The following is a 72089-nucleotide window of genomic DNA, read 5'->3' as shown; positions in this document are numbered from 1 at the left end:
TATTTAATTAATATTGGTCAAGGATTAATTTGGAATTAATTTAGTGATCAAAAGATTTATTAATTAAATTAAGGGGACTGATTAAGTAAATCAGTAATACATATAGTTTAGGCCAATGATCCATGATTGATTAGTGATGGACTAAGTTTATGTGAGTGTCCGTGAAGTGTTAGTCCATCAGGCTTATTATATGGATTATTGGATTAAAGGCCCAAGGAATGAATTAGGGTTTACAAGTTGAAACCCTAGGAATTCCACACTATAAAAGTAACCCCTTAGCTCCAAATTCACCCACCCAAGGGTTTTAAGAGAACCCTAGCCGATTTTGGTGGTTCTAGCCTCTCTCTCAAAGTCCTCCACTTGTTTATGGTGTTTGTGACTTGTTTGAGGCATCACACTTGAGGTGCTAAGCTCTTGAAAGGCCAACAACTACAAGCTACAAATAAGAGGTATTCTTCTAACCAATTTTTTATGGTTCATGTACCAAATTTGTATGTTAGATAGGCTTCATGCTTTGGATAATATGAATTTGCATGCATAATTAGATAAAACTTAGATCCAAGGCATTAGGGTTGTATGTGCACCATAGGAGTGTTATAGTACATAAAACCCAACAGTGGTATCGGAGTCATGGGTGTTTTCTGTTATATTGATGCATTGGTTAGTTGTCCAAAGCAAGAAATATCGTTTTTTGGAATCTGCATGATCACCACGACGTGGTCAAAGTTACCACGACGTGGTGACTGTTCAGTGGACGATTTTTTCAGTTTTTTTTTTTTGCCATGTTTGGTGTCACACCCCCAGCCGACGGCGGAATCGCCGGGCGAGTGACGAAAATCGAATATCACAAACATAGCATATATTAAACATTAAACAACCACTTAAAGTTTTACATCACATACGACATGATTATATCTTACTTTGTTACATGTTTCATGACAAATCTTCAATGATTCAAAAAGAGGACATAAAACGTAATTTAGAACATAAACATAAGACGATGATTCCATACTCCTCGCGTGTATTTCTTGCCTTAATTTCCTGAGAATACATGTTAAAATACGTCAACAATGATGTTGGGGAGTCCTACAGGTTTTGACTCCATATATTCTTAAGATAACATAAGAGTTTTATAAAAGAATTTACTATAGAGAAATCAAACCTTTATTCTTTTCAAACCACAATTTGACAATTTTTCAACACGAAAGGATTATTTTACTATTGCATAGGTAATGTCAACTTTATTAGTAAATGAGTCTCTATTTGTCAATTTACTATATGATAGTCATATTATCGGTTGTCGTTTTTATTAATTTAAAAACGAAAGGAATATTAGATAATGTCATAACCGAACTCTTGACACTGAACTTTATTATTGCACCGACACCATAATAGGGCGTGCGTGCTAAAGTCATTCACCCCGTTGTAACAGGGGGTAATGTTCGATAATGCTAACGACAGCGCCAAAATTCATCTCGTTAGACGTAGTTGTAGCTAGCAACTCCAGGCAGGCGATCGTACCGTATAAGATCAATATTTTGACACTTATACCTAGCGTTAGTCGTTCCCTCGAGGATTAACGGTTATGTAACGGAAGGTTTCTACTAAATATTATGAATTTAGCCTTTGCGAAACCGGATTAAATTTATAATGAATACTCAAACGGATTAGGTTTGGTAATTAGAATAGGTATAATGAACCCATTTAGAATGGGTATGATGAACCCATGAAGAATAGGTATAATGAACCTATGAAGAATAGGTATGATGAACCTATGATTTTCACCCTAGATTCGCTAGAAGCGTGAAGTTATTTGCCAATTAAGAACATGATACTCAAAATTATAAAACTTCAATATTTATTGTTCTTGATTCGACATTGATATTATGATGACAGAGTAGTTATTTTATACTATGATGTTTAATGTGCAAGGAAACCATAATAACAATTTATATGGAAATTCCATCTGTTACCCTTTTAGTGTATGTAAATGTATATTTGTATTAGGTTTTACGGCCTTAGCAGGACTTAAGTAGATTAATAACTTTCACTCTGTTTCTTTAATATCCGATATATACATGCACAAATTTGGTATCTTGATTTAAGTATAAACACATGGTTATTGAATCTTGTATGACTATATAGTAACAATTCATTACTATTTATGTTATATCCCATAAGTAACTAGTTCTGTTTTCATTTATTGTTCTTATTCAGCATTTTAGAGTGTGTGCATACTACACACTGGTACCTTGAACTTACAATTTCACAGCTTTTATATATCTCTTTTTAACAGTTTACTTCATACCCTTATATAAAATATCAATACTTTAATAATCTTTAATTGTTATGAACATTTAAGTTATAACTACAAGAAAATTTCGATTTAGCTACGAAAAAATTCCGTAACTAAAAGCTAAAATTTCGTAGCTAAACCTGAATAACTACAGAAGTTGCTACGGAATTTGTCAATGAGATTCCGTAGGTATATTTCTTGTAGCAAACTGTTTAGCTACTGAAATATAGTTCCGTAGCAGTTTTGCTACGACATTTACTCCGTAGCCATTTAACTACAACACACTTCCATAACAATTCTGTAACAATGGGGTGCGTAGCAAATTCCGTAGCCATTTATTTTGTAACAAATTCCGTAGCCATTTGTTTTGTAGCAAATTCTGTAACCATTTGTTTTGTAGCAAATTCCATAGCCATTTGTTCCGTAACAAATTCCGTAGGCATATATTTCGTAGCAAATTCCGTAACCATTTGTTCCATAGCAAATTTTGTACCCATTTGTTCCGTAATAAATTTTGTAGCCATTTTGTACCGTAACAAATTATGTAGCCATTTGATCCATAGCAAAAATAGGTTCCAAAACAAATTCATAACAATAAAAATATTCAACAAAATCCAATTTCCATTTATAATATTCGTTGAAATATATAAAATGCAATCAATTTAATTTTAAGAGTTACATAAATTTTTATAGATATATTACATAATTGAAAATCCTTTTACATGGTTCCCTAATCATCAAAACAGAATATTCATTACAAATACACAAACAACCATAGATGCTCAACAAAAATGGCACAACCTGCAAAATCAAATTTATAAACAACTTGATTAACATTCAAATATCTTGTATGAAATCTCACTATATCTCTAGTTTTTGACCAACTAGAGATTTAAAATCTAAAAATAAACAAAATATAGAAAAAAAAACAATCCAACTCTTCTATTTGATACACTATAACCATATACACACGAAACAAAATGAATCACCTTTTGAGCACCACAGAAAAAAATAACCTCCTAAACAAAATGAATCACCTTTTGAGCACCACAGAAAAAAGTAACCTCCTAAACACCTGCACATATTTGTTGATTTTTTTGTTACTTTTGGAACAAAAAGAAAAGTCTGTAGCTGTTTCTTCTTTCCCCCTTAAACCGACTGCTCTATTAAAAACAAGCAAAATAGTGAACCGCTTTAATTTATAAAAAATAGTTCAAAGTTTAAGAACTCATTTAAATCCTATGTATACGCTAATTCTTCCCATCTATTTCTATATGCAAATGAATTCAGAAAAATTAAAAGTTTGATTTGGACTCATTTAAATCCTCTATATACTCTTTCCCACCATACATCTCTAATAATTATGGCTGTCACAAGAAATGGTTGTAATGTATGGTCTCAATAGATGCATTGCAACCAACAATTTGGAATCAGTTTATACATAAATAGAACATTAATCCTCATGGTAATTGGATTAGAGGTGTTTACCACTGAAGAAGATGCCCAGGTCCCCTCCTCTGGCCCGTTATCATAACAGTCCTCACTGGTATGTAGGTGAAAAAATTGAAGATTTTCTGCACGAAACATGACATTTTGTTGTTAGATTCATGCCAAACGAGTAAATAATTCATAACCTTGAAACAATTTAAAATTTTTATAGACTCCCAGTAGAACAAATATCCTGCTTCTTTTACTGTATGGGCACAACTGGAGCAGCTCCAAATTCTGTCCCACCTCACATTCTTGTTGCATATTTTAAAGGCAACATCACATATACAAACATATGGTTCAGGGATACAATCAAATAATATAAAACCATATAAATGTATATTTGCATACTCAAAATGAAAATGTGGAAGTAAATTAGAACAGAAAGTGAAGCAACTAAAAGTACTTTGATATCGACATTGAGAGGTTATCCAAGAGCGAAAAACAAATACCAACCAATTGTACTTGATTCTAGATTTTGAATGAACTGCTCAAAGAAGAACTTACTCTCAGTTAGTGTTTTTCCCTGCTTATAAGACCATACATTAATTGTGGTATTTTCTTGAGTTCTTTAGACAAAAAAAAAAAAAAAAAACAAAAAAACAAAAAGAACCAATGATCGAACTACCACAGGCATGCATATGGGTTGAAACATATTGAATTTGTCAACTTCCTGCCAGATGTCTGAAACCTTTTCATATGATGGAAAATTAAAATAAAAGTCACAAAAAAACCTGATTTAAAGCATATAATAGAATAAAAGAAGTATGAAGCTCATAACTATGAAAAAAAATTGAATTCCTAAACCAGATTGGTAAAGAAAAAAAAATATATCAACGCTCACCTTTTCAACAATGTGGATGACTTCTTTAAGGTTTAAAGACTGTTGCTTGCTATAAAAAGAGGAGAACTTTGCTTGAGAATAAGGGCAATTACGGAAATCATTTTCCCCAACCCCTGTAAGATGGTAACCATAATAAGTTAGCAACGATATCAATAGTAAATAAACTACCCATATAGATTATCAAATTTTATGACACTGGAAAAAACAAAAAGAAATACGAACATAAGGTTGTAATATTTGCTGTTAAACTCCTGAAAGAAAAATAAACTATTGATTTAGGGTTAAATGCTACAATTAGAAAGATTGCAACTTTTTGTAACTTGTAAACCAACCTCAGCTTTTGAAATATATAATCAAGGTCCAATTTCATGGACTTTAAGAGACGTGTATTTGTATAAAGATCAATTGACACCTCTGCATAACAATGCTCTGTAATAAAATGAGAAAGCACTGCATTATTATCTTGCAAACGCTCCAACCTGCAATTATTTAAAAAAAAGATATAAATTTTGACAAACGCATTAGCAACTTAAGAAAATGTGAATTAAGGATATAAATTTTGACAATCTGTAATGATGTTTTTTCTGAATCATTTACATGTAACTTGTCAACATTTTCCCTCTTATTAACCAAGAGACTGATGACCACAAGAGTAATAAAAGTAATGCTATATCGATACTTTCTGACACAGCATGGCAATATTGTTAATTTCATTAATCTTATGTCAGTCGAACAAACAATCAAACCAATACTTTTATTTTCGAACAAAGAACATCATATTTACAATATTGTTAATTTCATCAATTAAGGTAAAACTTTAACTTCGAATTACCTCTATTCTTCTCATGATCTCATTAATCTTATGTCAGTCGAATGTAAGTGTGGTTGGAATTTATTTAGGGCTCAGATGAAGAAGTTCATCAAGGTAGAGACGGAGTCGGTGTTTTCTACTTCCCCTTTGTTCCTGCGGCAAGTCAAGTCATTGATTTGATTTCATGGAGATAAGAGAGAGAAGATGGATTTAGGGCTTCGAAGCACCAACCACATAATATAGAAAGAATGAAAGAGGATAAACAAATTACCTGAAATTGTGATTCTTACCACAAAATTCATGAGATACGTCAGAAGATCGAAGTAGTAGGCACATGGAGGTGATAGAAGGAGAGATAATCAACACCGATGAACACAACTGCGACGATTTGTTTTCACTCGATAGTCGGCGATTCCAACAGCAGTATCAATGGTGTTGTGCGTGGGTTTGTTGTGAAGCCCTCCATATCCTAATGGAAGCACAGATGAGAGTTGTCTGTTGGAAACGCGATCAACAGATTGAGATTCGAGGTTGGAGGTGGGAGACGGAGAAGTTTCTCGAAGAATGAATGAAGCGGCCACTTATGTGGGGCAGCGAAAGGGAGTAAAAGAAAGCACAACGGTTACAGGTAAAAAAAGTCATTTTTTTTACTAATGACACTGTTCAAAAGGACAGTGTGCTTTAATTGTATGTTTAATAAGAAAAAATAAAAAAAAACTTATAATAATATGTAAAGAATTTTATTAATCATAATTAAATTATAATTAAAAATCATAACACAATCAAAAACAGTAATTTATTTTTTTTGGTAAAATATTTTTTTGTATTTTACTACGGAAGTATATTCCGTAACTAATTGACTACGAAATATTCCGTAGCCACATAGCTACGGATTTAGATTACGTAACTATTTTGCATATTCAAAAACAACTTAGATATACAAATAACAACGGTTAACATTTCCGTTACAAGTTCCGTTGTAGATTAGGTATAACTTTTTATTGTGTAGCAAATTTTTGTCACAAAGTAGCTACGAATTTCTATTGTGTAGCAAACTAGCTACGTATTTTTATTCCGTAACCAATTTTGTAGCCAACTAACTACAAAAATGGATTACGTAACAAGTTCCGTAGCAAACTAGCTACAACCAACAATCATGTAGTATATTTCATAGTAAAATAGCTACAAATTTTGATTTTGTAGCAACAATTCAAGATTTAGCTACGGAAATGCAACTCCGTAGCTATTTCCGTAGAAAAATAGTTACGGCCAACTATTTTGTAGCATATTCCGTAGTATAAAATCTACAAATTTTGATTATGTAGTAACTTTTTGTAGTTATTCCTAGTTTAGCTACGGAATGTAACTTCGTAGCCATTTCCGTAGCAAAATAGCTACGAAAAGCCATTTTGTAGCATATTCCATAATAGAATAGCTACGGATTTCAATTCCGTAGCAAGTTTTTGTAGCTATTTTGGATTTTTCTTGTAGTGTTATATGAACTTAATACTCAGTAACATTTCACAGCTTATATTTATAGTGACCTTTATGAAGGAAGTTGTTATAATCATGCTTACGTGACATATAATGAAATCTTAGTTCATCAACATTCTTCTTGTATATGATTACATATATACTTAGTGATAGTTGTTTTACTTTAATTCACTTGTTTTGAACCATTTTTATCATGATAATAAGACTGAACTACATGTATTCTCCCCCAAACATTGATAATAAGAAATAGGGGTCATAGAACTCACGTTAGTTGCCAGAGTCGGAAGTGTCGGGAAGCTCCTGTTCTAAGCGGGATCTGGACAGGAATCTTGGAGTCGACCTAAGCATCACATGGCAGAAAAATAATGGAATCAGGAACTATACACACCTGACTAGAACCAACCCCGCCACCGGGATCGTCCTGTCGAAAACGGTTCAGACCATCGACCACCATGGCAGGTGCCGACTGTTCATGGTGGTTGTTGAACGTGTTTTGATCAGAGAAGAAAGGAAGTTACCTGAGATCGATGGAGGAGCAAGGAAAATATGAGTGGAAGTTGTTTGAGAGTCGAACAAATGAAGGCAGGAGGGAAAATGGAGGTGATCGTTGCTCCTTCTTCTCTGGCGAACTGTGCCTACAGGGCCTGTTTATGATCGGGGAGGTTGTTTTAACTGGAAATGGTGGTGATCAGGAGGTATCTGGGTTAGTTTGCCATCGAAGATAGAAGGAAGAAAAGAGACTGGGTTGGATATGGCAACAACTTCGGTGGTTGCTGGGCTCTTTCTCTGGTGATCAGAGAGAACACGAGAGTGAGGGAGTTTGGGAAGATGAAGGGAGGAGTGAGTGAAAAGCTTGAATGAGTTCAGTGATAAGTTAAATAACTGGTGAAGCTTCTCTAAATCTCATTTTACAGCTGTGAATCATGCAAGATATCTGATTGTACAATGAGATATATGCAAGATATGCACATGTGGAGAATTTGTGTGTGTGTATATCTTTAAGGAAGATTGCGAGAGGAGGGATGACAGATGAGGTGGAGTTTTGAATGGTTGGATGCAGCTTTAGTGGTTATCACTCTTCCGATCTTTACATGATATAGTTGTACTAAAGTGATCAAGTGATCAATTTGAGAGGTTTGGTGGGACCACTTTAATAGTTCTCTAACTCTCAAGTTCCTGGATGTGAACTAAGTGTATATTTGGATGAGAGATAGGGTACGTATGAATGGGGGTGGGACATAGTTGATGTCATTATGTACAAATCGAATTTGCTTGTGGATTCAGGTGGTACTATGGCTCCTCACACATGCACAAGTTGGTGGGACATATTGTAAGTGTGAGTTAAATGATGTAGGAGTAAAGAAATTTAGAAACGGAAGGAAGTAGGCACTGTAAATTCTTGTACTTTGATAGATTCATATAAATTTCAGCATGTGGTTAGTACGAAGGCTCCTAGATGTCATAATACATACACATAATTCTTACATGTATAATTGTTTTGAAGGATCATACCTATGTATCTATTGATATTCTTATAAGTATAATACTTTGGTGTAGAAAGGAACGTTCCTACATTACACTTATATGTGACCCAAATTTATTATATATATTTAATATCATTACTTGAAATCCATATATGGCCTTTTCATAAAATCGTTTGTATAGGTTTATGCCCCTTTTAAGATCGATTCTATTTCACCATACGTATTTGTATACATTCGTCCGTTAATTGTTGATATATAATTAGTCCTTAGAATTTCCACCTAGTCGATATATAAAACTATTGCGTATTTATGGAGTTAATGTAACGAATTTTATCATATATATATATATATATATATATATATATATATATATATATATATATATATATATACCATGTTCCTATTACGTTGATTTCACGCATACATTGCTACATTTCACATAATTTATTATTAACATGCTTATAATCGATTAATTGTTATAATATATTTTAAACACGTTAAATACACCATGACGAGACATAAATTCGGTTTGGTTCTAGTAGCGTCACACGAATTGACCGACCACCTTTGATCTAAATTTGATGGCTGTTACATTCTACCCCCGTTAACGGAATTTTGTCCTGAAATTTGATTTGTAGGTCGTGATGTCACTCAAACAATTGGGGGTATTTCTGTCTCATTTGGTCTTCGCGCTCCCAGGTAAACTCTGATCCCCTTTTCGAGTTCCAACGAACTTTAATGATCGGGATGCGACTTTGCTTTAACCGTTTCACTTCCAGGTCCATAATTTCAACGGGTTCTTCGACGAAGTGAAGTTTGGTGTTTAGTTGGATTTCGTCTAATGGTACTGTACGGTTGTCTTCGGACATACACTTTTTCAGGTTCGAAACATGAAACACATTATGCACGTTACTCGGCTCTTGAGGTAGTTTGAGTCGATATGTTACCGGACCGACCCTATCGAGAATTTCAAATGGCCCTATATACCGTGGGTTTAGTTTTCCCCTCTTCCCAAAACGTATCATGCCCTTCCATGGTGAGATTTGATGATGCCTCTATCTCCCACTTGAAATTCTAGTGGCTTTCTTCTTACATCTGCATAACTCTTCTGACGGTCACGGGCAGCTTTAAGTATTTCTTTAATTTGGACTATCTTTTCAGTGGTTTCGTGAATTATTTCCGACCTGTGCAAAGCGTGTTGCTCGCGCGTTCCCTGGCTAACTGAGTATCTCCTACTTCTGCCCAACACAACGGTGATCTGCACTTTCGCCCATACAGAGCCTCGACTGGTGCAACCTTTATGCTGGTATGATAATTGTTATTGTAGGAGAATTCAATGAGTGGTAAGTGAGTATCCCAAGCATTTCCGAAATCAATCACGCAAGACCGCAACATATCCTCCATGGTTTGGATTGTTCTCTCACTTCGACCGTCGGTTTGTGGATGGTAAGCGGTGCTGATATCTAGACGAGTCCCCAAGGATTTTTGCAATGATTGCCAAAATCTCGAAGTGAACCTACTATCCCTGTCAGAGATGATAGAGACGGGTATCCCGTGAAGTCTAACAATCTCCTTGAGATAAGTTCTTGTCAGTTTCTCCATTTTATCAGTCTCCTTAATTGGTAGAAAGTGAGCGGACTTCGTCAATCTGTCGACCACTACCCAGATGGTTTCGTACCCACTAGGTGTCTTTGGAAGTTTCGTAATGAAATCCATTGCAATCTGCTCCCACTTCCACTCAGGAATTTCTGGTTGTTGGAGCAATCCTGATGGCTTCTGGTGTTCCGCTTTCACTTTAGCACATGTTAAGCACTTGTTCACATACGTGGCGATCTCGGCTTTCATGTTTGTCCACCAATACAACTTCTTCAAATATAAGTACATCGTGTATGTTCCCGGATGAACAGAGTACCTTGTTTTATGAGCTTCGTCCATGACCAGGCTTCAGATATCACCAAACTTCGGTATCCAAATTATGTTCATAAAATGTCGGGTTCCGTCGTTTCTTAGTTAAATTTGTTTTTCCATTACTCTTAATGATTCTTCTGCAAGATTTTCTTCCTTCAGGGCTTCAAGTTGAGCTAACTAAACCTGGTTGACAAGGCTTGAATGGATCGTCGTGGTCAGAGCTCGCACTCGACGAGGTTTGATATTTTCCTTACGGCTTAATGCATCCGCGACTACATTGGCCTTTCTTGGATGATACCGAATTTCACATTCATAATCATTTAACAACTCAATCCACCTCCGTTGTCTCATGTTTAATTCTTTCTGATTAAAAATATGCTGAAGACTCTTACGATCCGTGTATATAATACACTTTGTTCCGTATAGATAATGTCTCCATATCTTTAATGCAAAAACTACTGCACACAACTCCAAGTCGTGGGTTGTGTAGTTATTTTCATGAGTCTTGAGTTGTCTGGAGGCGTATGCAATAACCTTGTCACGCTGCATTTATACACACCCTAATCCTTGGATCGACGCATCACAATAGACTACGAAATTCTTTGTACCTTCAGGAAGGGATAGGATCGGGGCGCTACACAACATTTGTTTCAGTCTTTGAAATGCAGCTTCTTGTTTAACTCCCCAATCAAACTTTCGATCTTCTTGTGTTAGAGTGGTCAGTGGCTTTGCAATTTTTAAGAAGTTCTCAATAAATCTTCGATAGTAGCCGGCAAGGCCAAAAAATTGGCGCACCTCCGTTGGCGTCTTTGGTGCCTCCCAATTCTTTACTGCCTCAATTTTTGCTGTGTCTACATGAATTCTTTCTTTGCTCACCACATGTCCTAGAAAGTGTACTTGTCTGATCCAAAATTCGCATTTAGAGAATTTGGCGTACAATTTCTCTTTCCTCAACAGCTCCAAAATTAATTGTAGATGTTGACTATGCTCCTCCTTAGTTCGAGAATAGATCAAGATATCATCTATAAACACTATGACAAACTTGTCCAAATAAGGCTTGCATACTCGATTCATGAGATCCATGAATACTGTTGGAGCGTTAGTCAACCCAAAAGGCATGACTAGAAACTCATAATGACCGTAACGGTACCTGAATGCAGTCTTCGGTACGTCTTCGTCTAATATCTTGAGCTGATGATATCCCGACCTCAGATCAATTTTTGTATAATAGTTGGACCCTTGGAGTTGATCAAACAAATCATCGATTATAGGGAGAGGATATCTACTCTTGATGGTCAATTTGTTTAGCTCTCTATAGTCAATGCACATTCGAAATGATCCATCTTTCTTCTTGACAAATAATACTAGCGCTCCCCAAGGAGAAAAACTTGGTCTGTTGAAGCCCTTGTCAAGAAGTTCTTGTAGTTGGCTCGAGAGTTCCTGCATTTCAGACGGGGCCAGCCTATAGGGTGCTCTAGCTACTGGAGCTGCTCTGGGGATTAAGTCAATTCTTAACTCGACATGTCTGACTGGTGGTAATCCTGGTAGTTCTTCTGGGAAAACGTCAGGATAATCGCATACCTGTGGTATATCCTTAATTTCTTTCACTTTACACTTCTTATCTACTACATGAGCTAGGAAGGTGTAATACTTCTTGTGCAGATATTTCCGCGCTTTTATGCAAGACACGAGCTTGAGGTTCTGACCCGACTTGTCACCGTAGATGGTCAGAGTCTCTCCATCTGGTAAGGTTAACCTTACTGATTTTTCGTAACACATGATTTCCGCATGGTGGTGAGACAGCCAATCCATGCCAATAATAATGTCGAAGCTTCCGATTGACATTGGCATGAGGTCGACTTGAAATGTATGATCGTTAAGCGTTAGAGTACAGTTTCTTAAGATTTCAGTTGTTCGTTCTATTTGACCATTTGCTACTTCTACTTCGTAAGCTACATCTAATTTTCTGGTTTCATGGTTTAACAATTCTTTAAATGGCGTCATTATAAAACTCTTATCGGCCCCGGAGTCAAACAAAACTATAGCGTAAAGGTGGTTGATAAGGAACGTACTGTGCTATATGAAGATTTTTAATATTACTTTTTCACTTTTCGATAAACCTTATTGCATTATTCGTGGAATTCACTAATTACAAAATTTACACATTAAATTGACACCAAAGAAAGTATGCGTAATATGCATCAATATATCATACATAGTGGTATTACACATATCATTACAATAACTTTCGTAAGGTTTTCGGGAAACAAAAGTTCTACTAGCTATTACATCAATAGTCAGAACACCCAAAATTCGCAAGGAGTTTCGTACCCTGTTATACCATACTTTCCCAACACCACGATAATACCAAACATTACATACTTAATATATAATCCAAAATGTTCTTCTACTACTACATATGCCCCATCCTCGTCACTTTCTGACTCCTCCTACTCATCCACGTTGCAAGAAAGTGCCCAATGCCCTTGTGATTTCCCCAAGTTGCAATCCGATCGCATCCAGCCTCCCATTAATGGCCATTATTTCATCCTCATTGACTCCTGCCCTAATAAGAGTCGCTTGAGCTTGAAGATCGGCCTAAAGCATGTGGGTATCCTGCTGTATCCTAGCAGCAATCTCCGTGTCGAGCAACCCACGCATCTCTGTCAGTGTATTATGATGTTGGGTCAGCTGGGTCTCTAGTCTTCCAGCTCTCCAGGGTACGTGAGTTGTGTTGTTCTCTCCTTCCTTTATTTCCCTTGCCGATACCCTAGCTTTCTTCTCCAGTTTCAAGGTTCGATCAAACAATACGCTCAAAGATCCAACATAATCATCGGGCGCAGGACGCACTCCTGAGCTCTACCCGTCTTCGTATCGGGTGGTGATTCTCCCACCCGAAATTCTATCTTCAGCAAACGCATTCAACCAAGATGGACTTCTTAAGTTCTTCCTCATACTCTCAGATAGCGCATAACCGTGCTTCTGAATTCCCTTGTGGTTAAGAGTGGTTTTTCTAGCGGTCTGACAGGTTTTCCCGACCCTCTTTAGAATACCCCTGTAAGGACTTGGAGGTGAAGGCCTGGAGGTAGGGGCTGCTTCGGCTTCCATGGGTTCACTTTCTTTTTTGGTTTCATTATCTTCTTCTGCGTCAGATTTCTCTTCTTCCATTTACTCTTCTTCTAACGAGTCTTCCATTGGTTCATCATCCTCTGTAGAGTTTCCTAACGCAATGAGTTGATATCTTGTTTCTTACTCGGGGTAGTAGGGATCCCCGACCAGATGGGGGGGGGGGGGGGGGTGAGCATGGGATTCCTTTCTTGTTTCTCCAGGTATTCATCTATACAATTAAAATAGGGTTGTTAATATTTATTTATTTATTCATGTAATTTGTTGCCGACACCCATATTTTTTCTTATGTTACGTAAATCTCTAAAATTTTAAGTTATCAACCACTATGCTTAAGTTAAATGGTGTATTTGACAGGTCCATAATAAAACCTAGGTGCGTAAGCTAGGTTTAGTTATGGCATGACATATATACCATAAAACTTAAGCTAAGTTTTTGATATAAAATTTTAGATTTTTAAGTTCCTTTTATTGGTTGTTTTAGATAATTATTCTCATTTTAATTATTATAATACTCGTGTATCTACAGGTTTAGTGAATTAACTCCTTATCAGAGAAGTCTTGCCCTAGGATATAGTTGTAAATCTTAAGTGAAATACTAGTTCGCTATAGCTAATGCTCTGATACCAATCTGTGACACCCCCAGCCGACGGCGGAATCGCCGGGCGAGTGACGAAAATCGAATATCAGAAACATAGCATATATTAAACATTAAACAACCACTTAAAGTTTTACATCACATACGACAAGATTATATCTTACTTTGTTACATGTTTCATGACAAATCTTCAATGATTCAAAAGGAGGACATAAAACGTAATTTAGAACATAAACATAAGACGATGATTCCACACTCCTCGCGTGTATTTCTTGTCTTAATTTCCTGAGAATACATGTTAAAATACGTCAACAATGATGTTGGTGAGTCCTACAGGTTTTGACTCCATATATTCTTAAGATAACATAAGAGTTTTATAAAAGACTTTATTATAGAGAAATCAAACCTTTATTCTTTTCAAACCAGAATTTGACAACTTGGTGTATGTAAATGTATATTTGTATTAGGTTTTACGACCTTAGCAGGACTTAAGTAGATTAATAACTTTCACTCTGTTTCTTTAATATCCGATATATACATGCACAAGTTTGGTATCTTGATTTAAGTATAAACACATGGTTATTCAATCTTGTATGACTATATAGTAACGATTCATTACTATTTCTGTTATATCCCATAAGTAATTGGTTCCATTTTCATTTATTGTTCTTATTCAGCATTTTAGAGTGTGTGCATACTACACACTATTCTAAGCGGGATCTGGAACGGGAATCTTGGAGTCGACCTAAACATCACATGGAAGAAAAATAATGGAATCAGGAACTATACACACTTGACTAGAACCAAACCCGCCACCGGGATCGTCCTGTCGGAAACGGTTCAGACCATCGACCACCATGGCAGGTGCCGACTGTTCATGGTGGTTGTTGAACTTGTTTTGATCAGAGAAGAAAGGAAGTTACCTGAGATCGATGTAGGAGCAAGGAAAAGATGTGGGGAATTTGTTTGAGAGTCGAACAAATGAAGGCAGGAGGGAAAATGGAGGTGAGCGCTGCTCCTTCTTCTCTGGCGAACTGTGCCTACAGGGCCTATTTATGATCAGAGAGAACATGAGAGTGGGGGAGTTTGGGAAGATGAAGGGAGGAGTGAGTGAAAAACTTGAATGAGTTCAGTGATAAGTTAAATAACTGGTGAAGCTTCTCTAAATCTCATTGTATAGCTGTGAATCATGCAAGATATCAGATTTTACAATGAGATATATGGAAGATATGCACATGTGCATAATTTGTGTGTGTATATCTTTAAGGAAGATTGCGAGAGGAGGGATGACAGGTGAGGTGGAGTTTTGAATGGTTGGATGCAACTTTAGTGGTTATCACTCTTCCGATGTTTACATGATATAGTTGTACTAAAGTGATCAATTTGAGAGGTTTGGTGGGACCACTTTAATAGTTCTATAACTCTCACAATTGAAGTTCCTGGATGTGAACTAAGTGTATACTTGGATGAGAGATAGGGTACGTGTGAATGGGGGGTGGGACATAGCTGATGTCATTATGTACAAATCGAATTTGCTTGTGGATTCAGGTGGTACTATGGCTCCTCACACATGCACAAGTTGGTGGGACATATTATAAGTGTAAGTTAAATGATGTAGGAGTAAAGAAATTTAGAAATGGAAGGAAGTAGGCATTGCACATTCTTGTACTTTGATAGATTCATATAAATTTCAGCATGTGGTTAGTACGAAGGCTCCTAGATGTCATAATACATACACAAAATTTTTACATGTATAATTGTTTTGAAGGATCATACCTATGTATCTGTTGATATTCTTATAAGTATAATACTTTGGTGTAGAAAAGAACGTTCCTATGTTACACTTATATGTGACCCAAATTTATTATATATATTTAATATCATTACTTGAATTCCATATATGGCCTTTTCATAAAATCGTTTGTATAGGTTTATGCCCCTTTTAAGATCGATTCTATTTCGCCATACGTATTTGTATACATTCGTCCGTTAATTGTTGATATATAATTAGTCCTTAGAATTTCCACCTAGTCAATATATAAAACCATTGCGTATTTATGGAGTTAATGTAACGAATTTTATCATATATATATATATATATATATATATATATATATATATATATATATATATATATATATATATATACACACACACACGATGTTCCTATTACGTTGATTTCACGCACACATTGCTACATTTCACATAATTTATTATTAACATGCTTATAATCGATTAATCGTTATAATATCTTTTAAACACGTTAAATACACCATGACGAGACATTCGGTTTGGTTCTAGTAGCGTCACACGAATTGACCGACCACCTTTGATCTAAATTTGATGACTGTTACATTTCAGATTAGAATCATTACCACAAACTGTTTTGACTATTAAAAAAAATTGTTTTTGTGATAAGGTAATGATTTCCATTATCCAAAATTAAAAAAGACAATTATCAAATTTTAAGATAATGTTTTGATTATATGATAATTTGATTATTTGTATTGTTTAATTAGAATTGTCTTGCAATAAGAGTTAAATTAGGTCAAATTGGTAAATGATAAGTTATATGATAATTGTATTAGTTTATATTTTGATCTAAGTGTTTCATGAAGAGATTGATAACTTATACTCAAGTTATGAAATATGAAAAGTCTCATTCATAAAACTTTAAACTCTTTTAAGTTATGGAATTGCAAATGTCTTGAAGAGTTTCATAACTTGTCCTCAAGTTATGGAACTTGGAAAGTCTCATTCACTAAACATTAACTCTATAAGTTATGGAATCCAAAAGTTTTGAAAAGTGCCAAAACCTGCCCTCAAGTTTTGGAATTTGAAAAGTTTAATTAAAAAGTTTTAATTTGAAATATTGAATTCTAAAACATCTAGTAATTGAAAGGTTTCAAAAGGTGCAACTCTTGGGTTCATAATTTAAAAATTAATTAAATAGTTTTTAATTTTGAATTTTTATATTTAGAACCTTGATGTTTTTTGAATAGTTCAATTACACCTTATGGACTTTATTAAATTGATTAAAGTGTTTACGTAAAAGAGAATTAATAATTCCATAATGATATGGTTTAAGTTTAATTAAATTAAAATTTTAATTTATTAATAGAATAAATCACCAAGTATTTTAAATGTGTAAAATACACCCTTATACTATATACAATTAAAAATTTAATATATTATATATGTATAAGTTAAAAGTCAGTCTTACCGTTAGTAGGCCTCATTCACGAAGCTGGTCTATAAGGGGTGTTTAAGGAAATTGCCTATAAAATGGCGATTGAATGGGTACCCACTCTTACCTACCGCACTCTTGACTAGTGGAGGGTCGTTAGCCGAACGGGTTTGATAGGACATTTAAATTCTAATTAAAAGTATAATGAAATATAAAGTAACTAAACGTCTTATAAATCGCCAATCTTAGTTACTTAGGAAAAATGTGAATTTGATGCTAACCCATGAAATTGCACATTGCACCTTATTAGTCGTTAGTGGAGCGTATGCGGTTAACCGGCACACTAATATGGGACTAATGAAGGATGGCAATAGGTAGCTCGTAGTTTGTCATAGATCAATGGAGCGTGTGTGGTTAACCGGCACATTGATTAGGTGATAAATGACTTCGAGAGTACCAAACTAATTTGCATGGTTATTCACACCTTATTTGTGATCCTCGGCATCCCAGTCACAAACTTGAAGGGCATAATCGAGATTAAAAATGCCATTGAAAAGTTCAATGAATCTCAAAGAATCTAGGAATTTCAATTCATTTAAAACCTAATGCTCTTTTTCGTTTTTCATGGTGGAAATTGGTAAATCGTCATTTACCTACCTTCAAATATTTTACAATTAGATTACGACACCCCTCTTCCGAATTGTAGAATATTGTGTTGGGTCCTAGCCTTAATACTTCATTTTGGGTGTTATATTAAGGACTAAAATCAACTAACTTGAATTTCTCACCTTATAGATGTCTAGGTCAGACAACTATGGTATGCCTTGTCCTGTTGGAAAAAGCTTTCCACATGAAGATGATATTCCACAATATCATACTTCACTTCCTCCACCTCCTCCAATAATTCTCCCTGACCCACATGTTCGTTGACTTGAAAAGTTCAAGGTCACTCAAGCTCTATTGGCAAGCAAACATGTAGATGGAAGGTCTGTGTGTGCACATGTCTTGGAGATGAAGTCACACATTGACAGGCTGGGAAGTTAGGAGTCGTTGTGTCAAGGAAGTTGGCTGTTGAATTGGTTCTTCAATCACTTCCTAAGTCATATAGTTAGTTCATTAAAGATTACTATATGACAGACCGCGACGTGATCCTTATTGATCTTACGTATTTGCTAATTGTTATTGAATCAGCAATGATTTGACGCACTGGTAAAGCAAATTTGATTGGAAGATATGTTTCCCAAACTTCCATGGACATTGACAATGGAAACATTGGAAGTCCAGAAAAGTCTTCCCAATTGAAAGGGAAAGACTAAGTCCGAGATTGTCCCATGTGCCATTCCAAAAGAATCTGTTTGCTTCTATTGCCAAGAGAAGGGGCATTGGATGCGAAACTGTCGTATTTACCTGAAAGACCACAAGGATGGTAAAGTCAAAGTGTTTGACTCTGCTTTAGGTAAGTCCACTGTCTAACTCTATTAAGTTCCTATTTCTAGATTCTTAATACATGATGTGATAAGATTACATTTTGATGTTTTGTAGGATCGAAGAAGAGAAAGGAAGCTTAAAGAAAGAGTAGGTTGAGTCTGATCGCGAATAGATGGATTTCGATCGCGTGATTCGATGATCAGAATTGTGAGTTGCCGCTTAAGAGTTACGATAGATTGGTTAGAAATATATAGCAACATAGTTTTCATATGTATTTGCATTGTAAGGACAAGTTTTCCGCATTTTGTAAATAAATAAAAATTTTGATTTTATCTTATTTTATATTTCCTTGCAATGGCATTTGTGAAAATTGATGTTTGTATGTTTTCTATTTTAGCAATATGGATTTGATTCTTTCGTTTGTGGTAGTGTCTAAATTTACCAAATAAGGAAAGATTCTCATCACCAAAGTTTCAATTAGACAGAAACTTAGAGTCATACTCCAAGATTGTGTCTTGAGTGACATGTCCTAAGAAGGTTTGTAACACATCATGAAATGTGGAGTAGAAAAGTTTTCTTGCTCTTCCACATTTGATATTGGTAGTTGTGATGTTTAGATAAGACAAAGACCAACTAAGACCAATTGAGTGAAGTGTTAATCTTGATAAGAAACCGTACTAATTCTTGAATATTTGTTTGTCAATGAATGTTTTCTTGACAGAGAATCTTATATGTCAAGAGGTCAGTGGGAGTCTTAAAGATCTTGAAAAGTTTCGGGAACTAATCAAGAATAAACCTGTTGTTAATCACTAGCACACGACTTGAGGTTTGTAACTTATCGTGTTGACATATTCTTGTTTTTGATCAGTGAAAGTTCATTAATCAGTAAGGGTGGGCTGCTTAACAACTTGGAAAACATGGTAGGCCCTTGTGCTGCCAAGTAGCAAGAAGTTAAGTTTGAAAAAGTTCAGTCCATATGAGTTTGAATTTGTTATAGACCTTGTCTTATGATAATGGTTGGAAATGGCATTTTCACATGGATAGGAACACATACACCATAAAATCTAAATGACAAAGGTTTCTCTCCAATTCATGAAAATGATTGTGAGGAAACGCTTTCACTAAGTATATTTTGAGGAGATAGCAGTTGTGTTAATTGCGTTCTCAAATTCAATTATGATTACGACATCCCTCTTCATAGATCGAATGGAAAATAGTTTGAACATTCGGAACTTATTGCTGTAAGTTCTGAATAGTTTAGACACACATATGAGCTTTCTCATAAAAGGTGTATGAGCTTAGATAAAGGCTTATCGAAGCATATCGTATCAGAAATCTGAACTTTGGTAAGAAAGTCAATAAGTATTGATTTCTAGAAGTCCAGCTGATTTCAGGATACATGTCAAAGCTAGTGGGAGCATAAATGTTATGCTAGTAACAAAATAATTGTTATGCTAGTGGGAGCATAGTTTTTATGGTAAGTGTTGAGAGTTAGCAATATTATTTAGGGATGAGCATGGTGCGGTTTGGTGCGATTTTAGCGCCAAACCGAACCAAAAACCGCATGGTGCGGTTTTTTGTAATTTAAAAACCGTTGGGTGCGGTTTTTTAATAGTTCGGTTTTGCGGTTTTTAAATGCGGTTTCGGTTTGTATCGGTTCGGTGTCGGTTTTAAACCGAGTAAAGCATATGGTGCGATTTTTTATATTCACTGATATGGTTTTATTTTGAACCGTTAAAAGTTTTGACGTTCAATTAATTTTGTGTTGTTTTGTTGAATATTTTGTCGCTTGTTTGATTTTGAGTTTTTGAAGTTGAACAATTTGTGCCCCAAACTTATTTTTTTCTATTCCACTTTTACTTACTGCCCACATGTGGTTACAGAAACACAAATGTTAAATAATGTTATGACTTATGAGAAATTAAATATATTAAAGTTTAATCGCTAAATCTAAGTACCATCATATTCAACATATAGTATATATTAGTCTTTTAAGTAATATGTATTCAACATATAGTATATATTAGTCTTTTAAATAATATGTATATGATATAAATTAGTGATTTAATGTTTATACGCCTTCGGTGCGGTTCGGTTTTCATGGACCGGTTTCTAGATAAAAACCGCACCGCACCAATAACTTTGGTTTTTTTGAAAATAAAATCCGCATTCTCGGTTTTTTGCATCGGTTTCGGTTTTTCGGTTTCGGTTTGTTGCCGTTTCGTCGGTTTTTTTTTGTTATCGGTTCATTTTTGCTCACCCTTAATATTATTTATAGGAAAAAAAGTTCTAATTTGCAAAGTTGCAAAGGTTGAAAAGTTGATTCGCTATAGTAAGGGAGAGGATACTTATACTTTATTTCGAATCTAAAAGTTTAGATTGAAGTATTAATCAAACTTAGTCATGGATATAGGAATACCATGTTGAAATATTTCAACATTGGAAATTCTATATATAGAAATATTATAGCAAAAGACTGGTCAGGTATCATGTCTTTATGTAAGACATTATGAACCGTGTTCCATAGGCTTCGGGTATAGGATCGATTTCATACGCTATAATATTCACATGTTCTAATTTTCCAAATGCCTAGGGCATTGAGAAGGAAAAGGGACCAGAACTGGTTATGACTGAAAGTTATTAAACAATTGTTAAGGACAATCGAAGGTTCGCTAAGGATTGGTCACTTGTGGGCAGTTGGAAGTATAGTAATGGATGAACCATGTTGACATTATTCTATTCATCATGAATTTTCATATGGGATATATGGAAATGTTACCATAATGGGAGTTGGATATCAAGAATCTATGAGTAAGTTAGAAACTTTTATGCAAGAAGGATGTTCAAAGGAATATGCTTTGAATATGAGACTTCGTATCTATGGAATTGTCTTGTAACAATCTCCAATGGAAAGTTTTGTAATTGGCAAAATCTCTGTAACTTGTGTACATAGTCGTTACAAAAGGATCACTGCATATAAGCTTAGAATCTAACATATTACAGTAAGTGGCAAGGACTTGGTATTCTTACACTTGCGATAACGATTTGGATTTGTGAAATGAGTGTCATTGGAAATGTTTACAATTGATCTATTTCACAAAGTGATGACCATAGGTAAACATAGTGTGCATGCTTGGAGCATGGGATGACTATTGTTTTAATTCAAGTATTAAGTTGAACAGTCGAAACATATACAATGAATAATGTGTAATCGATATGGTGATTAAATAAAAGGTATTTTATTTATATTCGAAAGTTTTGAGACCATATTGGATTCGATTATTCTTGTGTTTCACTTCGCATGTTTTACTTCCCGAATAACTAGGTTATTCAAACATCCACAGTTAATCATACTTTGGAAGTAGGTATTGAGGTAAGACTGTCGTGAATCCGTCTGTAGATTTTCTAAAGTGTTAGACATAGCACAAGTTTGCTGCAGTATTCATGAGTACTCCTGTAATAAGATTTGAGTATTGGATTAAACCCATGCTCATCTGAATCACTTCATGGATTCTATCACAAGTGATTGTCAGACTATAATATCTTATATTCTTGAAACGGAGAGATATGAGTTGCAGTTTACAAGTCGGTTGCACATTTATGATATGAAACGCACCAGTAACTTGGTGTTATAAAACGTATTGTTGTGTGTGATTTGATGAGTAAATAGAGCAAGCATATGAGTCGAAGTTTATCTGTTCCTTTTACCCTAAGAGGGATAAAAGCGATATCTATGGGCCCCTTGATGATTTAGTGATGACAACCCTATGCGCTTGGCCAAGCCTGGACTGATTTGATTTGTTCAATTAGTCGTTCGTCATAAATCGGAAATCGGGAAACAACACATGAACAGAGAGAATTATTATAATCCATGTCTCAGTTCATACGATATCTTGTAGAATGGAGGAATATATGATCCCGTATCTAATGGACGCGTCATTCACTAGGTCAGGGTTCGACAGCGGCTTTTGAGAGCTACGATTGCTAGTCGGGTTTTGAAGTCGCACTTGTATTCATAGTTATTAGACTTATCCAAGTGGGAGACTGTTGGATTAGGTGTCTAAGCCATAACTATAATTGGTATGTACTTGACCCGAGAGTAGCATGGTCCATTTCGGGTTGCCTTCACCAGAACAATCTGATAGGATGGATATTTGAGAAAGAGGTTATTTGTGATTTATTAATATATTCCCGTGGGGTCACTGATTCTCGACCTTGACTATCCAGAAAATCAGGCACCGCTCCACAAACCATGCTATCTCCCTTTTCATACAAGGCCACTAATAACTCAACCACAAATCCCTATACATCTTCATGGACCTTGTATGGATCAAACACATCAACTTATGAGCCTCCTCTAGTATTGTATGCCTCACCCCACTAGTAGTCGGAACCCTAACTCTACCACACTGAGTTAACAAACCCCGGGCATCTCTGACAAAAATGGAAACTGCCCCTGATCCTCTCTGCCTTCCAATTTTCCTTTTTCAATCCCTCCATCTGAGCCTTCTTGATCATATCCAACATAGGCAAAATAATAACCATCCTCAGAAATATATCCCCGATAGGAGCACTCACTGCCTTACGACTCAAGGCATTGGCCACAACATTGGCCACAACATTGGCCATACCAGGGTGATACTGTTGGATTAGGTGTCTAAGACCGTAACTATAATTGGTATGTACTTGACCCGATAGTAGCATGGTTCATTTCGGGTTGCCTTCACCAGAACAATTTGATAGATGGATATTTGAGTAAGAGGTTATTTATGATTTATTAATATATTATAAGTATAATATATTAATTGAGGAATCATATTATTTAATTAGTATTGATCAAGAATTAATTAAGAATTAATTTAGTGATCAAAAGAGACTAATTAAATTGATACATATGAGTTGGGCTAATGATCGATGGTTTGATTTGTGATGGGCTTATGGGTTAGTCCATGAAGTATTTATCCAAATCAAATGGATGGATCATGGGCTAATATGTATGGATTAGGGTTACACATGACCCTTGATATTCTACATATATATATATATATATATATATATATATATATATATATATATATATATATATGTTGTGCTAAGCCCTAAAATCGACTACTACTTGTATACCAAGAAGTAAAATCAGTTTTTAGTCTCCTTAGCCTCTCTCATATCCATCTAGTTGTTTATTGGTGTTTGTGACTTGTTTGAGGCACAACACTTGGGGTGCTAAGTTCTCTCAAGGCCAAAGTCTTACTAGCTACATCAAGAGGTAACTTTCTAACTAGTTTTATTATATTGTTTATGTCAATTTGTATGCTAGTTTAGGCTTCATGCTTTGGAAATCAATATTGTATGTATAATTAGAGAAAACTTAGATCCACAACATTAGGGTTGTATGTGCACCATAGGAATGTTAAAGTACATAAAACCCAACAGTGGTAACAGAGCCATGGGTAGTTTTCTATTATATTGATGCAATTGTGTTATTTTCAAAGTTGAAAAAATAAGAAAAATGTTGTCTGACTGCTGGACTCGACGAGTCCATGAATGAACTCATGAAGTTGGCTCATAAGTTCATGAACTCGACGAGTCCATAATCAGACTCGACGAGTTGGGCAGCTTGTTGGCAGATTTTTCGAGTTTTTGGCTCGTTTTGGATTAGGATCATTACCACAAAATGTTTTGGTTCATTAAATTTGATTTTGTTGATATGGTAATGATTATCCCCATCCAATAACATGATGATTGTCAAATTTTAAGATACTTACTTGATTTTGTGAAAAACTAATTATTTGTAAAATTTGGATCATTTTGATATATGAGTTGAATTAGGTCAAATTAGTTAAAGATAAAATTACTTGATTATTTTATTATTTTAAAAGTTTGATCTAAAGAGCTTATGAAACCTCCATAAGTTATGGATATGAAAAGTCTCACTCATAAAACAAATTAACTTCTTTAATTTATGGAATTCAATAGTCTTGATGGTTACAAGTCTTGCCATCAAGTTTTGGAGTCCAAAGGTCTTGAAGAGTTTCATAACTTGTCCTCAAGTTATGGAACTTGGAAAGTCTCTTTTATATAGCATAAAGTATAAGTTATAAAGCTCAAAGGTTTTTTGAAGAGTTTCAAAACTTTCCCTCAAGTTTTGGAATGTAAAATTTGATTAAAAAAGGTCTTAATTGTCAAATATTAAATACTAAACCTTTTGACTTCACAAATTAAGTTTAGAATTAAAAGTTTTAATTATGGCTTTGTTAATAACTAATTAAAAGATTAATTAAAAGATTATTAATAAATCCACAATTATATGGTTTGAGTTTCATTAAATTAAAAGTCTAGTTTAATTAATAGATTAAACCACCTAGTATTTTAAAAGTTTAAATATACACCCTTATACTATATAAAATTAAAAGTTTGATATATTATATATGTATAAGTAAAAGGTCAGTCTTACCGTTAGTAGGCCTCATTCACGAAGTCGGTCTATAAGGGGGGTATAAGGTTATTGTCTATAAAATGGTGGTTCAGTGGGTGTCCACTCTCACCCACCGCTTCCTTGACTAGTGGAGGGTCGTTAGCCGAACGGGTTTGACAGGACGTTTAAATCCTCATTAAAAGTATAATGAAAAACTAAGTAACTAAATACTTATAAATTCCCAATCTTAGTTATCTAGGAAAAATGTGAATTTGATGCTAACCCATGAAATTTCACTTTGCACCTTGTTAAGTCGTTAGTGGAGCATGTGTGGTTAACCGGCATACTAATTTGGAACTGGCAATGTGTGGTAAAGGGTAGCTTGATGTTAATCATGGATCAATGGAACGTGTGTGGTTAACCGACACATTGATTGGATGATTTGTAACATTAAGTGTACCAAGCTAATTTGCATGGTTATTCACACCTAGTTTGTGATCCTCGGTATCCCAGTCACAAACTTGAGAGGGAATAATCGAGATTAAACATTTCATTGAAAAGTTCAATGAATCTCGATCTAGGAATTTCGATTCATTTAAAACCTAATGTTCATATTTGTTTTTCGTGATGGAAATTGGTAAATCGTCATTTACCTACCTTCAAATAATTTGCAATTGGATTACTTCATCCCTCTTCCGAATTGTAAATTATTGTGTTGGATCCTAGCCTTAATATGTCATTTGGGTGTTATATTAAGGACTTAAATCAACTAAACTTGAATTTCTCCCTTGTAGATGTCTAGTTCAGACAACTATGGTCTTCCCGAATCTTTTGGAAAAAAACCTTTCTCATGAAGATGATGTTCACAGAAATCATACTTCACTTCCTCCACCTCCTCCAATAATTCTCCCTAACCCACAAGTTCAAAGACATGAAAAGTTCAAGGTCACTCAAGCCCTATTGGCTAGCAAACATGAAGATGGAAAGTTTATATGTGCTCACGTCTTGGACATGAAGCTGTATATTGACAGGCTGGGAATGTTCGGTGTCGTGTTCCCAAGGAAGTTGGCTGTTGACTTGGTTCTTCAATCCCTTCCTAAGTCATATAGTGAGTTCATTAAGGACTGCTATATGGTAGACCACAACATGACCCTTATCGGTCTTACCTATTTGCTTATTGCTGCTGAATCAGCAATGATTTGGCGCACCAGTAAAGCAAACCTGATTGGAAGATCTACTTCCCAAACTTCCATGGACACTGAAAATGGGAACATTGGAAGTCCAGAAAAGATTTCTCTTTCCAAGGGAAAGGGAAATACTAAGTCTGAGATTGTCCCATGTACCATTCCGAAAGAGTCTGTTTGCTTCTATTGCCAAGAAAAGGGACATTGGAAGCGAAGCTGCCCTGACTACCTGAGAGATGGTAGAATCAAATTGTATGGTTCCACTTCAGGTAAGTTCATTATCTAACTCTATTAAGTTCCCATTTATTGATTCTTATTACATGATGTAAAGTTACATTTTGATGTTTTGCAGAATCAAAGAGAAACAAGGAAGCTTAAAGGAAGAGTAAGTTGAGTCTGGTCACGAAGAGATGGATTTCGATCGCATGGTTCGATGATCAGATTTGTGAGCTGCTATTAGGAGTTATGATAGATTTCTTAGATAATTTTAGAAACAGAGTTTTCATTTGTAATTGCATTGTAAGGAAAAGTTTTTCCGCATTTTAATAAATAAATAAAATTTTGATGTGTCTTATTTTCTATTTCCTTGCAATGGCGTTTGTGAAAATTGATGTTTATGTATATTTTAGCAATGTTGAGAATGAATTTGGTTCTTTCGTTTGTGGTAGTGTCAAAATTTACCAAATAAGGAAAGATTCTCATCACCCAAGTTTCAATTGGATAGAAACTTGGAATCATGCAACTTGTATTGTATGATGAATGAGAACCTTCATCTTTGGGAAATTAGGACTAATTCCTTGTTCACATGTATATGTGAGTCAAGTGAAGATCTAGGGGATCTAGTACAAATTGTTGTGCACTGGTCAAGTCCACCACAAAGAACGATAAGACTATTCGTAATGATTTACTAAAAGTTTAGCAAATATGGTTATACTTACAAGATTAAGCATAACTCTGAATCGTAGAAAAAATTTCAATGTATAGTAGAACGAATAAGAAGTCTCAAATTAGGCAGAAAGATGTCACACCCCCGAACCGGGACGACGGAAACATCCGGGGGCGGGTGACTTCATGTACAGTATCATAAAAATTGAATATGAATGAAACATAGCAACCAAACATCAAACATTGGAAATACACACTTACATAGTATACATATTGAACTTGTTCATCAGTTACACAAAAGTAATAAAAGTAAAATTTCTTGAAGTCGCACCACCTGATCTCCTATTCGAGCTTATTACCTACTACTGGACCCCTGAGAATACAAGTTAATTTAAAAAGGTCAACATAAAAATGTTGGTGAGTTCATAAGTATATTTGAGAAAATGATTTGTATAACTTTGTAATCACAAGAAAATCCTGTATTTTCTTAAAATAGTTTGGTATGTTTGTGTCCGATCTTGTATTAATGCATGTGTGTTATCGTTTAATAGAATGCCAAAAGTGATTGAAGAGAATGTATATAGAATGCCCCCAGACAACCCTATGTTGCCTGTAAAAGAAGAAAAGAGAATGCTGTCGTACCAACCCCGAGGTTGAGTACCAGTGTGAGTATGTTTCCGAGTAATCCAAGAGAAAAGAGAATGGTCTTCCGCAAACTTCATAACGTTAATTCCTCTAAGTGAGACGTCATAACCATACTAAATAATGATAATTTCGCCTATCTTGGCGTTTGTGAACGCCGACGGAAAATAGAATAAGGTTATCGTCACCCTAGACTGATGTAGTCTAACTGTAGCGAACAACTCAGGTGTGGGGTGTCATCCCCGTATAGATTTATACACAAAACCCCGCTCTCCCTCCTAGAGACTCTGATTATAACTACATGCTACGATCGTACACTCAATAGGTGTCAATCGACACGTCTCACTAGATCCTTAATCGAATTTACGCGAAGAAAAAACATATAAAACTCATTCCAGGCCCAATGAACCATGTAAGTGAGCAACTAAGTCCCACTAAGCATGTAAGTCATTTTTAGGCCCGAAAGGAATGAGGTTATATAACATGGGCCCAAAATATATGTAAAAGGACAACTAAGGTCCATTTCACATGTAAGGTATTTACAGGCCCAAATAGCACGAAATTAGTATCCAAGGTCCGTCGTGCATGTTAATGGGTCAATGAGGCCCAATAAACATATAAATAGTATTCATGACCTATCAAGCATATTAATGGGCCACTAAGGCCCAATATTATACGATTGGCAAAATTAGTCCGTTTGTTATTTTATTGCTACTATTAGTTCAATTATTTGTCGAATTGACTTAAAAATACCACTTTTGTAATCATATATATATATATATATATATATATATATGTATATATATTAAATGCACATAAGTTAACTTTTCTAAATGATTTAACATAATGTATAAGTCATATAAGCTTGCATCTACGTCTCTATTTTAGTAAGTTAAAACAATTTTCTGATTTTTGACATTTACGACTCTATTTTTAGAAAAATTATAGAAAAATCATTGTAAGTCAAAATTTGGATCCGTCAACTCTGAGAGTTTATAAAATGAGTCTACTTTCTTCATAATTTTTATTATAGTTTTTAGTGATCTCAAACCAGTGTGAAAATGTTCATCTTCACAGACTGGTCCGAAATCATTCCTGAAATGATAGGCAGTTTTGTAAAAATCGCCAAAAATTGTAGAAAAATTGTATGAATGCGTGAGAGTAGTCATTTTAAAGGTATAAACTTGAACTTTTTGCATGTAAAACAGTTTTGAAAATATTACCATCAAGTTGGTCAAAATAGTCCGTAACTAGACCAAAAAGTTTCTGTTAAAAGCTGATTTTTGAGTTTAGGTTATAGATTTTTGAACACAACACTTGTTTTTGCTATTTTGAGTGTATAAATCTCAGATCTGCAAGTTTACATGACAACATATACTTTTCTCATAGTTTTTATGAAGATCTAAGTGATAAACTTCATATTTTTAACATATTTTTAGATTTATGAAGTAAACAACACATAATCACCAAATAAATCATGAAAAACACACATAATCATGCATATACACATAGATCTACACAAAACAACTTGTATTCTCCCCCAAAACTTAGTAAAAACTGAAAATAGGGGGTATGAACTCACATTGGGGTTGATGATTCGGTTTTGATGAAGAGATATGAGGAGATGATGTTGTTTTCGGCCTAGCTTACTCCCTTGATGACTTCTTCGAAAATGATATGATTCAAGTTATGAAGGCTTGAAGAGAACTTCTTGAAACCACACACACAATCACGAAATTTGAAGGAAAGAATGAGGGAGTTTCTTTGAGTTTGAGAGAGAAATGAGGTAATTGTGTGAGTATGAAATGAAAAGTGGAGAAGGGATAAGGGGGTAGTAGAGGTTGACTTTAGGTAGGGTTGATGTTAAGTTCCTAGTTGTTTGTTGGACAATATGCATGGATGCATGGAGTATAATATTGAGGTGGCACTTGTATGATCCTCATATTATCTTTTCGTTTTTTTCTTTTTTTTTCTTTTTTTGATTATGGGCTAACCGAGTTTTGGAGAGGTATTCGGCCCAAGGTTGGCCCAAGAGATAAATTCCGATTTTTGGTTGGCCCAAAAAGGATTTCCAGCCCATCAAAGTTTAACAAATGGGTTTTGGTTTCAAAGGGACCAACAATATTAATTCTCAGCCCAACTAAGGTCCTAGTATATGTTTTCGGCCCAAAAGGCCCAATAAGAATGTCTTGGTCCAATAAGGGTTTTAGGTTGAGAATTTATGGGTTAAGGCCCAAAAATGATTGAGCGTGGCTTATTGGATCGAGTTTTGGGCTTATACAAGGAGATTATATTGTTTAGGAATTCACATCTTGACCTAATTTTGCCAGTTGTGACAAAAGACAAAAGTTTCTCCAATCTGAAAGGAAGGGAGAGTACTTGAGTATCGTGTTTTTATGATTATCTTAGTGATTATGAAACCATATCACAATTGATCCTCTAAGGACATGTTAGTGCACTTATATGGCTAAGAAGAGGAATCGTGATTTGATGAAATGGTTAAATCAAAAGGTGAATCACACTTCGTTCCAAAATCGAGTCTTAGAGTAACACTCCAAGATCGAGCCTTGAGTGACATAATCTTAAGAAAGGTTTATAACACTTGTCAAATGTAGAGTAAAATGTTTACTACTCTTGTACATTTTAAATTAGTAAGTTGTGATGTTTTGGATAAGACAAAGACCAACTAAGACCAATTGTGTGAAGTGTTTGTCTTGATAAGTAACCGCACTAGCTCTTGAATATTTGTTTGTCAAGGAATGTTTCTTGACAAAGAGAATCTTATATGTCAAGAGGACAGTGAGAGTCTTAAAGATCTTGAATGGTTTCAAGAAATAATCAAGAATGAAACCTATTGTTAATCACTAGCCCACGACTTGAGGTTTTTAACCTATCGGGTTGACACATTTTTGTTTCTGTGCCCACTCTAGTTAAGTTGACTATGCATGTGAGTTCTATTAGTTATCAGTTGTTTGCATAAGGCAAAGCACCTTGATCAGTGAAAGTTCATAGATCAGTAAGGGTGAGCTGCTTAACAACTTGGAAGCAATGATAGGCCCTTGTGCTGCCGGGTGGCAAGAAATTAAGATTGAACAAGTTCAGTCCATATGAGTTTGGATTTGTCACTAACCTTGTCTTGTGATTATGGTTATGATAAATTCACATGGATAGGAACACATACACCATAAAATCTTAAGTGTCATAAGGCTTCTCTCCAATTCATGAAAATGATTGTGAGGAAACGCTTTCACTAAGTAGATTTTAAGGAGATAGCAATTGTGATATTTTCATTCTCAAATTCGATTATGATTACGACATCCCTTTTTATAGTTCGAATTGTGAGAAATGGCAAAAGTTCTAAACATTTGAGACTTATTGCTGCAAGTTCTAAAATTGTTTAGACACATATGTGAGCTATCTAAGGAAATGTGTATGAGTTTGAGAAGCCTAGATAAAGTCTTATCGAAGCATCTCGTATCAGAAATCTGAACTTTGGTAAGAAAGTCAATAAGTATTGATTTCTAGAAGTCCAGCTGATTTCTGAGTACATGTCAAAACTAGTGGGAGCATAAGTGTTATACTAGTAAGATAATAATTATCATGCTCGTGGGAGCATAATTATTATGGTAAGTGTTGCGAGTTAGTAATGTTAGTTATAGAAAACAAAGGTTTTAATTCGCAAAGTTGCAGGGTTTGAAAAAGTTGTTTTGCTATAATTACGGGAGAGGAACTTATACTTACTTCATTTCAATTCTAAAAGTTTAGATTGAGAGTTTAATCAAATTTATTCAAAGATATATATGAATACTCTATATATGAAATTATTATAGCAAGAGACTAGTCAAGCATCATGTATTTATGTAAGACATTATGAATCATATCCCATATGCTTCGAGTATATGGTCGATTGCATATGCTATAATATTCGGTTATTCTAGTTTTCCAAATGCCTAGGGCATTAAGAGGAAAAAAGGACTAGAACAGGGTATGACTAAAGTAGTTAAACAACTGTAAAGGATGATCTAAAAGTTCGCTGAGGATTGTTTGCTTAAGAACAGTTGGAAGTATAGTAATGAGTGGACCATATCGACATTATTAAGAACAGTTGGAAGTATAGTATAATAATGAGTTGTCATATGGCAAATATGGAAATGTTTCCATATTGGGAGTTGGATATTAGGAATCTGTGTGGAAGTTAGAAACTTTTATGCAAGAAGGATGTTCAAAGGAATGTAGTTTGAAATTGAGACTTCGCTTCCATGGAATTGTTTTGTAACAATCTCCAAAGGAATACTTTGTAATTTCATTGTCCAAGTCGTTGTGACTTTGGTGCATTGACATTACAAAAGGATCATTGCATAAAGGTTAGAACCTAACACATTCTAATAGTGGCAAGAGTTTGGTATTCTTACACTTGTGATAAGGATTTGGAATTCTGAAATGAGCATCATTGGAAATGTCTATAATTGATCTATTTCACAAAGTTAGGACCATAGGAAAACATAGTGTGCATGCTTGGAGCATGGGATAACTATTGTTTTAATTCCAGTATTAAGTTGATAAATCGAAACATTATACAATGAATAATGTGTAATTAATATGGTGATTAAATAAAAGGTGTTTTATTTATATTCAAAAGTTTTGAGACCATATCAGATTCGATTATTCTTGTGTTTCACTTTGCATGTTTTGACTTCCCGAATAACTAGGTTATTTAAACCATCCACAGTCGATCATACTTTGGAAGTAGGTATTGAAGCTAGAGTGTCATGAATGGGTCTGTAGATTGTCTAAATGTGTTGAGACATAGCACAAGTTTGTTGCAGTATTCATGAGTACTCCTATAATAAGATTTGAGTATTGGATTCAACCCACGTTCATTTGAATCACTTCATGGATTTTATCACGAGTGATAATGAGACGATAATATATTATATTCTTGAAACCTAGACATTTGAGTTGTAGTTTACAAGTCGGTTGCACATTGACATATGTAAAAACACCAGTAACTTGGTGTTATAAAACATATTGTTGTGTGTGATTTGATGAGTAAGTACAACAAGCATATGGGTCGAAGTTTATCTGTTCCTTTTATCCAATGTGGGATAAAAGCGATATATGTGGGCCCCTCGATGATTTAGTGATGACAACACTAAGCGCTTGGCCAAGCCTAGACTGATTTGATTTTTTCAATTAGTTAGTCGTCATAAATCAGAAATCGGGAAACAACACATGAACAGAGAGAATGATTATAATCCATGTCTCAGTTCATACGATATCTTGTAGAATGGAGGAATATATGATCTCTTATCTAATGGACGCGTAGTTTGATTTGTTTAGAGTTCGACAACGGCTTTTTGAGAGCTACGATTGCTAATTGGATTTTAAGTTCCATTGACAATTATAGTTATTAGACTTATCCAAGTGGGAGACTGTTGGATTAGGTGTCTAAGCTCATAACTATAATTGGTTAGTACTTGACCCGATAGTAGCATGATCCATTTCGGGTTGCCTTCACCAGAACAATTTGATAGATGGATATTTGAGTAAGATGTTATTTATGATTTATTAATATATTATATGTATAATATATTAATTGAGGAATCATATTATTTAATTAGTATTGATCAAGAGTTAATTAAGAATTAATTTAGTGATCAAAAGAGACTAATTAAATTGATACATATGAGTTGGGCTAATGATCCATGGTTTGATTTGTGATGGGCTTATGGGTTAATCTATGAAGTATTTATCCAAATAAAATGGATGGATCATGGGCTAATGTGTATGGATTAGGGTTACACATGACCCTTGATATTCTACACACACACACACACACACACATATATATATATATATATATATATATATATATATATATATATATATATATATATATATATATATATATATATATATATATATATATATGTTGTGCTAAGCCCTAAAATCGACTACTACTTGTATTCCAAGAAGTGAAATCGGTTTTTAGTCTCCTTAGCCTCTCTCATATCCATCTAGTTGTTTATTGGTGTTTGTGACTTGTTTAAGGCACAACACTTGGGGTGCTAAGTTCTCTCAAGGCCAAAGTCTTACTAGCTACATCAAGAGGTAACTTTCTAACTTGTTTTATGATTCATATGATAAATTTTGTATGCTAGTTTAGGCTTCATGCTTTGGAAACCAATATTATATGTATAATTAGAGAAAACTTAGATCCAAAGCATTATGGTTGTATGTGCACCATAGGAATGTTAAAGTACATAAAACCCAACAGATACATGATCTCATAATTATAATCTTTTACCACATCCAACCATCTCCGATGCCTCATATTTAAATTTGGCTGATCCATCAGATACCTCAAGCTCTTATGCTCAGTGTAAATAGTACACTTGACCCCATACAGATAGTGCCTCCAAATCTTGAGGGCAAAAGCCATAGTCGCCACCTCCAAGTCAAGCATAGGGTAATTCGCGTCATGATGCTTCAGTTGTCTCGAAGCGTAAGCAAGCACATGGCCCTTTTACATGAGGACAACTCCCAAACCCAAGATGGACGCATCACATTAGACTACAAAATCATCCATGCCCCCCGGAAGCATGAGAATTGGGGCCTCACATAATCTGTTACTCAGCGTCTCAAAAGCCAACTGTTGATCAGGCCCCCACTGAAAATTAACATTCTTCTTCGTCAAGCGGATCAATGGAACAACAATCTTGGAGGAATCCTGGATAAATCTCTGATAATACCTCGCGAGACCTATAAAACTCCGAATCTCAGATGTGGTTCTCGAAACCTCCCATCGTATTATGGTCTCGATCTTGCCCGGATCTACCAATATACTCTTCTGGTTGACAATGTGCCCCAACAACTGCACCTTGCACAACCAAAACTTGTATTTGGAGAACTTGACAACGATTATTTACAAAATAAGTTTGGATATTACGAAAATAAAAGGCTGTTATTTTCTTTGTTTGTGTTTTGTGTTGATGAGACAATTTATCAGATTATGTGTTCTGTAAAATTTCTTTTATATTGTTAATATTAAAAAACATGAAAAAAAATATCATACGGTATTATATATATATATATATATATATATATATATATATATATAAATATATATATATATATATATATATATATATATATATATATATTGATTATGTAATAATATATGTAATAATATTTCAATCAAAAATGTTGTAATCGTTAGACTTGTACATTTCTTTTAGGGATATATACACTAAAGTCCCAATATTTTCATTGATTTGATAAGAAAGTCCTAAACTTTATTTTTTTGACAGTAAAGTCCAAATTACAGGCAATTTTTGACACTTTTACCCTTTTTTTCCGGTTATCCGGTAATTATGACTTTTTTGTCAAAAAAATAAAGTTTAGGACTTTCTTGTCAAATCATCAATTAGGACTTTACTGTCAAAAAAATAAAGTTCAGGACTTTCTTGTCAAATCGTTGAAAATATTGGAACTTTAGTGTATATATCTTTTTTTTTGTTAGAAATTTAATGGTATGATACTTTTTAAGCATAAGAGTTATTGAAACTTTCTCTAGTCAGGTAGATCCTATTTAAATCCTTAATGTTTGCTTCTTGTTAAATGGTTTTTTTAATCTCAACAAACCGATATTGAAAAAAAAGGGCAATTTCGCTTTTTTCGATTTCTTATTTCTCTATTTTTGGGACTGCAAAAAGCCAACACAACCCTGGTTCTTTCTTTCTTTCTTGATTATCTCAATTTTTTCAATGTCAGTTTGTTGAGATTAGAAAAACGATTTAACAAGAAGCAAATGTTAAGAATTTCAATAGGATCTACCCGACTAGAGAAAGTTTCAATAACTCTTATGCTTAAAGAGTATCATACCATTAAATTTCTAACAAAATAAAAAGGATATATACACTAAAGTCCCACTATTTTCAACGATTTGACAAGAAAGTCCAGAACTTTATTTTTTTGACAGTAAAGTCCTAATTGACAATTTGACAAGAAAGTCCTAAACTTTATTTTTTTGACAAAAAAGTCCTAATTACCGGCTAACCGGAAAAAAGGGTAAAAGAGTCAAAAATTGCCGGTAATTTGGATTTTACTGTCAAAAAAATAAAGTTTAGGATTTTATTGTCAAATCGATGAAAATATTGGGACTTCAGTGTATATATCCCTTTCTTACCTATTTTTTAGAAAACATTATGTATTACACCCTAAAAAACATATAATACATGTCGGTAATATTTTTTTAATACTTTTAAAATTAACATGTTATACATTGTCGTCTACCACTAATTATTAATTAACATCTTGTAGAAATTGTATATAATTTATTATGTGTTATATTAATTTTATATAGTAATTAGTTTTTTTTTTTTCAGAAAACACTAATATAATTTATTTATCTAAGAAAAAGAAAATATTAATTAATTTTATTTGGATAATATAAAAATTATTAATTTCTCTTCTACATCGATATCGATCGTTCAAAGTCAAAAAAAGACAAATTCTTGTGGACTTTGTATTTGAAATGACTATTAATAAAAATCACCACAGTTGATATCGAATTTTGGTTTGTTTCTCAAATACCATGTTTTTTTCACATGGTTTGTATGTTGTCTTATCTAATGTTGCTTATAAAGAGGCTTTTTGAAATTACAATCGATTTTGTAATAAGGTTTAGTAAGACTTTTATGAAAAAAGGGGGAGGTGGTGTATAAATAAAGATGCTATTTTATTATAATTAAGAATTCAAACACATCTGCCACTTATATTAGATACTATATGAAATAAAAACGAAATTCACATATTTAATTTCAATCATCCTTTATAAAATTATATAACAATCTTATAACACTCTTACTTAACTTATTTTCTTATATAACTTCTTAGAATAACATGAATTCTATTTCTGCTAAAGAGCGGCGAAACAAAAGAAATTATATTTGGATAACCGGAAAGCAAAAAATAAAATTATCGTATTAAAGGGTCGAAGTTCATCTACCGCGCAACTATTTCACACTTTGCAAAACGGTAATTAATTCGTATATACATTTTTTTATAAACCATAACATACTTTTTATTACATATTTCAACCGAGTTGCATATATATATATATATATATATATATATATATATATATATATATATATATATATATATATATATATATATATATATATATATATATATATAGGGAAGGGTTATTTGGAAAACAAAAAAACCCTAAAAATCATAAAAATGCATAAAAAAAATACTTAGAGATCACAAAACTTTTTTTTTAAAATTCTTTTGAAAAAATCGCAGCTTTTTATACAAAATCGGTGAAAAAAATTTTGAAATTTTTTTTTTTTTTTTACAAAAAAAAAAAATAATTGATTTTTTGTTTTTTTTTCAGCGAATTTTAACAAAAACCTGCGATTTTTTATAAAAAAAATTCAAAAATATTTTTTGTGATCTCTAAGTATTTTTTTATGCATTTTTATGATTTTTAGGGTTTTTTTTAGGGTTTTTTTGTTTTCCATAGAACCTAAACCTATATATATATATATATATATATATATATATATATATATATATATATATATATATATATATATATATATATATATAATTAACTACATTTATAATTGTATGTAGCTGATGTCTTCAATCATCGTCAAAATATAAATTATCAAAACATTTTTCAATATAACGCTCCAAGTTTCCAATCTCCTTCAAATATCGATTGTAGGACTCCACTAACCACTGAAAAACATTCGTCGTTGCAATTCAATGTTTTCATTTACATCGATGGGTGGGAAAGTTGATTCATCCATTAATAGAGAAAACGCATCTTACGTATTCAGGCTTAGCGGTCAAAATTATCATAGTATTGGAAGCCTTCTACCTGCAAATGGATGTCAACCAAGATTTTCGCAGTTGTACATATACGATACTGAAAATGAAACCTTAAATAGACAGAAATGTTTCAAGTATATATTAACTTTTACTATTACTTGATATTATCATTTTAATAATCATATGTATGTTTAATTGATTTTATTGTCAATGGAGCAAAGCATGCATCTTCATCATCCAATGTTTCGATTGATCTTCAAATTATAGAATATTTGAAGATTATGTTGGATTCAAATAACGAGCTGGTTAAGTGCTAAAGGATGGTTAGAGATGTTTTTAATGCAGATCCTCATGTTGACCTAAAGTTAAGAATTATTGGTAAAAGGCAACAAGATGGAAGGATATATAACCTACCAACTGCTTTTGAGGTCGTCGCTTTAATTGAAGGAGACATTAATGATTTAACTGATAACAGAGACATTGTTGTACAAACTTCATCTAAAGCTCTACGACGTATCAGTGAATTGCATCCTTCTTACCTTCCTCTACAGTATCCTCTACTATTTCCATATGGCGACGATTGTTATAGGTTTGACATCCTTCATAGAGGTGTTACGTCTACGAGCGATATCAAGCGTTCAAACACAACAATGAGAGAATATTTCTCTTACAGAATTCAAGAAAGGGATAATTATTTCTCATTGATTTTGAATTCAAAAAGGATTTTCCAGTAGTTTTTGGTAGATGGTTATACAATGATTGAAAGTGAAAGGTTATATTACATACGGAAACAACAAAAAGTTCTTCAATGTGAATCTTATGAGAATCTGTGTAAATTTCAGAATCAAGGGACCAAAGATATTTCGGAATTTGGCCAACGAGTTATATTACATTCTTCTTTTACTGGTGGTGCACGTTACATGATGCAAAACTACTTAGACGCCATGTCGTTGTGTAAGTGGTTTGGATATCCTGATTTCTTCATAACCTTTACTTACAATCCAAAATGGCCTAAAGTTCATAGATTTCTCGAAGACACTACGCTTAATCCAGAGGATAAACCTGATATCCTATGTAGGTTGTTTAAGATAAAGCTTGATGCATTGATTAAAGACCTAAGAGAGAATGCAATTCTCGGCATGGTTCAAGTAGGTATTTAACATTAAATTTTCATATCAACCATATTATATATTAATGTTATGTTTTTTTTAAACAGTTGTTATATTTATTACATTATTTTTTTCGCTAATTTAAATTACTTATTTCTTTTTTTATATTAATGCAATTGTCTATACAATTGAATTTCAAAAGCGCGGTTTGTCTCATAGTCATATCTGTCTATTTATGCAACCTGAATACAAGCTTCTTACCGCCGAACACATTCATCAATTTATTTCAGCTGAGATTCCCAGCACAGCGGCGGAACCAGAAACTTTTGCTAGGGGTAGCACAAAAAAATCTGGATAAAAAATAATAAGATATATTTTTTTTTAAATTAAGATTTCACAAGATTCGTCTGCTAATACAACAAACACATTATTACATCAATTTCTTCACAAATGGACTTGATTATCTCTGTTGAAAAGCATTCAACAAATATTTTTTTGAATTTTCAAAAACGTTAAATTTTCATTTTTGGGAGCATTTTCTAAAATAACATTAATGCTTTCGTTATGTTCCCGAAGAAAAGATAATTATTTAATGAAAAGGTCTCTGTAAACATAATTAAAGATTTAAAATTCAAGATTTAAATCTAAATTCATCAAGCCGTGCCAAGTTGTCATTGTGTTGTCGCAAGTTGTCTTAAAGGCAGAGAAAGAAAAATAGAAAACCCATGTATTTTTTTCCTTTTATGCTGAAATTGCTATGTTGTTGACGTTTGGACACACTCCACTTTCATTTACTGGGCCATTTGTTTCATTTAGTGGGCTATTTTCATTTTAATTGGACTTTTAGTTTAGGATATTGAATCACAATAAATTTCACCGTCCAACGTCCAATATACATATGGATATATATCTTAAAATTTTAAATTTTTGTTACATGTAAGTAGTAAATGAGGGGTAGCACGTGCTACCCCTACCAACATGTTGGTTCCGCCTCTGTCCCAGCGTCAATGAAGATCCCGTTTTGTATTCACTTGTCAAGGAATTCATGATCCATGGTCCTTATGGAGCTCAAAATGTCAACTGCCCTTGCATGGTGGATAACAAATGTTCTAAAAACTTTCCAAAGAATTTCTCTAAACATACTTCAATTGATAAGGATGGTTTTCCTATATATAGGAGAAAAACCGATGGATCTTTTGCCGAAAAATCTGATGTCCAGTTAGATAATAGAAATGTTGTCCCATATAACAAATATCTTCTGGAAAGGTACCAAGCACACATAAATGTTGAATGGTGCAATCATTGTTTTTCCATCAGGTATTTATTCAAATATATTAACAAAGGTCCTGATAGAGCTATTGTTGTTGTTGTACAAAACAACAATGAGTGTGATAACAATGATGCAGTGGATGAGATAAAAGAATATTATGATTGTAGATATCTATTTGCATGTGTAGCATCTTGGCGAATTTATGGATATGATGTTCATTACATGTCTCCTTCGGTGATGAGGCTTCCTTTTCATCTTCCCGATCAACAACAACTTGTATACAGTGCAGATGATGACATCGACGATGTTCTTAAGAATCCTTCAGTTGCTTCTTCTATGTTCACATCTTCGATGGAGTGTAATCAAGTTTACAAACAAGCAACAGATCTTACTTATGTTGAATTTCCAACAAAGTTTGTTTTTAAATGTAATTTGAATACTTGGAAGCCAAGGGAGGGTGGATATTCGATTGGCAGAATTCATTAAGTGTCACTTAATCTTGACGAAGCATATTTCCTAAGAATTATTTTAAACAAAGTGAAAGGACCACATCGTTTGAAGATATTCAGACTGTTAATGGTGAAATATGTCCTTCCTTTAGAGATGCATGTTATGCCTTAGGCTCTTAGATGACGATAAAGAATACATCGAAGTCATTAAGGAAGCAAGTCATTCTGGATCTGCTTATTATCTACAGTTCTTATTCGCTACGATGTTATTATCTAAAAGTTTGTCTACACCGGATGTCGTGTGAGAAAATACATGGGAATACTTGTCTGTGGGAATTCTTTACACTCAACAACAAAGATTAAAGTCTCTAGGTATTATATTATTGTCTATTTATTTTAAAATACGCATTTTTGTTTTACCATATATATTAGTTTATAATATAAGAAAATGTATTTTTAAATTTATTCTAATTATTATACCATTTTCGTTAGAGGTTTATCACTTAATGAAGATCAAATTAAGAACCTGACTTTGTTTGAGATTGAACAAAATTTACTCCGTAACAATTCAACTCTCAAAGATTATACAAGGATGCCTTTTCCTGATGCTGATTTTGTATCTTCTTCAAACAATCGTCTCAACACTAAGGAGCTAGATTATGACATATCAGATTTAAAGAACGAGTTTGATCAGCCTTCCGTTGCATTAACACATGAGCAACGAAGCATTTTTGATGACATCATGACTGCAATTCGTAAAAATAGAGGAGGTGTTTTCTTTGTATACGATTATGGTGGAACAGGTAAAACCTATCTTTGGAAAACATTATTTGCCGTAGTTAGATGTAAATCTAAAATTGTATTAAATGTTGCTTCGAGTGGGATTACTTCTTTATTATTAATCGGTGGTAGGACGCGGCACTCCCGGTTTATAATTCAATTGGTTCTTACTGAGGATTTTGTTTGTTCCATATCACCAAACACTGAACTCGCCAATTTATTACAAAAAAACCTCATTGATCATATAGTATGAAGAACCCATGATTCACAAGCATGCATTTAAAGCTTTAGATCGAACATTGAAAGATGTATTAAAGTTTCATAATTCTAGAAACTCAAAATTGCTATTTGGAGGGAAAGTGATTGTGTTTTGAGGAGATTTCAGACAAATTCTATCTATTATCCCAGGTGGTAACAGACAAGACATTGTTAATGCCTCATTAAGTTCTTCATATTTATGACAACAATTCAAAGTCCATAAATTAACCAAAAATATGAGGTTAACTGTGGGAAGCGATACATATGCTATTCAGCAAACAATGGATTTTGCAAAATTGCTCTTGGGTATAGGAGAAGGAAAAGTTGGTGGTCCTAACCATGTAGAAGCGATTATTGATATTTCGCAGGATGTTCTCATTAATGATTCATGTGATCCTATAGGTTCATTAATTGACTTTTTATATCCATCAATTCTTGAAGATTCCAACAATATGGGATATTTTCAAGAAAGAGAAATACTTGCTCCAAAAGATGAAGTTTTTGGAAAAATAAATGACCGGTTGCTATCATTGTTTCCAAGAGATAAAGTCGAATATTTAAGTTCAGATAAACTATGCCAGTCAGAGTTTATTCATGATTAGTTTGATGCCAACTTATACTCAGATGATGTTTTAAATAGTCTTAAAGTCCCAGGTCTACCTAATCATAAGTTAGTTTTGAAAGTTAGGGTTCCAGTTATGTTGCTGTGAAACATTGATCAGAAAAATGGCTTATGTAATGACACCAGACTACATGTGATATCTTTGGGCAAAAATATGAGGTTAACTGTCGGAAGCGATACATATGCTATTAATTGATATTTCGCAGGATGTTCTCATTAATGATTCATGTGATCCTATAGGTTCATTAATTGACTTTTTATATCCATCAATTCTTGAAGATTCCAACAATATGGGATATTTTCAAGAAAGAGAAATACTTGCTCCAAAAGATGAAGTTTTTGGAAATATAAATGACCGGTTGCTATCATTGTTTCCAAGAGATAAAGTCAAATATTTAAGTTCAGATAAACTATGCCAGTCAGAGTTTATTCATGATTAGTTTGATGCCAACTTATACTCAGATGATGTTTTAAATAGTCTTAAAGTCCCAGGTCTACCTAATCATAAGTTAGTTTTGAAAGTTAGGGTTCCAGTTATGTTGCTGTGAAACATTGATCAGAAAAATGGCTTATGTAATGACACCAGACTACATGTGATATCTTTGGGCAAACGTGTAATTAAGGTAGTTATCATATCTGGAAGTAATATTGGAAATCATACCTTTATTCCAAGAATGTCGTTAACGCCATCTGAAAAAAAAAATCTCATTCAAATTTCAAAGAACACAATTTCTGTAACATTCCGTTTAAAATTAATTAAATAAATAATAAACCCGGAGCCCCAAGATGAAAATTTAAAATTTATATTATTTTATAATGGCCCTAAAATCAATAGTATTTAGCGGAGAGTTGGTTTCGGGGAGCCAAATAATATAATTTGGACTTTCAAGGGTTAAAGTGTAATTTCAGGATTTATTTCGTAAAGATTTTTAGAAGTTAGGGGGTGTTTGGTATCATTTGGACTTAAAATGAAAGAATTTATGGAAACAGGGGCTAGAGGGTAAATTCTGGACTTCAGTTGAAAATAATTGTAGAAGGAGGGGCTGATTGGTAAAATTACGGATTAGATTTGAAAGGAATTTCCGAAGTCAGGGTAGAAAGGGTAAAATATGGACTTAGTTTGAAATAAAAAGAGAAAGGAAGGGCTGATCTTGTCATTATGGAAGGAAGTTCTATGGGAGTCGGGTATATAGCCCCGGTAACCCTAACCCTAACCCTAAAGGACTCAATAGCCACCACCTTATGTCTCCCACCACCGGCCCCGCCACCCTGCCGGTTCCGATCAGCGAACGGCCACAAACGACCGCAGGACTGCCACCATCCTTTTCCTTCTCCAGTCGCCATCATGGAGCACCAGTCGCCACCGTTTTGTGAGACGATCTCCACCTTAGGCATCGTGAAGTTCTTTCCCCGTTTCGTTGGTGGTGCGCCTCAACCACGTTCGTCGCCGTCTGCCACACCCATGCCGGCGTTGCACCCCAACAGTGGAAGATGAAGCCGCCGCTAGCGCCGGCGGTCAGCGTGAAATTAGTTCTCGGTGGTCTCCTCTCAATCCCCTCCCCCGTTCCCATACTGTTACTTCTCAATCACGACCGCCACCATCGTTTAATTCTTCCCTGTTGCGCCGGTCAACATCTACCACCCAGAGGGTGGTTGTAGCGTGCTTTCCAGCTTCCATGACGTAAGTATGTGTGTATTCTAGTGTGGTCGTTCGTTGTGTGGGTGTATCTCGTCCGGGAAAATAAAGAGGGCCAACACCACCACCGTGAGGTGGTGGCTGCCACCATCTACCACCGTCGGCCACCACAAGGGTGGCTGTGTGTGTGTGTTTATGTTAGTGTGTCTGTTTATTTGGGATTTGTGTTGTAAATTGTAATCGGTGCTAGTATAATCAACAGAAAACTCTTAACCACCACCGTGAGGTGGTGGCTGCCACCTCCTGTCGCCACCGGCCGCCGTGTTGGGTGGCGGTGTGCTTTGCATGTGTTTGGATTACTTTTGGGATTCTTGGACTCTATTGGACTAGAACCCTAACCACCACCGTGTGTCGCCGTTGACCACCACTACCCGAGGTGGTAGTAGTTTGTGCCCGACTTAGGAAAACTCTAATTGTCCTAATGAAACCCTAATGGGCCTAAGGACTTAGCTTTTGGGCCTAATTGCATTGTAATGGGTTGGAAACCCTAATTAGGGTTTAGAAAAACCCTAATTTTGGAATTATTGGTTTGGACTTATCGGGACCTGCATTTTGGACCACCGGAGTGAAGTTTTGACTCAAGCCCGATTTCATTGTATTTTTGGACTTAATGGATTAAGTCCTTAATGGATAAAGTCCTTCATGGGTTAAGTAGGAATACTTAACCCTAATCGTCATTTCATGTGAAAACCCCTAATTGGGTTTGGGTTCTTGTTGGGCCATTTATTGGACAAAGCTGATGCGGGCCTTTGTGGGCTAATGGGGAACACAATTATGGACTAAGGAGATTATTAGGCTTTAGGATAAGACCCATTAGAGGGGCTTGGGCCCAATTTGGAAAATTGGGCCATAAGTGGGCCATATTTGGGCCTTGAGGATTATTAGCTATTGGGCCATCAGAATGCCAATTGTTTGGACTAGAATAATTGGTTTGGCCTTAAAATAAGTCCATGTAGAGATTTGGGCCCAATTTGGAAAATTGGGCCATATGTTGGGCCTTAGTTGATTATTGGGCCTTTGGGCCTTTGGAGTGTGAGTTGGACCTTGGGCTTGGAACCTAATTATTAATTAGGTATTGTTTGATGTTGACAGTTTGGGAATCTGTCATCCAACAGCTGGAGTTTTATTCACGGGACTTCAGCAATGCGAGGTGAGTCTTTTCACCATACCAATGGGTCTAAGGCACCAAGGCCAACCCATTTTATGATATGTGGTACACCAGTTGTAGTAGAGATATGTGGTATGATAGTTAGCTTTATGCTAAGTGATATGCTAGTTGATTATATGATATTTTCATGGAAGACCCCGGGGGGAGCCTATGGCAGTTGGATATAAGACCATGTGGGGGAGCCCATGGCATTCCTAGGTAAAGACCATGTGGGGGAGCCCATTGAATGATGGTAAAAGACCCTGGGGGAGCCCACGACATCCTTATATGTTTATGTATGTGTTATGTAGTATGATAGATACTTCTGTGATATATGATATGCTAGTTGATTATGTATGTTATTGCATGGAAGACCTCGGGGGAGCCCGTGGCAGTTGGATAAAAGACCATGTGAGAGAGCCCATGGCATTCCTAGGTAAAGACCATGGGGGAGCCCATGGCATGAAGGTATAAGACCCTGGGGGGATCCCATGGCATCCTTATATGTTAGTATGCATGGCTCATGTGATATATGTAGCTTTTATAGCTAATATGATATGTGTTATGTAGATTGTGTGTGGGGTATGCTCTGGGGGACTCACTAAGCTTTTTGCTTACGGTTTACAGTTTTGGTTTCAAGTATCATCGATTTGGAAAAGAAGGGCTCAGATTGATCGTAGTGCACACACCTATGATTTCCGCAATGAATGATTCCGGGATGAACTCTGATAAATGTTTTATTTAATGATGATTTGAAATGTTTGAAATAAATGGTATCAATGTTTTAGCTATATTAAAAATGAAATTTTTACCCTTGATTTTTGGGTCGTTACAAGTGTTGGGTTTTGAGCATTCTAACACTCTTATGGTGTACATGCAACCCTATAAACCTTGGATCTATGTTTTCTCTATTATACATGCAAATATTAACTATTCCAAGGTTTCATCCTAACTAGCATATTATGAAGCACCTATACTACAAAGTTCTAGTTAGATGACATACCTTTTGATGTAGCTTGATGTCTTCAAGCTTTAAGAGCTTAGCCCCAATAGTGTGGAAGCCTCAAATGGAATCACAAATCACCAAAACACCTTGGAAGAACTTGAGAGAATATGTATGCACACTAAAATCGGCCCACTCTTATTTTCACACACTTGTGCCAATTTTGTAAGCCAAGGACCCCTTTATATATTATGGAGGATTAGGGTTACTGTTGGATAAGGTGTCTAAGTCCATAACTATTTCTGATATGTACTTGACCCGACCCGGCATGGTCCATTTGGGTTGCATGGCACCATGCAATTGGATAAACTAAAATTAGAGAAATAACACTTATGGTTTATTAATATATTATAAGTTCTAATATATTAATAATATTATTTAATTAGTTTGATCAAGAATTAATTTAGAATTAATTAAGTGATCAAAAGATAACTAATTAAATATATGGGTAGATTATGTAAATCTTCCATATCTTATATAGTGGGCTAAGAGGCTCCATGGATTATCAAGTTGGGTTTCACCCATAGGATGCTCCATGGATGCTCCATGGGAGTTACAAACCCATGGGTCATGGAAATGAAGAGTCATGACACATTAGGGTTTACATGGTGTAACCCTAGATGTGTCAACACTATATAAGAAACCCATTCTCCACCAACATGGGCTACACATAAAAAACAAGAGGGCTAGAACCGATTTTGCAAGTGTAAGATTCTCTCAAAGTTTACTCTTTTGCATTTGGTGTTGTGTGAAGCATTTGAGGCATCACACTTGGGGTGCTAGGCTCACAAGGTTTCAAGGATCATAATCAACAACAAGGTAAGTTATTCTATCTTTCATTCAAGTCAAAAATGTTCCCTATGTATGCTAGATAGGAATATAACCTTGGAATTCAACTTTGCATGATTATTAGACAAACATAGATCCAAGGTTATTAGGGTTGCATATACACTTAGGAAGTGTTAAAATGCTCAAAACCCATCAATGGTATCAGAGCCTAGGTTTGTTTGTTGTTTTTTTTGTGTGTGCAAACAGCTTGAAAAAAAAAATCGTTTTTCTGTTTTCTGCTCGTATGAAAGTTTGCACATTTGTTGCTGGAAATGGACTAGAAACATTACCCTAAACTGTTTTGATGTTTTAAAGCTTGTTTTAGATGGTGTAATGTTTATGCTAATCCATTTACAATGGCAATTATTAAACTTACAAGTTTTTTTAAGTGTAATTTTTTTGATTCTTGAAAGTGTTCATATTCATGTTCTTGAACTTATGAAGATTAGAATGATCATAGGAATTGTTTGTAACCTTCATGGTAGTTTAATTCATGATCATAATGTGTTTTTAATGGAGTCCATAACTTGTCCTCAAGTTATGGAAAACCAAAAGTCTCACTTTTATTAAAGCCATTAAAAGAACACAAGAGTTATAAAAATGAAGTGTCTTCATTTTTATTACTCAATTAATTCATAAGTTATAAGAAATGAAAAGTTTTGGAAGTTTACAAAACTTGCCCTCAAGTTTTGGAACATGTAAAGTCTTGATTAAAACTTTAGTTCCAACCCTTAGAATTTTAAAAGTTAAAATTCAACCCTTATACTTTATAATATTATAAGTTACTAATATATATATATATATATATATATATATATATATATATATATATATATATATATATATATATATATATATATATATATATATGTATAACGTCAAGTTGTCTTACCGCTAGTACGCCTCATTCACGAAGCCGGTCTATAAGGGGGGTATAAGGTTGTTGCCTATAAAATGGCAACTTAATGGGTGTCAACTCTCACCGACCGCTTCCTTGATCGGTGGAGGGTCGTTAGCCGAACGGGTAGGACAAGGACTTATAAATTCTCATTAAAAGTATGATGAATATTATAAAGTAACTAAATGCTTTTATTAAATTCCCAATCTTAGTTACTTTAGGAAAATGTGAATAAGGTGCTAATCCATGAAGTTACACTTTACACTTTCTTTAAGTCGTTAGTGGAGCTCGTGTGGTTAACCGACACACTAACTTGGACTTAACAAGGTAGGTAAAGGGTGACTTAAAGTTTATTATAGGTCGGTGGAGCTCGTGTGGTTAACCGGCACATCGATTGAGTAATAAACATTGAGTGTACCAAGTGATTTGCATGGTTACTTCACACCTCGTTTTGTGATCCTCGGTATCCCAGTCACAAAACTTGGAGGGCACACTCGAGATTGAAACATGCCTTTGAAAAGTTCATTGAATCTCAAAAGAATCTAGGAATTTCTAAGAACCAATTAAAAACCTAATATTTATATTTCGTTTTTCATGGTGGAAATTGGTGAATCGTCATTCACCTACCTTTCAAATATGTTATAGCTTGGATTACGGCATACCTCTTCTAAGTTATAATATATTGTGATTGGATCCTAGCCTTAATATTACATTTGGGTGTTTTATTAAGGACTCTCTTAATATCTAAACTAATCTTGTTCTCTTCTTTCAGATGTCTTCAAACAATGCTGCTTCTGGCTCTAATCCTAATGACTCCTTTACCCTTATGAACTTGTGTGGGAAAGTCACTTTTGATGGATCCAACTTCAATGAATGGATCAGAAACATCAGGATGATTACCCGCTACGAGGACAAAGAATATGTCCTTGACAAGGAGCTTAAGGAGATTGATGAGACCACTGCAACTCCCCAGGAGATCGCTGACTTCCGGGCACATGAAAGGGATGCTACAAAAGTGGCATGCATCTTGTTGGCCACCATGACAACGAAACTCCAAAAGTCCTATGAGGACTTCTACCCTTTTGAAATGCACCAAAATCTGATGGAAAGATACCATCAAAGTGCACGACAAGAGAGGTATGAAATCATATGCTCTATTATAACAACCATGATGAAGGACGGGGAATCCGTCACGAGCCACATGCAGAAAATGCAAAGGTATGTGGATCGGTTGCTGAAGCTTAATGTGAACTTCCCTGAGGAGCTTGCAATAGATATCCTTTTGCACTCCTTACCGTCGTGCTATGATCAATTCCGCATGACATATCACATGAATAAGGAAGAGGTCACACTCAGCAAACTTCAGGGACTCCTCAAGACCGCAGAAACAGGTCTTAAGGGTAAGTCGGTTATTAACACTCCTACTCCAAACTCCGCCCCGGTTTTGGCAATCGGGAAAGGTAGAGGGAAGAAGAGGAAGAGCTCTTCGAAGGGTACCAAGGCTAGGACCCTTGATGGCTCTTCTTCAAGTGGAACCAAGAAAGGTTTTGTCACTCCTTCTTCTGACCCTAAAGAGGTTGAATGCTTCTATTGCCATGAAAAGTCACATTGGAAGCGGAACTGCCCAAAGTACCAGCAAGATGTGAAGGATGGGAAAGTTAAACCCAACCATGCAGGTATTTACACTATCTTATCTAATAACTCACCCCATTATAACTCTTGGGTCCTTGATACCGGTTGTGGTATTCATATATGTTCTGATTTGCAGTGACTAAGAAGAAGTGAGAATGTGGAGCATGGAAGAATAAACTTAATCATGGGGAATAGGAAAGCTTTACCTGTCACCAAGATTGGAGTTTATACTTTATCGCTAAGTAGTGGGTTTAGTTTAGATTTGAATAAATGTTGTTATTCGCCAGAAATGGCAAGAAATATTATTTCCTTTCATGCATTGTATAAACAAGGTTTCACCTTTTCATTTGATAATGAAGTTGGTTCGATTAATGCTTTCTTTAATAATGTTCTTTATTTTAAAGCATTACCTTGTGATGGTGTGTATGAAACTGTATCTGTGGTTGATAACTTAGGAAATAATGTATTGTGTATTGATTCTGTTAATGATAATAACTTGGATAAAGCATCATTATGGCATTGTCATCTTGGACATATAAGCAAGAAACGCATAGGCCAACTCCAAAAGGATGGAGTCATGGAGTCATTTGACCTAAAGTCAGATGATAGTTGCGAATCATGCTTACTTGGAAAAATGACAAAGTCACCCTTCACAGGTTCTTGTGAGAGGGGTGAAGGTTTGTTGGATCTTATACACACGGATGTGTGTGGGCCCTTCAAACATGCCACAAGGGATGCTAATCGTTATTATTTGACTTTTACTGATGATTACAGTAGATATGGATATGTCTACTTAATCAAGCATAAGTCAGAGACTTTTGAGAGGTTTAAAGAGTTTAAACAGGAAGTCGAGAATCAATTGGGCAGGAACATTAAGATGCTTCGATCCGATCGAGGTGGTGAGTATCTTAGTTCAGAGTTCCTCGACTATCTTAGGGAATGTGGGATTGTCTCACAATTGACACCTCCCAGGACACCGCAGTTGAATGGTGTAGCTGAGAGGCGTAATCGAACCTTGTTGGATATGGTTCGTACCATGATGAGTCGAGGTTCGCTACCAATCTCATTTTGGGGGTATGCCTTAGAGACTGTCGCCCATATCCTTAATCTAGCTCCCACAAAGAAAGTTGCCAAAACTCCTCATGAGATGTGGACTGGTAAAGTACCCAAACTAGACCACATTAAGATTTGGGGTTGCGAGGCTTTCGTGAGACGCGAGACTCATGATAAGCTCGAACCTCGAAGTGAGAGGTGTATTTTCATCGGCTACCCACAGAAATCCTTTGGTTACCTCTTCTACAGACCTAGTGAGAATGTGGTCTTTGTAGCTAGGAGGGCTTTCTTTCGAGAGAGAGAGTTCATAAGCCAAGGAGACAGTGGGAGGCAAGTTGACCTTGAAGAAATTCAAGAGTCAAGTGGTGAAGGAACTTCAAACCCTAGCACTCAACTTGAGGAGGAAACTCTTGTTGAGCCAATTGACAAGTCTGTACCTCTGAGGCGTTCCACAAGGGTTAGGAATGCACCTGAGCATTACTATGGATTCCATATTACTGCGGAAGGTGATACACTTATCAGTGATGAGACACTGATAGGTCTGGATGAACCTAACAGTTACGCGGAAGCCATGGCAGACCCTGAGTCAGCCAAGTGGAAAGAGGCAATGGACAGCGAGATACAGTCCATGTATGACAATCAAGTTTGGAACTTGGTTGAGAATGTACCAGGTCGTAAGACTGTAGGGTGCAAATGGATCTTCAAGAAGAAGACCGACATGGATGGTAATGTACACACTTATAAGGCACGACTGGTTGCAAAGGGTTTCTCACAAACTCCGGGAGTTGATTATGATGAGACCTTTTCTCCAGTGGCCAAGATTAAGTCTATTAGGGTTCTGTTAGCCATAGTTGCATTTCATGACTATGAAATATGGCAAATGGATGTCAAAACCGCTTTCCTTAATGGAAAGTTGGCTGAGGATGTTTACATGAGTCAGCCAGAGGGTTTTGTCAATACAGAGTACCCTAATAAAGTGTGTAAGCTTGAGAAATCCATTTATGGGTTAAAGCAAGCACCTCGCAGATGGAATCTTTGCTTTGATGAGAAAGTCAAAGAATTTGGCTTTTCTAGGAGTGAAGATGAATCTTGTGTATATGTCAAGGCTAGTGGGAGTATAGTTAGCTTTTTGGTATTGTATGTGGATGACATACTACTCATAGGAAATGACATCCCAACTCTGTAGGAAGTGAAGTCCTGGCTTGGGAAGTGTTTCTCTATGAAGGACCTAGGAGAAGCTGCCTATATTCTAGGGATAAGGATCTTGAGAGACCGGAGTAAAAGACTAATTGGACTTAGTCAGAGTACCTACTTGGATAAGGTGCTGACGAGATTCGGCATGCAGGACTCCAAGAAAGGAGAGTTACCCATCCAGAGTAACGCCAGATTGAGTAAGACACAAAGCCCTAGTACTGAGGCTGAGATAGCAGAAATGAGTCGAATACCTTATGCTTCGGCTGTAGGATCGATCATGTATGCTATGACGTGTACTCGACCTGATGTAGCCTTTTCTTTGAGCATGGTTAGCAGGTATCAGGGGAACCCTGGCAAGGCACACTGGACTGCGGTAAAGAATATCCTCAAGTACCTACGGAGGACTAAGGACTGGTTCCTTACCCTCGGTGGGAGTGAAGACTTGAGAGTTGTAGGGTATAGTGATGCTAGCTTTCAGACTGATAGGGATAATTTCCGCTCTCAGTCAGGCTGGGTCTTTACGTTAAACGGAGGAGCAATTTCTTGGAAGAGTTCCAAGCAAGAGACAGTGGCTGATTCAACTTGCGAATCAGAGTATATAGCAGCTAGCGAGGCAGCAAAGGAGGCGATATGGCTAAAGAACTTCATTGGAGACCTTGGAGTTGTACCAGCTATTAAAGAGCCAATGGAAATTTTCTGTGATAGTGAAAGTGCAGTTGCCTTAGCCAAGGAACCAAGGGATCATGGGAGATCCAGACACATCGACAGAAAATACCATTTCATCAGACATTGAATAGGAGAAGGACTCCTCATGGCAAAGAGGGTATCATCGGATGAGAATCCAGCAGATCCCCTCACGAAGGGACTGACTCGGGTTAAACATCTCCAGCATGCTCGGAGCATAGGGCTGAAGGATGATATTAGATTTAGTAGTTAGATAACCTTGAAATTTGTAAAGTGTAATTGACATTAGATGATGAATAAAAGGTGTTTTATTTATGAGTAAAGTGTTGCTATCTCTTGTCAATCGTTTACTATATTTCTTTTACATGTTTTGACTTCCAGAATAATTATGTTTGGTATATCATATTATTCGAACCTCCACAGTCGGTCATATGTCGGAAGTGTTGGATAAGGTGTCTAAGTCCATAACTTATTTGGTATATACTTGACCCGACCCGGCATGGTCCATTTGGGTTGCACTTCACCCAAACAATTTATGGATAATTTTATGAGAGTTGTATACTTACGATTTATTAATATATTATAAGTTATAGTATATTAATATAAAGTCATGTTGCTTAATTAGTTTTAATCTTGAATTAATTATGAATTAATTTAGTGATTAAAAGGAAGACTAATTAAATCATGGGCTATTATATTTATATAGTGTGGGCTAGTGCTCATTTGTTAATGGGCTAAGCTTATATGGAAGTCCATGGATGATCCATGGAGCTTTTACCCATGGATCCTTGGAAGAGGAAAAGACATGGGTTATTAGGGTTTCACCCTAACCATGTACACTATATAAACAAGCTTATGTTGCATGAAAAAGACACTAAGTGTGTGTGTAAGTGTGGTGGCCAAAACCAAGAGTTAGAATACTCTCTCATATATTTTCCAAGTTTGGGTGATTTGTGATTTCCATTTGAGGCATTCACATTATTGGTGCTAGGCTCTCAAACTCCAAGGAATCAACAATCAACAAAAGGTATGTAATTCATCTAGTTCCTTTATGGTTAAAAGTACCCCATGCCATGCTAGATAGGTTATAAACCTTGGAAAATAATATTTTGCATGTATCTTAGACAAACATAGATCCAAGGTTTTATAGGGTTGCATGTACACTTAGGAAGTGTTAGAATGCTCAAAACCCTACAGTGGTATCAGAGCCTAGGCTTGTTTGTTTGATACTTGATGCAAAATAGTGATAAAAGGTCGATTTTTGCTTTCTGACTGATGAACTCGCCGAGTCCATGGGGGGACTCGCCGAGTTCATGTGTAAATTCATCCTACTCGGCGAGTAGGTTCGTGCACTCGGCGAGTAGGAGCCTCAGAATGCAGATTTTCGACTTTTGCTGCTGGAAATGGACTAGAAACATTACCCTAAACTGTTTTGGTGTTTTAACTTGTTTTAGTTGGTATAATGGTTGTTCTAATCCATTTACAACAGCTTATATCAAAATTTCATGCTTTGTATGTGTTCATATAATTCTTGAAACTTTGATGATCATGTTCATGTTCTTGTGAATTTGGAAGATGATAGGAATTATTTGCTGAATTGTTTAGGATTAATTCTTGATCATTTATGTGTTTTAATGGAGTCCATAATATGTCCTCAAGTTATGGATATCCAAAGGTCACTTCTTTTAAACACACACTTAAAACACATAAGTTACATGGAAATGAAGAGTCTTCATTTTTATGAACCTTTAATTCATAAGTTATGAAATGAAAAGTTTTGAATAGTTTCAAAACTTGTCCTCAAGTTTTGGAATTTGTAAAGTTACACACACTTTAATATACTTTAATTCCAAACCCTTAGAGTTTTAAAAGTTAAAATTCAACCCTTATACTATTTATAACATTAATGGTTAATTATTATATATATGTATAAGATCAAAGTCGTCTTACCGCTAGTACGCCTCATTCACGAAGCCAGTCTATAAGGTAGGTATAAGGTTGTTGCCTATAAAATGGCAACTTAATGGGTGTCCACTCTCACCCACCGTTTGCTTGACTGGTGGAGGGTCGTTAGCCGAACGAGTAGGACAAGGACTTATAAATTCTCATTAAAAGTATGATGAATATTATAAAGTAACTAAACCTTTTATAAATTCCCAATCTTAGTTACTTTAGGAAAATGTGAATATGGTGCTAACCCATGAAATTCACACTTTGTACCTTACCAAGTCGTTGGTGGAGCGTGTGTGGTTAACCGACACACTAACTTGGACTAGTAAGGATCACGAAGGGTGACTTAATGTTTATCATAGATCGGTGGAGCGTGTGTGGTTAACCGGCACATTGATTAGGTGATAATATTAAGGGTACCAAGTGAATTTGCATGGTTATTCACACCTTGTTTTGTGATCCTCGGCATCCCAGTCACAAAACTTGAAGGGCACAATCGAGATTGAAACATGCCATTGAAAAGTTCAATGAATCTCAAAGGAATCTAGGAATTTCAAAACCAATTAAACCTAATAATTCATTTCGTTTTCATGGTGGAAATTGGTGAATCGTCATTCACCTACCTTCAAATATATTATAGCTTAGATTACGGCATCCCTCTTCTAAGTTATAATATATTGTGTTGGATCCTAGCCTTAATATTACATTTGGGTGTACTATTAAGGATTCGATATATCTAATCTAAACTTGTTTTCTTCTTTTCAGATGTCTTCCGACAACAAAGCTTCGGGCTCTAACCCTACTGGCTCTTTTTCCCTCATGAACCTTTGTGGGAGGGTCATCTTTGATGGTTCCAACTTTATGGATTGGATCCGGAACATCAGGATGGTTACTCGTTACGAGGACAAGGAATATGTCCTCGATAAGGAGCTAAAGGAGCTTGATGAGTCCACTGCTACTCCTGAGGAGGTCGCTGAGTATCAGGCACATGAAAGAGATGCCACCAAGGTGGCATGCATCATGATGGCCACTATGATAGCTGAACTCCAAAAGTCCTATGAGGACTATTACCCTTTTGAGATGCACCAGGATCTGATGGAAAGGTACCATCAGAGTGCTCGTCAAGAGCGGTATGAAATAATCTCCTCCATGATCACTACCCGTATGAAGGATAGCGAACCAATCACGAGCCACATGCAGAAAATGCAAAGGTATGTGGACCGTCTAATGAAACTGAATGTGAACTTCCCTGAGGAGTTGGCAATTGATATCATTTTGCACTCCTTGCCATCGTGTTATGATCAATTTCGTATGACATACCACATGAACAAGGAGGAAGTCACACTCAGTAAGCTTCAAGGACTTCTGAAGACTGCCGAAAGTGGTCTTAAGAGTAAGTCGGTTGCTACTCCTACTCCTACTACTACCCCTGTTTTGGCTATCGGGCAAGGCAAAGGGAAAAAGAGGAAGCACCCTTCGAAGGGTACCAAGGGAAAGTCCCTTGAAGGCTCCTCATCTGGAACCAAAGGTGGTTCTATCACTCCTTCTGCCATCCCTAAGGATGCTGAATGCTTCTACTGTCAAAATAAGGGGCACTGGAAGCGAAACTGCCCAAAGTACTTGCAGGATGTCAAGGATGGGAAAGTGAAACCATCCCATGCAGGTATTTACACTATATTGTCTAATAACTCACCATATTCTAATTCTTGGGTTCTTGATACAGGTTGTGGTATTCACATCTGTTGTGACTTGCAGGGCCTAAGAAGAAGTGAGGATGTGGAGCACGGAAAGATAAACTTAATCATGGGGAACAAGAAGGTTACACCTGTTACCAAGATTGGAGTTTATACTTTGTTGCTAGATAGTGGGTTAAAGTTAGATTTGAATAAATGTGTGTACTCGTCTGAAATGGCGAGGAATATTATTTCCTTTCATGCTTTGTACAAACAAGGTTTTACCTTTTCTTTTGATAATGAAGTTGGTAGTATTAATGCTTTCTTAAATAATATTCTTTATTTTAAAGCATTACCTTGTAATGGTGTGTATGAAGCTGTATCGGTTGTAGATAATTTAGGGAATAATGTATTGTGTATTGATTCTTCTACTAGCTTGGATAAAGCATCTTTGTGGCATTGTCGTCTTGGACATGTAAGCAAGAAACGCATAGGCCAGCTCCAAAAGGATGGAGTCTTGGAGTCGTTCGACCTCAAGTCGGATGATAGTTGTGAGTCTTGTCTACTTGGAAAAATGACAAAATCACCCTTCACTGGTACTTGTGCAAGGGGTGAGGGTTTGTTGGACCTTATACATACTGATGTATGTGGACCATTCAAAACCGCCACAAGGGACGCTAATCGCTATTATGTGACTTTTATTGATGATTTTAGTAGATATGGTTATGTCTACTTAATCAAACATAAGTCAGAAACTTTTGAAAGGTTTAAAGAGTTTAAACAGGAAGTAGAAAATCAATTGGGCAGGAACATTAAGATGCTTCGATCCGATCGAGGTGGTGAGTATCTTAGTACTGAGTTCCTCGATTATCTTAAGGAGTGTGGGATTGTCTCACAATTGACACCTCCCAGGACACCACAGCTGAATGGTGTAGCTGAGAGGCGCAATCGAACCTTGTTGGACATGGTTCGCTCTATGATGAGTCGAGCTTCGCTACCAATCTCTTTTTGGGGGTATGCCTTAGAGACTGCCGCCCACATCCTTAATCTAGTCCCTACTAAGAAGGTTGCCAAAACACCTCATGAAATGTGGACTGGGAAAGTTCCCAATCTAGACCATATCAAGATTTGGGGTTGCGAGGCTTTCGTGAGGCGCGAAACTCATGACAAGCTCGAACCTCGAAGTGAAAGGTGTATTTTCATCGGCTACCCACAAAAATCCTTTGGTTACCTCTTCTACAGACCCAGTGAGAATATGGTCTTTGTAGCTAGGAGAGGGGTCTTTCGAGAGAGAGAATTTATATGCCAAGGAGACAGTGGGAGGCAAATTGACCTTGAAGAAATTCAAGACTCAATTGGTGAAGGAACCTCAAACACTAGCAATCAACTTGAGGAGGAAATTCCTGTTGATCCAGCTGACGAGTATGTACTTCCGAGGCGTTCCACAAGGGTTAGGAACACACCTGAGTTTTATTATGGATTTCATATTACTACGGAAGGTGATACATTTATCAGTGACAGTACACTGGTAAATCTGGATGAACCTAACAGTGTTAAGGAAGCCATGGCAGGCCCAGAGTCTGCAAAATGGAAGGAGGCTATGGACAGCGAGATACAGTCCATGTATGAGAATCAAGTTTGGAACTTGGTTGACAATGTACCAGGTCGTAAGACAGTCGGGTGAAAATGGATCTTCAAGAAGAAGACCGGCATGGATGGGAAAGTGCACACGTATAAGGCTCGACTGGTTGCGAAGGGGTTTACTCAGACTCAAGGTATTGATTATGATGAAACCTTTTCACCAGTAGCAAAGATTAAGTCTATTAGGGTTATGCTAGCCATTGCTGCATTTCATGATTATGAAATATGGCAAATGGATGTCAAAACCGCTTTCCTTAACGGAAAGTTGGCTGAGGATGTTTACATGAATCAGCCAGAAGGATTTGTCAGTGCAGAGTACCCCAATAGAGTGTGCAAGCTTGAGAAATCCATTTATGGATTGAAACAAGCATCTCGGAGTTGGAATCTTTGTTTCGATGAGAAGGTCAAAGAGTTTGGTTTCTCAAGAAGTGAAGATGAGTTCTGCGTGTATGTCAGAGCTAGTGGGAGTATAGTTAGTTTTTTGGTACTGTATGTGGATGACATACTACTCATAGGAAATGACATCCCAACCTTGCAGGAGGTTAAGTCCTGGCTTGGGAAGTGCTTTGCTATGAAGGACCTTGGAGAAGCTACCTATATCCTAGGGATAAGGATATTAAGAGAAAGGAGTAAAAGACTAATTGGACTTAGTCAGAGTATCTACTTGGATAAGGTGTTGAAAAGGTTCAACATGCAGAATTCCAAGAAAGGAGAATTACCGATCCAAAGCAATGCCAAACTAAGCAAGGCTCAGAGCCCGAGTACAGAAGATGAGATAGCTGAGATGAGTCGATTACCTTATGCTTCCGCTGTTGGTTCGATCATGTATGCTATGACTTGTACCCGTCCTGATGTGGCCTTCGCTTTGAGCATGGTCAGCAGATATCAGGGGAACCCTGGCAAGGCTCATTGGACTACGGTAAAGAATATTCTCAAGTACCTGCGGAGGACTAAGGATTGGATCCTTATCCTTGGTGGGAGTGATGACTTGAGAATAGTAGGGTATAGTGATGCTAGCTTTCAGACTGATAGGGATAACTTCCGCTCTCAGTCGGGCTGGGTCTTTACCTTAAATGGAGGGGCAATCACTTGGAAGAGTTCCAAACAGGAGAATGTAGCTGATTCGACTTGTGAATCAGAGTACATAGCAGCGAGTGAAGCGGCAAAGGAGGCGATATGGCTGAGGAACTTCATCGGAGACCTTGGAGTTGTACCAGCTATTAAGGAGCCTATGGAGATTTTCTGTGACAGCAATAGTGCGGTTGCCTTAGCCAAGGAACCAAGAGATCATGGCAGATCCCGACACATTGACATAAAATATCACTTCATAAGACACAAGATAGAAGAGGGACTCCTCGTGGCAAAGAGGGTATCGTCAGATGAGAACCCTGCGGATCCCCTTACGAAGGGACTGACGAGGGTTAAGCATTTGCAGCATGCGAGGCGCATTGGGCTGAGGGACGATATTAGTTTTACAGATTAGATAGCCTTTTCTGAAACTTGTAAAATGTAATCGACGTTTGATGATGAATAAAATGTGTGATTTATTTATGAGTAAAGTGTTACTATCATTGTCAATTATTTACTATTGTTTCAGTTTTGCATGTTTTGACTTCCAGAATAATCAATTTATTCAAACCTCCACAATCGGTCATACGTCGGAAGTAGGTATGAATCAAGATTGTCATGAATTGGGTTTGTAGATGCCTAAAGGTGTTTAGACATAGCAATGGTTGCTACAACGTTCATGAGTGCTCATAAGTTATGAGTATTGGAATAAACCCACGCTCACTTGTATCACTTCATGGAATTTATCTCGAGTGATCGTGAGACGGTAATATCATATAAGTCTTCAAACCTAGAGCTATGAGTTGTTACCTATGAGTTGGTTGTGCATTGATTGCACGTAAACGCATCAGTAACTTGATGTTATAAAACGTGCCTTTGTGTGCAATTCAATAAGTAGTAGAACAAGCATATGAGTCGAAGTTTATCTGTTCCTTCTAGAAATAGAAGCGATATCTGGGCCCCTCGATGATTTTGTGTTGACCCATGTACCGGGCCCGGTCAGAACTAAATTGATGTGTTCAGTTAAGTTCTTTGTCAAACAAATCGGAAATCGAGAAAAAACTGCTAGACAATAAGTAAGACATTGTTCCATGTATTTGTCCGGCTGATATCATGAGAGCAGAGGATTATATGATCACTTATCTAAAATGACGCTTCATAGTTCACAAGAGTTTTCGAGAGCTACGATTGCCGGTTGGTTCCTGAAGTAATATAGGCAAATACAGTTATTAGACTTATCCAAGTGGGAGTCTGTTGGATAAGGTGTCTAAGTCCATAACTTATTTGGTATATACTTGACCCGACCTGGCATGGTCCATTTGGGTTGCACTTCACCCAAACAATTTATGGATAATTTTATGAGAGTTGTATACTTACGATTTATTAATATATTATAAGTTATAGTATATTAATATAAAGTCATGTTGCTTAATTAGTTTTAATCTTGAATTAATTATGAATTAATTTAGTGATTAAAAGGAAGACTAATTAAATCATGGGCTATTATATTTATATAGTGTGGGCTAGTGCTCATTTGTTAATGGGCTAAGCTTATATGGAAGTCCATGGATGATCCATGGAGCTTTTACCCATGGATCCTTGGAAGAGGAAAAGACATGGGTTATTAGGGTTTCACCCTAACCATGTACACTATATAAACAAGCTTATGTTGCATGACAAAGACACTAAGTGTGTGTGTAAGTGTGGTGGCCAAAACCAAGAGTTAGAATACTCTCTCATATATTTTCCAAGTTTGGGTGATTTGTGATTTCCATTTGAGGCATTCACATTATTGGTGCTAGGCTCTCAAACTCCAAGGAATCAACAATCAACAAAAGGTATGTAATTCATCTAGTTCCTTTATGGTTAAAAGTACCCCATGCCATGCTAGATAGGTTATAAACCTTGGAAAATAATATTTTGCATGTATCTTAGACAAACATAGATCCAAGGTTTTATAGGGTTGCATGTACACTTAGGAAGTGTTAGAATGCTTAAAACCCTACAGGAAGTAGGTATGAATCAAGACTGTCATGATTGGTTGCAGAGGTTTAAGTTGTTGGACATGGCTACAACACTCATGAGTGCTCATAAGTTCTGAGCATTGGACTCAACCCACGCTCACTGGAATCACTTCATGGAATTTATCTCGAGTGATCGTGAGACGGTAATATCATATAAGTCTTCAAACCTAGATATATGATTTGTTACTTATGAGTTGGTTATGCATTGATTGTACGAAAACGCATTGGTAACTCGATGTTATAAAACGTGCTCTTGTGTATAATTCAATGAGTAGTAGAACAAACATATGAGTCGAAGTTTATCTGTTCCTTCTTGGATTAGAAGCTGATATCTGGGCCCCTCGATGATTTTGTTTTGACCTATGTACCGGGTCCGGTCAAAACTAAGTTGATGTGTTCAATTGAGTTCTATGTCAAACAAATCGGAAATCGGGAAACAAACTGCTGGACACAAAGTAAGACACTGTTCCATGTATTTGTCCGGCTGATATCTAGAACAGAGGATTATATGATCACTTATCTTAAATGGCGTATCATCATCTTCTCAGTTCCGAGAGACCTTGAAAGAGCTACGATTGCCGATCGGTTCCTGAAGTATTGCAGTTATAGTTATTAGACTTATCCAAGTGGGAGACTGTTGGATAAGGTGTCTAAGTCCATAACTATTTCTGGTATGTACTTGACCCGACCCGGCATGGTCCATTTGGGTTGCATGGCACCATGCAATTGGATAAACTAAAATGAGAGAAATAACACTTATGGTTTATTAATATATTATAAGTTCTAATATATTAATAATATTATTTAATTAGTTTGATCAAGAATTAATTTAGAATTAATTAAGTGATCAAAAGATAACTAATTAAATATATGGGTAGATTATGTAAATCTTCCATATCTTATATAGTGGGCTAAGAGGCTCCATGGATTATCAAGTTGGGTTCCACCCATAGGATGCTCCATGGATGCTCCATGGGAGTTACAAACCCATGGGTCATGGAAATGAAGAGTCATGACACATTAGGGTTTACATGGTGTAACCCTAGATGTGTCAACACTATATAAGAAACCCATTCTCCACCAAAATGGGCTACACATAAAAAACAAGAGGGCTAGAGCCGATTTTGCAAGTGTAAGATTCTCTCAAAATTTACTCCTTTGCATTTGGTGTTGTGTGAAGCATTTGAGGCATCACACTTGGGGTGCTAGACTCACAAGGTTTCAAGGATCATAATCAACAACAAGGTAAGTTATTCTATCTTTCATTCAAGTCAAAAATGTTCCCCATGTATGCTAGATAGGAATATAAACTTGGAATTCAACTTTGCATGATTATTAGACAAACATAGATCCAAGGTTATTAGGGTTGCATGCACACTTAGGAAGTGTTAAAATGCTCAAAACCCATCAGTTACATCCATGTAAACCCTAATACCCATGACCTTTCATTTACATAGGATCCATGGGTTAAAAGCTTCATGGACCATCCATGAAATCTTAGCCCAACCTAAATGAACTTGGCCCATTCCATATATATAAGAGTCCATATTTAATTAGTTCTTTTTGATCACTTAATTAATTCTAAATTAATTCTTGATCAATACTAATTAAATAATATGATTCCATATTAATATATTAGAACTTATAATAGATTAATATAAATAATAAATATACTATTCTCAAAAGACTATCCATATAAATTGTGTCGGTGAAGTGTAACCCAAATGGACCATGCCGGGTCGGGTCAAGTACATACCAAATATAGTTATGGAGTTAGACATTAATCCAACAGTCTCCCACTTGGATAAGTCTAAAACTATTATTGAGTATGACTTCAAAACCTAACTGGCAATCGTAGCTCTTAAAGCCGCTGTCGAACTCTGACCTTGTCAATGACTTGTCCATTAGATAAGGGATCATATATTCCTCCATTCTAGATATCATATGGACTGAGACATGGATTATAATCATTCTCTCTGTCCATTTGTTGTTTCCCGATTTTCGATTTATGATGACTGACAGATTGGACAAATCAAATCAGTCCTAGCTTGGCCAAGCACTCACATGTGTCATCGTTAAATCATCGAGGGGCCCACATATATCGCTTTTATCCCGAAGGTAAAAGGAATGGATAAACGTCGACTCATATGGCTTGTTCTACTACTTGTTGAATCATACACAAAGGCACGTTTTATAACATCGAGTTACCAAATGCGTTTTCGTGCAATCAATGTATAACCAACTCATAGTAACTACTCATATCTCTAGGTTTGAAGAATATAAGATATTATCGTCTCATGATCACTCGTGATAAAATCCATGAAGTGATTCAAATGAGCGCGGGTTGAATCCAATACTCAGAACTTATGAGCACTCATGAGTGTTGTAGCACCACTTTGTCCACCAACTTGGACCTCTACAAACCAACCCATGACAGTCTTGTTTCATATCTACTTCCAACATATGACCGACTGTGGATGGTTTGAATAACTTAATCATTAGGAAGAGCGACTTAGTTATTCTGGAAGTCAAAACATGCAAAGTGAAACACAAGAATAAATGAATCAAATATGGTATCAAACCCTATGAATATAAATAAACACTTTTATTTATCACCATACTGATTACTCATTATTCATTGTTTCGGTTTTATCAACTTTATACTTGAATTAAAAACAATAGTTGTCCCATGCTCCAAGCATGTATACTATGTTTTTCTTAAACAATAGCTTTGCCATACACCAAGTATGCACTCTATGTTTGTCTATGATCCTTACTTTGTGAAATAAACCAATTGAACATAATTTCAATGATTCTAATTTCACACTCCCAAATCCTTATCGAAAAATGTGAGAATTTCAAATTCCTATCATTTATCGAAATCTGTTTAGATTTTAAACTTATATGCACTGACCCTCCTGTAATGAATATGTACAAAGTCACAAAGACTTGTCAACAGTCATTATAAGGTATTCCAATGGAGATCAACTCCATGGAAACTAAGTCTCATATTCAAAGTACATTGCTTTGGACATGCTTCATGCATTAAGTTTTCTAATCTTACACAGATCACTTCCACCTATGGAGACAACTCCATATTCTCATTTTGACTATCACTTCTGAATAAGAGATGCCTCTTTTCAGAATATGTCAATATGGTCCTTCCAAAATTAGCACTATACTTCCAACTGTCCCTGAGCAACCAATCTTTGGTAAACCTCAGATTGTCCTCGACAATTGCTTAATCATTTTAGTCATATCCAATTCTAGACCTTTTACCTTCTTAATGCCTCTGGGCATTTGGAAAAATTTAGAAATGACAAATATTATAGCACATGCAATCGATCCTGTACCCAAAGCAAGTGGTACACGATTCATGATGTCTCACATAAAGACATGATTCTAGACCAGTCTTTTGCTACAATATTTTTATTTGCCATGTTTTCAAAATTTGACTATGAAGAGGGATGCCGTAATCATAATCGAATTTTGAGAACGCAATATATAGAATTTCCTTAAGTTGAACCAATCCAACGTGAAATTCATATATATATTCTTGACTAAAGATGATTAAGGTCTCAATCTAAGACTTTAGAACTGAAATGAAGTATATCCTCTCCCTTAATTATAGCAAAACAACTTTTTCAATCCCTGCAGCCTCACGAATTGAAACTTTTGTTTTCTATAATTAACATTGCTAACTTGCAACACTAACAATAATTATCATGCTCCCACTAACATTATGATTATTAGCATAACACTTATGCTCCCACTAGCTTTGACATGTACTCAGAAATCAGCTGGACTTCTAGAAATCAATACTTTATTGACTTTCTTACCAAAGTTCAGATTTCTGATACAAGATGCTTTGATAAAACTTTATCAAAATCATACACCTTTCCTTAGATAGCATGCATGTGTGTCTAAACAATTTCAGAACTATGAAAAGGGATGTCGTAATCATAGTCTCAATTGTCTAGACCTTTTGCCATCTGCTTCAAATCTACTTTGTGGAAGTGTTTCCTCACCATAATTTTCATGAATCGGAGAGAATCCTTATGACCGTTAGATTTTATGGTGTATGTGTTCTTATCTATGTGAATCGTCAAAACCATAGTCACAAGACAAGGATAATGACAAATCCAAACTCATATGGATTCAACTTATGCAATCTTAACTTCTTGCCACCTGTCAGTACAGGGTCTGCCATTGCTTCCAAGTTGTTATGCAACCAATTGAGAACTTTCAGAACTCCTATGCAAAGCCAACTTTAACTGGAATGGGCACAGAATATGTCAACACGATAGGTTATAAACCTCAAGTCGTGTGCTAGTGAAGAACCTCAGGTTTTATTCTTGATTAGTTCTTAAAATTCTTTTTAGGATCTTTAAGACTCCCACTATCCTCTTGACATATAAGACTATCTTGCCAAATATTCAAGAGATAGTGCGGATTCTTTATCAAGACAAACACTTCACACAATTGGCCTTAGTTGGTCTTTGTTTTATCCAAAACATCACAACTTACCAATTTCAAATGTACAAGAGTAGGACACTTTTACTCTTACATTTGACAAGTGTTTTAAACCTTTCTTTAAGATATGTCACTCAAGTTACAATCTTGGAGTATGACTCTAAGAATTGTTTTGGAACGAAGTATGACTCATCTTCCCGATCTAACCATTTCAACAATTCATGACTCCTCTTCTTAGTCATAAGAATGCACTAAGATGACCTTTAGAGGACTAATTGTGATATGATTTCTAAATCATTAAGATGATCACAAACATGATACTAAAGTACTCTCCCATCTTTTCAGATTTGAGAAACTTTTATCTTTCTGCCTAATTTGATTCTTCCCATTCGTTCTGCCATACATTGAGACTTTTCCAATGTTTCAGAATTATACTTAAACTTGTAAGTATAACCATATTTACTAAACTTTAGTAAATCAAATAGTCTTAACGAGCTTTGTGGTGGACATGACCAGTGCACAAGAATGTGTACTCGATCCCTTTAGTCCTTCACTTGACTCACACATCCATGTGAACAAGTAATTAGTCTTGATTTTCCAATGCTTGAAAGTTCTCATTCATCATACTATTCAACTTGCATGATTCCAAGTTTCGGTCCAATTGAAACTTGGGTGATGAGGAACTTTCCTGATTTGGTAAATTTAGACACTACCACAAAGGAAAGAATCAAATCCATTTTCCAATATTGCTGTCAGTGGAATCATATAAGCAACAATTTTCCACAAATGCCATTGTAAGGATACTTCAAATAAATAAAATTTAACAATTTTCTTTTATTTTAAAACTTTGCGGAAAAACTTATCCTTACAATCCACATGGAAAATTGTTGTTATCTATTCCTTAGCAATATATCATAACTTCTTAAGCAACTGCTCAAAATTCTGATGCGAACGAAATCCACCTTCGCGATCAGAATCAGCATATACTTCCTTTAAGATTTCTCTCTATTCTTTGATTCTTAAAACATCAAAATGTGACCCAGTCACATCATGTAATGAGGATCTCAGAATAGAACTTAACAGAGTTAGATAATGGGCTCTACCTGATGTAGAGTCAAACTTATTGGCTTTAACATCCTTAGGTAAATTTGGCAGTTTTGCAATCAACGCCCCTTCCTTTGGCAAAATAAACATATGGACCCTTTGGTAATGGGACTATCTCAGACTTAGCCTTTCTCTTTACCATTTGGTCAACCGGGTTGACTATGGCCAATCCCTTTCCATTGGGAAGAGAATGCTTTTTCTGGATTTCCAGTGTCACCATTGTCACTGTCCATAAAGTTTTTTGGGAAGTTGATCTTCTAATCAAATTTGCTTTACTATCGTTCCAAATCATTGCTGATTCAGCAGCACCAAGCAAATAGATATGATCATTAAGGTTCATGTCATTGTCTGTTTCATAGTAGTCCCAAAGGAACTCACTATGTGACTTAGAAAGTGATTGAACATCCAACTTTCTCAAGACTTTGACACCCAACTCTCCCGCCTTGTCAATATGTGACTTCATCTCTAAGATGTGATCATACATAGACCTTGCTTGCCATTAGGGCTTGAGTGACCTTGAACTTGTGGGTTAAGGAGAATAATTGGAGGAGCTGGAGGAAGAGAAGTATGACTTCCATGAGCCAAACTCGGGAAGTCATATTCATTAGGAAAGCTTGGTTTGGGAAGATCATTGTAGTCTAAACCAGACATCAACAATGGGAGAAATTCACGTAAAGTTGATTTAAGTCCTTAATATAACACCTAATATGATATATTAAGGCTAGGACCCAACAAACTATTTTATAACTTGGAAGAGGGATGCCATAATCCAAGCTATAAAATATTTGAAGGTAGGTGAATGACGATTCACCAATTTCCACCAAGATAAACGAAATGTATTATTAGGTTTTAATTGGTTTTGAAACTCCTAGATTCTTTTGAGATTCATTGAACTTTTCAATGGCATGTTTCAATCTCGAGTGTGCCCTTCAGGTTGTGTGATTGGGATGCTGAGGATCACAAAACAAGGTGTGAAGTAACCATGCAAATATACTTGGTACCCTTAATATTTACCCCTCAATCGATGTGCCGGTTAACCACACATGCTCCAACGATACTATGATAAACATTAAGTTACCCTTTGCCTACCTTGTTAAGTCCAGGTTAGTGTGCCGGTTAACCACACACGCTCCACTAACGGTTTAAACAAAGTGCAAAGTGTAATTTCATGGATTAGCACCTTATTCACATTTTCCTAAGTAACTAAGATTGGGAATTTATAAGTGTTTAGTTACTTAGTATTTATCATTATACTTATAATGAAAGGAGAATTATAGTCCTTGTCCTACCTGTTCGGCTAACGACCCTCCACAGGTCAAGGAAGCGGTGAGTGAGAGTGGACACCCATTAAACTGCCATTTTATAGGCAGTAACCTTATACCCCCCTTATAGACCGGCTTCGTGAATGAGGTCTACTAATGGTAAGACGACTTGCTCTTATACATATAATATATTAAACTTTTAATATTATAATAGTATAAGAGTGTATTTTAGACATTTAAAATACTTGGTGGTTTAATCTATTAATTAAACTAGACTTTTAATTTAATTAAACTCAAACCATATATTTATGGATTAATAATACTCTTTTAATTAAACGCTTTAATTAACTATTAATAAAGTCCATAAGAGTTAATTTGAACTATTCAACAAAACATCATAATTCCAATTATTAAACTCAAAATTAAAACATTTAATTAATTGTTTAAGTTATGAACCCAAGAGTTTTAGAATTCAATTCTTTTTTTCATAAAAAACTTTTCTCAAATTCCAAAACTTGAGGGCAAGTTTTGTAATTCTTGAAAACCTTTGGATTCCATAACTTATGGAATTAATGGTGTTTTATGCTGAAACTTTCCATGTTCCATAACTTAAGAACAAGTTATGGAATTCTTTAAAACATTAACACCAAAATTTGTAACTCCATAAAAACTTTGAATCAATTTTTTTTTTTTTAAAAAAAACTTTCATATCCATAACTTATGGAAGTTTCAAAAACCCTTAAGATCACAACTTTAAAAAAACTTTTGAGCTCCAAAATTTTATGACAAAATATGTAACTCCTTAAAACATTTAGATCAAACTTTTAAAACTAATAAAATAATCATATCATTTTATCTTTTACTAAATTTGACCTAATTCAACTCATATAACAAATGATTCAAATTTTACAAATAATTCGTTTTTCACAAAACAAGTAATTATCTTAAAATTTGACAAACGTCATGTTTTTTTTTCCTTTTTTTTCCAACTTGAAAATAAAACATTTGCATCAATATAACAGAAAACAACTCATGGCTCTGATACCACTGTTGGGTTTTGAGCATTCTAACACTCCTATGGTGTACATGCAACCCTATAAACCTTGGATCTATGTTTTCTCTTTTATACATGCAAATATTAACTATTCCAAGGTTTCATCCTAACTAGCATATTATGAAGCACCTATACTACAAAGTTCTAGTTAGATGACATACCTTTTGATGTAGCTTGATGTCTTCAAGCTTTAAGAGCTTAGCCCCAATAGTGTGGAAGCCTCAAATGGAATCACAAATCACCAAAACACCTTGGAAGAACTTGAGAGAATATGTATGCACACTAAAATAGGCCCACTCTTATTTTCACACACTTGTGCCAATTTTGTAAGCCAAGGACCCCTTTATATATTATGGAGGATTAGGGTTACATCCATGTAAACCCTAATACCCATGACCTTTCATTTACATAGGATCCATGGGTTAAAAGCTCCATGGACCATCCATGAAAGCTTAGCCCAACCTAAATGAACTTGGCCCATTCCTTATATATAAGAGTCCATATTTAATTAGTTCTTTTTGATCACTTAATTATTTCTAAATTAATTCTTGATCAATACTAATTAAATAATATGATTCCATATTAATATATTAGAACTTATAATAGATTAATATAAATCATAAATATACTATTCTCAAAAGACTATCCATATAAATTGTGCCGGTGAAGTGCAACCCAAATGGACCATGACGGGTCGGGTCAAGTACATACCAAATATAGTTATGGACTTAGACATTAATCCAACAACAATTTGGTATCAAAGCCTTGGTTTGAGGGATTCGGACATACTTTCGGGGGTGTCTGAACTCAACCCGAGGATCTGTAAAGCTTTCAAAAGAAAAATGTTTTAAGGAAAGAATTTATAAGACAAGAAAGGGTGTGGTGCATTCAATAAGCCGAGCTCAACTAAGTTTTCCCCAGAATACCCACAAATGTTATTTATTATGATTTGATTATGAATCTGAGTATCGCATGCTAGTTAGGGCTAGGGGAGATGCCTTTATATGTTGTATGAGATGCTAGACTTGCATGTTAGTGCTGAGTAGGCAGCGATAGATTGGCCTGATATGTGATGCTTGTAGCTTTAGAGATATTGTATGCCATGTTAGAATGAGAATGATTATTGATATTGGTAGCTGCTAAGTGTATGCTTTTAAAATTGTATACAGTTAGGATCTTATAGCCTTAGAATAATTGATTTGGCCTTATTTCCTGTTCCTCGTCTGATTGTGGTCCTAGGGTAGAGTTTATTATTCGACAGTCTATTAGATCTTGTTATGTGTATAATTTGCATGCATAAGGCAGCCGACAGTGAGGATGGATGGATGTGGATAGCACGTGTTGGGATATGTGGGCTGAATGTTCTATGGCAGTTCTTTGGATCGGAGAGCTACTGCACGAATGTTGCTTGCTTTGTGCTTTGTGGAACTCTTGAGTTATGGGAGTCAGCTACTAAGTGGATATGACGATACCCAGGAGGTGTATGGATGGCATCATGGGGAGTTCTTCAGTAGCTGATGGCAGGGCAAGGTTGGGAACATAGGAAAGCCTAGGATATGCTCCAATGAGTTAGTGGGGCGGTTCGGTGAAGTTGGGAACCTAGGGGGGAGCCTAGGAGTTGCTTTGGTGGGTGTTGTGTTGCTGTTTAGCGGATATTTGGTGCACAAGTGGATTAGGTAACTTAGAGGATTTAGGAGGATTGCTGAGGAAAGTATGGATAGGTGTGGAAGGTAGTATGGGCCTGTACTACTGAAAGCACAAGATCCATACTCGAATTAGTGAGAGTCTTGGAGAATCTAAGAAGCTTATGGGAAGGAGAATTATTGGTTATGATCTGATAGTGAGGATAGCTGCTTTTCCAGATGAGGATGAGCATACATGAGGAAGGACCAGGGTTTGGTCCCGGCTACGGTGGTGAGCTAGTTAGTGGAAGGACTGCCAGGGTTTTGAGTTCGCCGTGGAACTCTTGTATCGGACAACACGGATTGATTGTGCGTTCTATTACGCTTTCGGTATTAGAGACTATGTCATTGGAGAAGTCGTAGCTCGGTCTAGAGTAGAGGTAGCTCCAGCTATTGCAGTCCAGCCATTGACGATTGACTTGGTAAGTGGGTCAGGGTGCGAGACCCTGAATGACATGGGTCCCAGAGCCCGAGGGCGGAAGATCGATTTTGAGTACCTCAAGCAGTGAGGTTTAGGTCATGTGAATTTAGTGGACGATCCTGGAAAGCTACCCAAGAGTTTGGGTCAGCCTTTGAGAGGCCAAACCCTGGTCCTTCCTCTGGGTTTGTTTCCCTGCTTGTGTTTGGGTTATACCTTCAAACATTATCATATGTCATTTACATACCGTGAGTTACGGGACGATTAGTGAAAGGTTGTTTCCCTCTTTGCTGGTTTGGAGCGTTCAATGTTATCTAGGTCTATGGTCGAGATCTGTTCAGAGACGTGATGCAGAAGGTCTACGGTCAAGATTGGTAACTCAGCCATTGTGCTCGAGTCGGCTTTTGGAGGTGCCAGGGGAAGTGGTCTACTGCAGAGGCTTTGGTCTGGGCATCAGTTATTTGGACTTCAAGATATGAGTGTGGCACCATTTCAAGGCGTCTGAGATTATTAGTTTCGCTAGGATTCGGGAAGTGTTCGTCTAATCTTTAGGAGTTGTGTGGTCTTTTGGGGTTTGGGCCAGTAATAGAACACTAGCACGGGTAAGCACAGGTTGTTAGCAGTTGGTTATTAGAGAGTGAGAAGGATTGGGAATCCTTCAAATCTCATGTATTGCGAAGACTTAGTCAAATCTAAGTGGGGGAGAATCGCGCAGGTATTCAGGACAGGAGCGGGTATGGGACCGGGATGAGTTTCTCATCCCCGTCGAGGAAAAATGGCGACCCAAGTGGCTATTTGGTTTGAGGGTTGTGTGAGTTTAGAGCTCGGTAAAACTCCCCAGCGTGTGAATCACGTCTTCTTGGGGCTTGATACAGAATTTGGGGAAGCAGGTTGGGGCTCCAGTCATGAATTGAGTTCAGTTCGGGTGTTTGGTCAAATGCGTGCTCGACTTTCTATGCGTTTCGACTTGATAGATTAGGGGTAAGGCATTGGGTTGCGGTTGTGTTAGGATGAAAGTGTTGTAAGACTATGGGGGAACCGTAGCATTCACTAATGGTCAGTTAGGATAAAATTGTTGTAAGACTACGGGGGAGCCGTAGCATTCACTAATGGTCAATTGGGGTGAAAGTGTTGTAAAACTACGGGGAAGCCGTAGCATTCACTCATGGTCAGTTAGGATGAAAGTGTTGTAAGACTACGGGGGAGCCTTAGCATTCACTCATGGTCAGTAGGGTGAAAGTTTTGTAAGACTACGGGGGAGCCATAGCATTCACTCATGGTCAGTAGGGTGAAAGTGTTGTAAGACTACAGGGGAGCCGTAGCATTCACTAGTAGTCAGATAGTAAGGAGAGAGTTGTAAGACTGCAGGGGAGCCGTAGCATTCACAATCGGCCAGATAGTGTGGGAAGTGCAGAAAGACTACAGGGTAGCCGTGACATTCACAGATTCGTTCAGATGACTTAGGCCAGGGAGGGCCAGTTC

At 35.9% G+C, this 72089-nt stretch overlaps 2 protein-coding genes across 2 annotated transcripts; both read left to right on the top strand.

The window, feature by feature from the left end:
- Positions 1-37955: 37955 nt before the first annotated feature.
- On the top strand, positions 37956-38369 carry LOC145106148 (uncharacterized). The gene has a single exon (XM_079043175.1). The coding sequence runs from the start codon at positions 37956-37958 to the stop codon at positions 38367-38369; it is 414 nt and encodes a 137-aa protein (XP_078899301.1).
- A 21-nt stretch (positions 38370-38390) lies between these two features.
- LOC145106147 (uncharacterized) lies at positions 38391-42103 on the top strand. Its single transcript, XM_079043174.1, has 5 exons — positions 38391-38783; positions 39901-40010; positions 40062-40427; positions 40956-41266; positions 41814-42103. Exons 1-5 carry the CDS (start codon positions 38391-38393, stop codon positions 42101-42103), a joined length of 1470 nt encoding a protein of 489 aa, XP_078899300.1.
- The last annotated feature ends 29986 nt before the right edge of the window (positions 42104-72089 follow it).

This window comes from Lactuca virosa, chromosome 4, assembly GCF_052849685.1.
Source record: "Lactuca virosa cultivar CGN04683 chromosome 4, Lactuca_virosa_CGN04683_v6, whole genome shotgun sequence".
NCBI classification, from domain to species: domain Eukaryota; kingdom Viridiplantae; phylum Streptophyta; class Magnoliopsida; order Asterales; family Asteraceae; genus Lactuca; species Lactuca virosa.
Note: the sequence above shows the minus strand (reverse complement) of the source record. Positions and strands in the feature narration are given on the sequence as shown.

Excerpts from the sequence above, each read along its gene's own strand:
- LOC145106148 (XM_079043175.1), top strand. The coding sequence starts at position 37,956 with ATGGTTAGAGATGTTTTTAATGCAGATCCTCATGTTGACCTAAAGTTA.
- LOC145106147 (XM_079043174.1), top strand. The coding sequence starts at position 38,391 with ATGATTGAAAGTGAAAGGTTATATTACATACGGAAACAACAAAAAGTT. Across the intron at positions 38,784-39,900 it reads CAATTCTCGGCATGGTTCAA|GATGGTTTTCCTATATATAG; the intron begins GTAGGTATTTAA and ends TCAATTGATAAG. Across the intron at positions 41,267-41,813 it reads ATACGATTATGGTGGAACAG|GAGAAGGAAAAGTTGGTGGT; the intron begins GTAAAACCTATC and ends TCTTGGGTATAG.